Source organism: Microcaecilia unicolor, chromosome 9 (genome assembly GCF_901765095.1).
Source record: "Microcaecilia unicolor chromosome 9, aMicUni1.1, whole genome shotgun sequence".
NCBI classification, from domain to species: Eukaryota; Metazoa; Chordata; class Amphibia; order Gymnophiona; family Siphonopidae; genus Microcaecilia; species Microcaecilia unicolor.
This window is the reverse complement of record NC_044039.1, coordinates 39144244-39206574: the sequence shown is the minus strand read 5'-3', so window position 1 is coordinate 39206574 and position 62331 is coordinate 39144244. Positions and strand designations below refer to the sequence as shown.

The following is a 62331-nucleotide window of genomic DNA, read 5'->3' as shown; positions in this document are numbered from 1 at the left end:
CACCCCCTCAAGAGATCCAGATAGCCTGAGATGCTTGTACCCGCTGCCCTGTAAGGCTGAGGACTCTCTCCACCCCACCCGTGTGAAACAAGACTGCTTTAAGGCAGCCAAAGGCATTTACAGGCCCCAGCAGAGAAGAGCATAACCGGTCCAAGTGCTGCTAGGGCCTTCTAGCTCTAGAGCACTTAAGGGCTCTTTTCTCTGCCCAGGCTCACAGGATGCCTACAGTCAGCACTCAAAATGGGCACTTGTTTCCACTGATAGGGGGGGGGGAAGGGGAGGAGGTATTGCAATAATATACAAATCCTCCACCAACAAACCTGTTGCTAAATACACATCCTCAACATGTAAAACCACTGCCAAAACACTAAACTGACCAACTATGCATCATATTATTCTGCCTCCCTCCAGGAAGTTGGACAGACCCAAGATGATTTCAGACTTCATATCAAACATCTGCACCAATCACCCATAAACCTGCACCTAGAAAAACAAAATGACACAAACACCAGAACACTAATAAACTTTATAAACCAATGGAACTTCACAACAGCACAAGGAGTCTCATCGCACACAAAAGGCCACCAATTAGATATACTAGCCCACAGATTTTCAACAAGTAACGACCGTCACAAACCACACCTGGTAAGAGATATCATGGTCAAACCACAGCAAGCTCACTTTCATACTACAATGGAAAGAAAATGGCAAGAAAAGAGAGCCAAGAGCCCCAACCCACATTCACAACCAGAAGAAAAGTAGACAACCACACATTCTGGACAACAGCAATAAATGAACTGAACAACATACCACCTGAGGATAAACACTTCATGAGTGAAAACACACTAAATAAAATAGCACCAGTCAAAGCAAAAACAAAAATCAAGAACACAACCACATCCCTGTTCTAATGACAAACTACTACACATGATGAAACTCTGTAGGAAACTCGAAAGAGCATGGGCCAAAACTAAAACAGACACAAAACCATATGGAGAAAAGCCATAAGAACATACACAAACAGCTTAAAGAAAGCAAAAGCAGAACACTACAGTTCATATACGAACCTCAACCAGAAAACCCAGAACATACTGGTGACAACTGAAATGAGCTTACACAATACTTCAAAAACAAAATAGCAAACACAAGATCAAACCTTGCAAAAGCACAAATAAATGTCACACACTACCTACAGGACTGCGAAACACATGACCACACCACAGCAGACAATACGAACCACATTCAAACCACCCCAACTAGACACAGTAAAGACACTATTGACCAAATACACGCATGCATATTGCCTACTTGACAAATGCCCCCAACTACATGATGAAAAACCCATCAGACTGGTTCATCGAGTACCTCACCAAACACATCACATATATGTTTGAAAGAGGTCAATTTCCAACAGACAAAGGCGACATAGTACTTACACCTATCCCCAAAAACAACTATCAGCAAGATCAGTGATATCAGAAATTGCAGACCAATAGCCTAAATACCACTTCTGACCAACACAGCAACTAACTGAATACTTGACAAAATTCTCAATTCTTCATAAATCCCAATCAAGTTTCAGAACACAACACAACACAGCACTGAAATGGTCATAACCTCCCTGATAACAAAATTCAGAAGCATAATATGCCAAGGACAAAACATATTACTACTACAATTTGACATGACAAGTGGGTTCGACCTAGTAGACCACACCACACTAATGACACTGCTCAACAACATAGGAATCAGTGGTACAGTGGCAACATGGTTCAATGGCTTCCTAAAGACCAGATCCTACATTATAAAGATGTCTAGCCAAACATCAGCCTCATGGATCTCTGAGTGCGGGGTACCACACATATTGTTCAATGTAATGATGGTGTTACTTGGGAAAATAAACTGTAATTAATGGGTATATATATGCAGATGACATCACCATCTTCATACCTTTCCAAAACAATATCACAAACATACAGGACAAAATTTTAAAAAAGGATTGGACCTCAAGGAAGAATGGGCAGCAACTTCCAAACTGAACAGAGATAAATCCAAATTCCTAGTACTATCCAGCCCACACAACTCCACATCCTAACAAAAATTCACAATCAACCAACAAACATACCACATCGAAACACAACTTAAAATACTAGGAATCATTCTCGACAAACACCTAACACTGGACAATCAAATATCAGCAGTAACATCAAAATGCTTCAGAACACTATGGAAACTGAGAAGAATAAGAGACTATTTCCCTAGACAATCTTTCCGGATACTGGTCCAATCAACGGATACTATTGCAACTAGACTACTGCAATGCAGCATATGTAGGGTGTAAGGAAAACACACTAAAATCGCTACAGTCCAAAACACGGCAGCAAGACTGATTTTCAAGAAATCAAATATGAAAGAGCAACTCCACCGCTTGAAACACTATACTGGCTACCAGTCAAGGCAAGAATAGTTTTCAAAGTGAGCACCCTAATCTTCAAGATACTATTCGGAATGGCACCTGAATATATGGTTAACATGATTGAACTACCCTCAGGAAATGCCAGCCCAGAAAACATTTTAGATACTTCTACATCTACCCAACTGCAAAAACATCATTTACAAAACTACACAGCAGGATTTAGCGACCTGGGTTCCAAAGGGTGGAACTCGATACCAAAAACCATAAGAAGCATCACAATCTCCTCCAATTCAGAAAACAAAAACCTACCTCTTAAAAAAATCCTACAGCTAATCATAAAGATATCGTCGCCTTCCTGTCAAATCTACCTCTTCAAAAACTATACGAATATCATCAAAACTCTACAATTGAACACAAAAGCTACCACTACCTTTTCCACTTCAAAGCTATCTCTTCACAAACTATAAATAACCATATGAACTAGATGCCCTCTCCACATTGCACAACACTATTGTAACTCCACCAAAATGTAAATTGTAAGCCACTTTGAACCGAAACTTGTTTTTGAAGAATGCATAAAGGGCCCTGTTCACTAAGCTGTGCTATCATTTTTAGCACGCACTAATGCTACACACCCATAAAAATACATGGGTGTCTCTAGCATTTATTAGCATGCGCTAAAAATGCTATGCGCCTTAGTAAACAGGGCACAAAATTTCAACTTCAGTTGGGAAGGTAGAGGAAGGCCTGATGGTGAATCTGGAAGGGCCCCTACTTACCAACTCTACCAGGGGTATCACTGGAGTTGGAGTCAGAAGCAACTTTGGGTAGAGTCAGTAAAGATATACCAACTCTTCACTCCAGCTTCAACATTATTCCAGAACAAAAAAATATTCTGTAATTAAATTTTTCAGATTTTACTATAACGTAGGAGTTGGAGTCAAAGGTTTGGTGTACCAACTCCACAGTCCTGCCCACAGATTTCCCTGTGGCTCAGTTAGGGTAAAGCTCTGCAGACCTTTACCCTAAGAACCACACCTGGCCAGAGAACTTTTACATAGCATGAAAAAAAAAAAAGCAGGAGGAAAAGTGGCATGAAGACATTAAAATACCTTTGCTAGCCAAGCATACAATATTAAATCTAATCTCTTTCCTGCAGCTAGTAGATCTTCCTTTCATCCTTTGTGATGGATTAAGCATTTCCCTGTGGAACTATGCTCTTACCAATATTTTATTAGATTATATCAGTGCTTCCATCTTGAGGAAAAATATGATATCAACCTGAAGCTCAAGGATTTCGTTTTCATGATGGACTCCTTATATGAGGTACAGATTTTATAAACCTATCACCAGAGAGAGCCAGTAGCCATATCTAAAAGGAGAAATTAGGTCTTGCCTGCTAATTTTCTTTCCTTTAGTCCCATTAGCCCAGTCCAGAACCTGTGAGGTTGTGCTCTGATCAACAGAGAGAAAAAAAAGTCCTGTGTGCTTCACTCTGTAAGGGCACCATGCAGCCTTAGATGCTTAATATTTCTCCATCTCCAGTGGATGGGGGAGGGGGACATACAGGTCACAGGACGTGCAGCTCCTGGATTAGTTACTGAAGCACCTCTTGATCCAGTTGGAGAACTGGGTGGCAGTTGAGCAGAGGGGTACCGTGAGAGTGGAGTAGCCTAATGGTTAGTGCAGCAGGCTTTGATCCTGGTAACACTGGTTTCAATTCCCACTGCAGCTCCTTGTGACCTTGGGCAAGTTAGATTGTGAGCCCTCTAGGGACAGAGAAAGTAATGTGTACAGCACTGCGTATGTCTTAGTAGTGCTATAGAAATGATTAGTTGTAGGAGTGGTAGCTTTTAAACTCCAACAAAATACAAAAAAAAGAGGAGGAGATGACGTATAGCAAATTAATTTTTTTCTGAAGCAAAGATAACACTCTGAGGAGTCGTGTTTTTTTTTCTCATACCCCCCCCCCCCACATGGAAACAGGTGGGGAGTATTTGCCATTTTGTTCTGTATATTTCCTCAAAACTATATCTACCCTTTAAAAGAGAAATACCTGCATGACTTCACTGTGGATGCAAGAATTAAGTCACCTGCTACACAAAGAACTCAACCAGCATGTCATCTTCAACAGGTTTATCTTTTAGTAAGCTTGATATACTGCTTTAGTCGCCAGACAAATCAAGCGGTTAACAATAAAAGCAATGTTAAAAAAAAATGGAAAGGAACACCATAGGTTGATAGGAAAATAACATGCATTCAAGAAGAAAAGAAACCAGCCATACATCTGCAATCTTGTGTTCTTTGTCAACATGCTCCCACCGCTCTAGGTAGATAGCAAAGTTTAAGACCTAATGGATACAAATGCCCATTTGAAAAAAATAAGTTTTCAGTAAAGAACAAAATGTGGTAGAAGATGTTTCTAAACAGAAATAGCGTGGAAGGGAATTCTAAAGCACCGGAGTTAAGAAATAAAATGCAGTAGATCTAGTCGATTCCCATCTGACTTTAGAAAGATTAGGAGGAACAAGTCAGTAAGAGAGCAAAGAAGGGATGTAAGGAATAATGTACAAAGCTCAATAGGATGCTTCCAGTATAATGGATATGCAAGAGTTGGTATTTGACCCTATATTCAATTGGTAGCCAACATAGATGGGCAAGCAAAAGCCTCACATGGTCACGATGTTTGGCCCAGCAGAGAATCCTGTTAGGTTTGTAGACTTTTCAAATTTTGATTTGATGATTTCTGCATATGTAATATTACAATAGTCAAGACGTGAGTTAATGTATACATAAAACAATAGCTGGAGGGAGTCATTATCCAGATAATTTCTGATGGGGAGAAGTTAAAGTTGTCTTCTCTCGAGCCTTTGCTAGGCTGCAATAAATGATACAATCCTCTAGAACACGTTAATAAATATAGTATGCAAGAAAAATAGCCAAAGTACATCCCGCCTGATATTCACCTACTTAGCTATGCAGGCCCTGGCATTGAATAATGGCTAGATCCATGTAACTGCAAAAACCTTTGAAGGCCCTCCGATCCCTGCCCCCTCTCCCCATCCTTCTAACATGCAGGATGGCCCATCAGGACTAACTACAGATCCCTAGTGGTCCAGCAGGGCAGGAGTGCTGCCCATTTTTGCTCTTGCCTCTAGCAGCTGCCATTCCAATATGGGTGCCATTACCTCTCAGGGGCTTGCTCCTGTGTTTGCGGGGGAGAGGGGAAATCAGAGAGCCTTCCAAGGGTTTTGCAGTTATGTGAGTCCCGAGGCCTGCTTGTCTTATGCGGGCCCCAGTTGAGTACTGGCCAGGACCCACATAAGCTCCGCCAACCAGCCCCACTGAACTCAGCACTGGATATTCAGTGCTGGTGCCTGCATATGGTCCGCCACCCAATCTCCAGGGCAAATCTAGCGGGCCTCAGCATTTAAAAAAACACAGACTGCCACTGACTGAATATCTACCCCACAGGGGCGTAGCCAGACACCCAATTTTGGGTGGCCCAGGATGGGTGGGCAGAATAACTTTGCCCTGTCCCACAAGTGATTTGATCTCTTCATCTCTCATCTGCATGCCATTTGGTCTCTCAAACATCCTCCCTCCCTCGCATGCAGCAACTAATACACACTGCTCATGTTGGCCCCACAGCCTTCCCTCTGATGCAACTTCCTGTTTCCGCATAGGTGGGAATACATCAGAGGGAAGGCTGTGGGGCTGGTGCGAATAGTATCAGTCGCTGCAGGCAAAGATCTGCTATTTACAAGGTGTGCAGGAGGGACAGTTGTTGGGAGTTTTTGGCTGGTGAGGCGGATCCCTGCCCTTGCCAGCCACATCATAGGTGTGCTGCTACTGGGTGGGCCTGAAGCCATCCAGGCCCACCCTTGGCTACGCCACTGCTACCCCATCAATTTTTGCCACTAGCACAAGTGGAGCTGGTCAGGTATACTTTGCAAATTACTTGATGCCTTGTTGAAATTAAAAGTGACAACACGGTTTTCAATAACAGTGTAGGCCCAAATTCAATTTAAAGTCTGTATTATAGTACACAAAATTCTTTATGGACAGTCTCCAGAATATATGCTTGGTTGAGTCCAAAAGTTCACTTGCAGCAACGATTTTCGAGATAACTTTTTACTCCATTATCTTAGTCTTGCCAAACTGAAAAGTAAAACCATTTATTCGACAAGCCTTTATGTTTCAAGCTTCACAAATACAGAATTCTCCTCCTGTACAATTAAGAAAAATGCAAAATTTTGCTATTCAAAAAGCTCTGAAAATAGTTTTAAAGACATTTTTATGCTGCTTTTTAAAAATGTAATTATTTGACTTTTTGTGAATTTGCAGGATTTGCCTGTTTCTTCTTCTGGTGATCCACACTGAACTCTTATAGGTGTTTGCGGAATATAAGAAGTAAATTAAAGTAAAAGTAAAGAAAAGAAGCTTTTAATGAAAATTATAAATAAGGACGAAACATAGTGGAGCACCAAAAAACAGAAGTTAGCTTCAAGGCAGAAACAATACTGTCAAGTTTCCCAGTATTATTCATTATGATTAGGAATTAGTCTTCAAATTAGCAAAAAAAGTGGCCTGGCGTCCCTCGTGTGCACTACACTTGCAATGTCATGTTTTCTCATGGTTGAATGGGAAAATTAGGTTCTTAACGTGATAATTTTCTTTCCTTTAGTCATAGCAGATGCAGCCATTACAGATGGGTTGTGTCCATCAACCAGCAGAGGGAGATAGAGAGCACACTTTTTTCAGTGCCTCATACCAGCTTGCTCCACTGCCTCTCTTCAGTATTCTCTATCTCCCCTAGCAGAGTGGCCACAGCTTCTTCGAGCTCCATCTAAAATCTGCCTGGAGGTTGCTCCTGTGCTTTTGCCAGTTGTTAGCAGGGGTGTTGGAGGCTATAGCAGCTTCACTTTAAAGGCACATAGGTTCACCCTTTCCCTGCCTTACCCATACCTCTGTGGATATGGACATATTGCTTAGCTTTCCCTGTCCTTCCCCACCAACAGTGGATGCAGGCACATAGGTTCGCCCTTTCCCTGCCTTTCCCACTCACCTGAGCCTCCGGAGTTCTATTTACCTCTGCTTTCCTTCATTTCACTTTAGAGAATACAAATTTGTATTTTCCTTACATGGGTTTCTTCTGTATGTACCATCATTAAATGAAATGTAGTTGTAAAATAACAGCTTTTTTGCTTTCAAAACTTCTTTTTGCAATATTACTTCAGTTTGGAGTCCATGGTTAACCTTCTACTACACAAAAAAACAAAGCCTACTGGTTAATGCTAACTTTCAAACAGCTGTAACAACAAAATCCATCTGGCAGCTAAAAATAAATCAACTATTCTACTTTGATCTGATTTTCACTTAACTTCTGTTTAAAGCTTTTGATAGTACCTATCACTTAACCAGTTCAGTTTCTCTGATTCACAAACTGGGATGCTATTGTGCCATGAAAGCATCATATTTTGTGTGCAGAAGCAGAAGAATTTAAAAACTGGTTGTGATTGTCTTTAAATATACATAATTAAAATTAAAACTTAAGGAAGAGATTATCATATACTGAATCTTGTTTCAAACTGCAGATACTCCTTTCTGATACAGTGCTAACCTTTAAGCACTGCTATAAATGGACACTAAACTCAACAGCAAATTTTTATTGTTAAAATGTTAATCTTTTTCTCTACAAACAAATCACTAGAAATACATTTTAATTTGGGATTTTATGAACTGTAGATTGTAAAATTCAACTAAAATATAGATTTTTTGCAATTTTATAGAAAAACATTTACAAACAAATCAAAATGTCTCATTCTAGGTCATCAGACAAATGAACATTATGATATGTACATCCAGATCCCTTACAAAGCTGGAAATGCCTTTCCCACTAAATATTTCATGAGAACAGATATATTTGGGAAAGCTCGGAAACTAATGCATCCTTAATTTGAAAAAAGGACTATAATTTGGATTTGGCAGTTTCTCCACAATTTAGGCTTTCAACAAAAAAATGAAGCTAGGAATTGGAGCCACAAGCCTTTATCAGCAACTACATCGGGATCCCCCCTCCTCCCCCACTATGTTTTCATATCATCTCTCAATTTATTCTGTGCAGTCACTGCTATGACAGGCCTCCTTCTACAACTATTATGGGAACAAAATCTAGGCACTAAAGGTCACTATTACATAATGACCGATTCCATCTGAGCCTTAGGTGACCTGCCCAAGAATCAAACCTCGGTCCCTCTATATGGCAGTCAAAGACACAGACAACAGACCAGACCAACTGCAAACAGAAGCACAAAACACAAATGTTTTTCTTCTGTGTTTCTAGCAAGTTTAAAAAAAAAAACCTCAAACTAGAAAGCTTAGAAAATTATCATACCTTTTATTGGCTCAACATCACAATAAATTCCCTGTAGTAAATAAGTTTTTGAGACCACGAGGTCTTAAGTTCATATATCATTTTGTCATACAAAAACACAGATAAATCTAATGTTGTTCCACTAAAACGTATCACAATCTAGTAAGATTTTTTCCAACACTAACAAATCTACTAGAACACACTATCAAACCATTCCTTTAGAATTCAAGCAATATAAAATGAGGCAATATTTTCTCTTCCACAAACAGGATTCCTTGTAGATCCTCTCATATGTTGTTCTATTAAACAAAAAAAAAAAAAAAAGGATGCACAGGTTAGACAAAGCTGTAACAAAATACAGAGGATTAAACATTTTATAGCATCTTAAATGATCAGAGCTGGCTCATAATTACCGTTTCACCACTATGCCCAGTTTCTATGAAACATGAGTCACACAATGGCGCCTGTCTAAATACAACCAAGACTAAACACTGTGTAAAATTTAAAGGTACTTTTCCCAATTACAGCATGAACTTGCATAAGAAATGTCAAAATCTAGATTATTGTGATAAGTTTTTATTAGGTTATTTGGAATGGCCTAATGCCAAAGTAAATCTGCAAAGTGTCTTGGAATTATAATGGCCTCTACATGGAACCTAGGATTAGGAAGGCTGACTCTTGCCCATGTCTTGAAGGATACCTGATGGAAGAGAAGAAAAACTTAGGAGGTATTAAGTCCCCCATCTATGAAGTCACACTTTCTCTAGAGCAGGGGATTCTCAACCCAGTACTCGGGACACACCTAGCCAGTCAGGTTTACAGAATACCCACAATCAATATGCATGCAATAGATTTGCATACAATGGAAGTAGTGCATGCAAATTTCTCATGTATAATCATTATGGATATCCTGAAAACCTGATTGGTTGGGTGTGTCGCGAGGACTGTGTTGAGAATCATTTGTCACTGTCTAATTTGCCAATTAGTTTTTTCATGTCATCACATGCAGGGGAAAAAAACTGCTACAATAAAAGGCACCCTGGAACAAAGATGGTCAAATGCATGGCAATGACTTTGATCCTTATCGGCAGAACCAAGCTGCTCGCTGGCTTTCATTATGATGTTAGTAAAGTTGATACTTCCCTATACAGTCAAGCATATGCAAAATAAAGATGCTTGTTAAGATGTCTGTGTGCGTCTCCTAATAATGTTTGTGATGGGTGTTTTTCCACACCAAATTTTCAGGACATGTGAGGGGCAACATCGGGGTTTTCAGGTATTCTTTTTTTACCTCAAATCCACCATGTATCTGCATATGCATGTGTCCTGCAAATAGACTTTTTGTTTTTATTTAAACTAAATTTTTCCAAAATTTGCTACTGCCACCTTGTGTTTTTTTTCTGAGTGTTTGCATAAAAAATTAAACTTGGAAAAAGTTGCTGCTGCAGTTTACCAAAGGGCTGTGCAATGCACAATACTTAGAAATACTACCAATGACAAATTTAATTTAAATAGATGCATGTGTTCACATAATCCAAATGTCAGTAAGTACTACCCAGTACTAAAATTTAGAAAACCAAGAAGACTTTAACCACTTTGGAGCAGAGGTGCACAATCCTGGTTTTTAAGGATTGCAAACAGGTCTGGATCCATGCTGAACTATTCATTAGGTATGTCTGCATGCAATTGATATGAGAGCTAGCTTAAATTTCCATAGGTAGGCTCCCCAAAACCCAGACCTTTTGATGTACTTTAGGATCAGATCATTGCTGGAGAGCCTGGATAAATCAGGTGCTCAAATGCCCCAGATCTGGCTGGTGTGCCTACATAGTGATTACTATTCATTATTTATAAAGTGCAATCAAATGTATGCAGCACTGTCCGCGCTCCTTGGATTTTACAATCTAATCAAGAAATGGACAAAATGAAGAGCCTTTGGGTTATTTTGGGCAAGTCAATTAGGGGCTTTTTACTAAAGCATAGCGCGCACTAAGGAGAAATAATGTCTTGCCTGATAATTTTCATTTCTTTAGTCAGCAGCACTATTCTGCACGGATGGGTGTTATCCCTTCCTACCAGCAGGTGGAGGTAAAGAAAAGACAACTCTACCAGTGCAATCACTGGTAATATGCTGTGGTGCCCCCGGTATGCATCTGCCCTAGCAGCAGGTCCCTTTGTAACCATTACAGCTGCAATGCTAATTAAGCAGAGTGGCATTCACTACCCTGAATAAATCAGGATATAGCAGTACTGTGGGAACCCTGTATTGCTGTCAATCAATCTGTTCTCTCTTTTTTCCTTTACATCTGAAATACACATTGAAAGAAAGCACAGAGTGCACCCCAAACCACGGGCTGAGGTCTTCCAAGGGCGGGATTGCAGAATAGTGCCGCTGACTAAAGAAAAGAAAATCATCATCAGGTAAGATCAGCTTCACTATTTTGCACAGGTGGGATGTACCGAAGCAGGCCTACTGGGCGGGGGAAGACAAGGCCCAAAGAATGACAGCTCTGACAAAGTCCGAACAGGCTCTGGCCCCCATGTCCAACCTGTAGTGCTTGAAAAAGAGATGGAATGACAACCAAGTCGCCACCCTGCAAATGTCCTCAGGAGCCACCGCCCAGGATGTAGCTTTCACTCTAGTCAAGTGGGCCTTCAAACCCTGAGGCACCGGACGATTCCTGCAAATATAGGCAGCCTCAATAGCCACCTTGATCCATCTCGCAATGGAAGCCTGGAGGTTGTCTGGTCCTTCCGAGGACCATGGAACAACACGAAGAGCTGGTCAGAGACACGAAAGTCATTCATCACCTGCAAGTACCAAAGCAACGCCCTCCGGACGTCCAGCTTGTGAAGCCTCTAGACTTCTGGAGGCTAACTGTCCGCCAAAAAGAGGACAAACAAATCTCACGATTCATGTGGAATGCAGCCACTTTAGCAAGAAGAAGGGACCTGTGCGCAGGGATACAGAGTCATCTGTGAAAGCAAGGTACAGGTCTCTGCAGGATGAAGTCTGCAATTCCGAGACTCTCCTAGCACAAGTGATAGCCACCAAGACCACTGTCTTGAAAGTCATATTCTTGATGGAAGCTGAGTGAAGAGGCTCAAACAGAGCCTACAACAATGAATGAAGAACTAGATTGACATTCAAGGAGGATGAAGATGTGCCCCGTCAGGAAATGGGACACCTCTTATGCAATATCAAAGAGAAACTCTGTACCTTCCCCTAAAAACTGGCCAGGGCAGCCACCTGAACCCTTAGGGATCTCAACACCAGCCTCTGATCCAGGCCTTGCTGCAAAAAAACAAAAAACCTCAAAATGTCAGGGACCTGGGCCTTCTATTAAGAAAGGGCCCAATCCCCACACCAAAGCTCAAAAACACACCAGACCCTAACATAAGGCAGGGACATGGAGGACTTCCTGGAACAAAGCAGTGTAGAGACCACTGCAGGAGAGAACCTTCGCTTCTCTAATCATCTCTCAGTGACAAGAAGGGATCCAGATCTTCCATTTATTTATTTTATTACACTTGATGTACCTCCAATTGCCATATGGCAGGCTAGGTGGTTTACAATTAAAAGCTCAAGGAAGCAAGAGGAAACAGAACTCTGATGAGAGGTAAGGGGAAAGGAGGGAACGAAAATGAGGAAAAGAAAACAAACAGTATCAGGGCACAGGAAAAAGAAACAAAGGGCTACAGAGTTAGGAAGTTCACATGAAAAGGCTTAAATGAAAAGCCAAGAATTAAAGAGTTTCTTAAATTCAAAAAACGAAGGTGCAAATTTGATTTGATGAGGTAGCGTATTCTAGTTTGGGACCGAGGTAAGCAAAGGCAGTGGTATGGGTACTATCTTGACATATAACAGACGGAGAAAGGACATGGAGGAGGGATTGTTGCAAGCAGTGCTTTTTTGTAGGAAAAAAGGTACTGGTGCTCATTATGGGTAACCTTAGGGGCGGGATCACTATGGCTCCACCCCTATGGTAGCCACACCCCTTTTACCAGCCATGGCACATATAAACAGGCATCACTGAAATTATTATACCAGTATAGGAGAAAAAATAAATTGCGATTCTTTTTCATTAAAATTTCTGTAAGCTGTTACAGCTCCAGTATACCCAAAATAACACAAACCAAATTTGCAAACGGAACAGGAATTAGAACAGGCTTGCCAAATCTGAAATACAATATGTTATCAAAATCTCAGTACCTAACAAACAAATCCCTATTCAGACATTTTGCCTTGCAGTCACACATGAAAGAACAGAGAAAGCCCTCTTCAAATTCTTCAAAAATGTACCTGAAATCCTAAACTAGACTATGCATGCAGCACACTACCAGGAAAACAGAAAGAAACACGTTTCCTCCTATACAGTGCAAAATAAGACAGATGTAAATTCTCAAACTGGACATATTCCAAACACTAAAATGAAAATAAAATGATTTTTTCTACCTTTGTCGTCTGGTGACTTTTTCTGATTATGTTGGCCCCAGTCTATGATTCTGCTGCTCTCTTAACTCTGTTTCCAGGGCTTCCTTTCTATTTATTTCTTTATTTTCCTCCTTTCTTCTTCATGTCTTGCCCTACATCTATAATAAAAAGCTGGGTTCTCTGGAATTGACTGGAGGAGGTATAACGTGGATCCAGCTTTTGCCTATTTTCTGCACCCATGTGCAATTTTTCTCCTCTCTTCTCCATCCATGTGCACCTTCTTTTCTCTTTCCTCCCCTCCATCTCCAGCATTTCTCCTCTCTCTTCCCTCCCCTGTATCCATATCCAGCAATAATTCTCTCTCCCCTCTCCATCCAAGTCCAGCATTTCTCCTCTCTCCCCTGCCCACCCCTCCATCCATGTCCAGCAATTCTCCTTGTCCCTCCATTCATGTCCAGCAATTCTCCTCTCTCTCCTGCTCTCCTCTCCATCCATGTCCAGCAATTCTCCTCTCTCCCCTGCCCTCCCCTCCATGCATCCATGCATGTCCAACAATTCTCCTCTCTCTCCACTCCATCCACGTCCAGCATTTCTCCTCCCTCCCCTGCCATCCATGTCTGGCGATTTTCCTCTCTCCCCTGCCCTTCTCATCCATGTCCAGCGATTCTCCTTCCCCAGTCTTCTCCCACCATCCATGTCCAGCAATTCTCTCCCCCTTGTCCTCCCCTACCATCCATATCCAGCGATTCTCCCTCCCCCCCCGTCTATCCTCCTTCTCCCGGTGCCTGCCTGCTTGAGAGTCCAGGCCCCAGCATCAGCCAGTACAAGGCCTGGCACCAGCGCTGATGAGCCTTTGTGCCCAATGTCATGTGCTCGGGAAGTCTCTGTTAGTTCCGCCCTCTCTGACACGTCATATATGCGTCAGAGGGCGGTACTAAAAGGGCCTCCGTGAGTGGATAGGCTCGAAGGCTGACTGAGCTGGTGCCAGCTGGGTTTTGTACAGATTGATTCTGGGACCTGGACTCTCAAGCAGACAGCGAGGAAACGGAAGCGGTGAGAGCGGGACTTGGGAGATAAAAAAAAAAGTTGCCTGTATGCCGTATTGACGCATACCGGCACAAAAAAAGCACTGGTTACGAGGACCAGCGAGATCGTTTGGGGGGGGGGGGGGGAGGAGTATGGGATGAGCAACTGAGAGACATAATCAGGGGCTGAGTGAAACAGGCCTTTATATATCACAGAAAGTAATTTGTTGTTAATCCGGTAAGACATGGGAAGCCAATGTTCTTGCTTTAATAAAGGTGTTAACACGGTTGAATTTCTGCGCATTATGGAACAATTTAATAGCTGTAGATTAAATACATTGTAATCTTTTTAGTGAAGAGCGTGGCAGACCAGAGAACAGCGCATTACAATAATCTATGTGCGTAATGACTAAGGAAAGCAGAAGGGAACATATACTTGAGAAAGACAAATAGGGTTTAACAGCGCGGACGCACCAAAGCGTAAATGGAAATGGGACTTGATTTACCGCCTTTCTGAGGTTTTTGCAACTACATTCAAAGCGGTTTACATATATTCAGGTACTTATTTTGTACCAGGGGCAATGGAGGGTTAAGTGACTTGCCCAAAGTCACAAGGAGCTGCAGTGGGAATCGAACTCAGTTCCCCAGGATCAAAGTCCACTGCACTAAACTAGGCTACTCCTCCACACTGAAGAAAGAGGACCGAACAATTTTGTTAATGTGGTGCTTAAATAAGAGTTTGTGATCAAAGAAAACGGCAAGTATCCTAAGTTTGTCACTAAACCTAAAGTGTAACCTTGGAAAGAAAGGGGCGTGGGATTGGCAATATAGGGATTAGGAAAGAACATAACTTCAGTTTTAGAAACAGGAAGTGCAAGACAGTGATCTTTTAACCAAGATGCAACCTGCTCTAGACAGGCCCTTGCTGATACGGATAACATGCAATCTTGTGCATAAGCTGGTCAATCAGAAGCCATGGGGTGTGGAGAAGACAGAGTGGCCTCTCCATTGTCCAAGGCTGAACCAGGGCATCTATCCCTGGGAGGCCGGGTCTCTCCACCAGCTGAAGAAGTGCTCCACCTTCATAGCTGAGTCGCCATCAATTTGAACAGCGGAGGGCCCCAACTATCCACCACCAGCTAAAAATCCTGGTGGCTCAGTTCCCACTCCCCTGGCTCAAGCAACTGAGAAGTGCCTGGACATTGTGTCTTTGCCCACAATGTGGACTGCCTCCAGGGCCTGCAGGTGGATCTCCACCCACCGGTAGAGCGAGGCCTCTTCCAGGGCCTGCAGATGCATCTCCACCCACCGGCAGGGTCTCGGTGACCTATCAATGAGATGGAGCTCCTCTCGCCTAAACAACTGGACCACATGGGACTGCTACTGCTCTGCCTCCTGGCGTAGAGGCCCTTCTGAATCCAAAGGAGAGTGGGAGCCCGAGAAGGGCTACAAACCCTCCCCGGCCCCCTCCCGGAGCCTAAAATCAGTTGTGTGCCACTTGGAACCCAAAACAGGGCACCTGCTGGGGACTCAATGTCTAACTGCAGGGTTTGTTTAACCAACTGGGCCACGTGGTGGAGCCAAAAATTACTAGGGACCCACCCTCCCACACCCACAATCCCAAGAGGGATAGGAGGGAAGGACCTCCCACCCCCTGCTTCTAGATGTGCTGGTGCTGTAAAAATGGCTAACGTTTCCACCAGAGACATTGAGACTGTGGGACCCTATGCACTGGCTGAAGGAGCAGGCAGAACAGACCCAAAGGCCTCCCCCACTCCCCCCAGGCCATTCCCCCCTTTGTGAGCTGCTGGTTTTTATAGGTCCCACAGCATCTGCCTGCTAGAGGTAACAAACTTAGCAGTGATTAGATGGCAACACCAGTAATTGGGAAGCAAAGTCAGTGATAGGCAGACTTCTACGGTCAGTGCCCTGATCATAGCTGGATCATAGCTTCCGTAACTGGAGAACAAGACCAGTGAAATGCAGACTTCTATGGTCTGCCCTGAAATGTCAAGGACAAATCAGACCAAGTATATGTATCATACCTTATACTATAGAGTTTATCTTGTTGGGCAGACTGGATGGACCATACAGGTCTTTATCTGTTGTCATCTACTATGTTCCTATGTGGCAGATGCGCTGGGCACTGCAAGAGGACTGAGATCTACCTCAGCCCAAGGTCCCAGCAACTCTGCTGTTTTCTCTGGCTCTCCTGTATGCAAAAGCAGGGAAATCCCTTGTACATATTTATGCCCTGTTTACGTTTTTTTTTTTTAAATGCTGCAGAAACAGCAAAAAAAAAAAAAAAAAAAAAACCCCAAAAAACAAAAACACAATTCCTTCAATAGGGAAAAAGGGGCAAACCAGGCCAATCAAAAATAATTCAAATCTGAGGCTGCAGGGGGAGCCTGAACAGGAAGGGGGGTGTCTACACCCAAAGAGTGTACAGGCAGGAGGTATGGGGGACCCATACCCCTCAAGCAAGGTCCTGTGAGACCTAGCCAAAGCCGCACACACTGGCACTAAGCAATGCTACTGGGGGCTGAGGAACCAAACTCAGTGCTTGACCAGGTTTGGACCCAAGACCAGAAACTTGAGAGTAGCCCTTAGGGAGCTAGGCAAGGGACAGGAGCACCAAACAGCACAACCTACCACCTGCTTGGAAGTAAAGAAAATACTGGAATCTTCTAGGGGGCACCACAGCCTAATACCAGTGATGTCAGTGATAGAGCTCAGTCTTTTCTCTACTTCCACCTGCTAGTAGGAAAAGATAACAACCTTATGTGCAGAGTACTGACAGTGACGCTAAGAAACAGATATCAGCATTAATATCCATTGGCGCGCTCTAAGCATTAGTAAAAGGGCTCTTTAACCTTCCATTGCCTCAGCTACAATCAGACTGTGAGCCCTCCAGGGACAGAAAAATACTTACTGTGCCTGAATGTACAATGCTTTGATATTAATATAAAATAAAATTAACAAGGCTATGATTAGAAAGAATTAAAACTAGAAGGAAGAAAAATGTATAGGATTAGTGTTACCACCACGCTTCAGAATAAATATTCAAAAAAGATTCAGTTAAAATATTGCAGAAAAATAATATATCTAAATGACCGAGAATTCCAGTATGTGTTGGAGCTGAACAGACGTGTGCCTGGAGCTCCCGCTCACCCGCTGCTGAATCCCAGCCCTGAGAACTCTACTTGCATTTTTTCTTGGACTTGCCATCTTCCTTGCACCTTCGGGTGTTTTTTGGGATCCTTTTTGTAGCTCAGGGCTGGTAATGCCGCTTCACACAACTCGGCAGCCACGTGAAATGGGACACAGCCAGCGTCTCCCAAAACAGCGCAGGTGGCTGATGGCCCCGCAGTGGTGCTCACTGGAAAATTTGGGCAGAAGATTTCTACAATAGTATCTGCATCCCTGGAAGATAAGCTTAATGTAATGCACGCCAGCATTGAGGAGATTTGCAAGCATTTTGCACGCGCACCTTTACTTGAGATCAAGACACTGGTCTTGAGCCAGGAGGACAAGGAGACTTGAGGAACAGGTTTCATGATTGCATGAGAACTCCCAGCTCCTGGAATGCCTGGAGGACCAGGATAACAAAAGTAGGAAAAACAACTTACAACTCATTGGTCTTCCAAAGGCAGTCGAAGATGGAGCCCTGTTGGCCATATATGAGAACTGGCTCCCTACTAACTAGGCCTGGAGGCCCCCCCACGCTTTTACATGTGATAGAGCGTATAGGCTTGGGCTGCCGCTTATGAGGGACCTGCACCCACATCCAGTAATTGCCAAGATCTTAAATTGGGCATATAAGGAGCACCTCATGCGCATATATCGCTGCCATAGTCCCTTGGATTATGACTGCCATAAGGCATTACTATTAATTCACCACATGTAGCACAGAATTGCAAAACGATGGTGCCCATGTGTTCAGAACTGCATAATAGGAAGATTCTTTTTGCTCTCCTTTTTCCAGCCAAACTGCAGGTCCGCCATGATGGGAAAGTACTCTATCTGAATTCGCTTCCCACGAAGTAAGGGCTGCTTTTGTATTCAGGGAACCTTGTGCTTCATTCCATCCTATAACTGGGGCTGCCCTCTTCTGGGAGGCTTAAAACTTATTTTGTGAACTTGACTGGCAATATGGCTTTGTATGTGCTTCTGCAGGCAGACCAGTCCTGAGTTGGAACCAGCTAGAGGGCCCTTGTTTCTTCATTAGGGGCTTACAGAGTTCTCCTGTAGGCAACATTATTAGGGGGCTTACAGAGGCCTTTTTTTTGGAAGAGTGGGTGTTATGTGTCATAGCGCTGTGCCTTTGTGGATTTTGAGTGTGTGAGTTGGTATTGTGCGTCTGCGATGTATGGCGTGCTTGGAATGTTGGGGAAGTGATTGACGCAGATGTTTGGGGAACTGCATACCATGGGGAAGGTTTGTATGAACGGGGTAATTGAGGGCGAGGCTAGTTCTCAGGTAAGGGTCATAGGGAGAGAGGGAGAGCTGGTAGGAGTGGGCATGTCCGGTATTTTGGCCTAACATGTTTCACTGTTGCTTTGTCTCATCTTTTCCTGTGTCTGTGGGAGGTACAGTGCTTTATAGTATGTTATCTGATTTATATGCACCAGTTTTTAACCTGCTCCTGTGTTGCTGGGGGCGAAGCTGGTTTCCTGGAACGTGCGTGGCATCACTTCGTCAGTTAAGTGATCAAACATATCTGCTTTGAATTGCTTAAAGGTGGATGTGGCCTGCTTATAGAAGATGAGGCTCACGGAGGCGAAACATCTTAAACTTAGGTGGTTTTGGGAGGGAAAGGTGTTTAGCTCCTCCTCGGGGGGGGGGGGGGGGGGGGGGGGCGCTACGGAGTGGCCATTTTATTCTGCAAGTCTCTGCAGTACTCTGTTTCTATGCTGAGAAGAGACGAAGCGGGCTATCTTTTACTCAAGCTGACCTTGCAAGGCAGGAATCTCATTTTATAAATGTATGCACCAAATCAGTACAATGGCCAATTTTTCATTAGTCTGTCCCGCCATTGTGCACCCTATTTGGGCTGTTTGGTAGTGGCAGGGGATTTCAACCTTGTGGTTGATTTGGGGAACGGGGTGGGGGGATGTCTACCTTTTGCCAGTCCTTGGACCTGGTGGACCCTTGGCACTTCCTGCACCCAGGAACTAGGAACTACACCCATTTATCCTGCGCACATGGCTCCTTCTTCTGAATGGACTACCTCCCGCAACCCCTTGCTTTGTGGGGATTGGGGCAATTTCAGTCTCAGACCATGCACCAGTAACGCTTACCCTATCATCGCTACCCTATTTTCAGCGAGCCTGTGCCTGGCGCTTCCCAACCTAGCTAGCCCATGACTCCAAGTTTCAGACATATTTACAGGCCCTAATGAGAGGATTATTGTACTAATAATGCTCAACTTCAGGAGACCCCTATTTTGTACTGGGACTTGGCTAAGGCGGTCCCTCCGCAGGGCAATTATAGCCTACACTAGTGCCCAAATAGGAAAATCTCCTCTAGCATTATTAACCTTGAAGTGGCGCTCTGGAGGGCTTGCAGGGACTATGCCAAGGCACCCACTGCTTCTACTAAGGAACAATATCTATCAACCCAGGTTGCACTGAACTCCTTAATTCACTCTAGAAGTCAAAAGGGGATGCTTAGTTATAAATATTGCTACCGCTAAGGCAACAAGCCGGGCAAGCTTTTGCCATTCCTGCCACAAAACTTAACGCTGACTCCCGGTGTTCAACTCTGACTACCAGATGGGTCTAGGACCTCCCAGATCAAGGAGACAGCACAACTCTTGGTCATCCATTTTGAGGAAATGTATGGGGCTGAGGTGGACTTCTCAACTGAGCAATCAGATGACTATTTCTGTCAGTCGGGTATGCCTTACCTCTCAAAGGAGACTATCCAACACCTTAATAGACCTCTCCAGGCTAAAGAGCTACAGTTGGCTATTGCTCACTTGAAAAAAAAGAGATGGTTCCGGGGGTGGATGGCTTTTCAAATGAGTTCTATAAAATGATGTGTGTCAGTTTGATAGTGCTCCTTTTAGAATATTATTAAACAGTAATTGAGGAGGGGGAATTGCCTCGGTATGCCAATGTAGCACTTATTTCTCTCCTCCTGAAGCCTGGAAAATCTGGGGATGACATGTGCTCCTACCAACCAATCTCTCTCAAACGTTAAAGTTAAGTTACTGGCCTGCATTTTAGCAGACTTGCCCTGGGTGATTGGGAAGGAATAAAGCTTTGTTAAGTGGCATCAATCAGTCCATAATGTCTGCAAAGCACTACGGATGCTGAGGCATTGCCATCACACTAACACCACTGCGCTTTTAGTTAGCCTTGACACCTCCAAGGCTTTCAACCTCATTGCTTGGTCCTTTTTGCTTCAAACTATGGACCATGTGGGGATCTCTAGACGGTATGGTTGGGCGATGCATGCACTTTCTGCAAACCCCTCAGCATCACTGATAGCTAACGTTATTCAATCCCCCTCTACTTTTTTGTCCTCTCCTTAGAGCCCCCTGTTTTGCACATTGAGGAGCGAGGTGGCGGTGTGTGGTCTGGAGGTTGGGGTCCATACTCTCAAGACCTTTGCGGATGACTTGCTTCTCATTCTTACTGATACCTAGTGCTCCCTTCTGATGACGGATGAGCTGATGGAGGAATACGGTTTTCTCTCTGGCTTCCAACTAAACCTGGATAAATTGAGTTGCTGGTCCTCCAGACGGTTCGGACGTCCTGGACGGGGAGGCCTTCCCCTTATAATGGACGTCGGATAGGCTTAAATACTTTGGAGTGCATCTTCCTGCACCCCAAGGTATTTAAGCCTACCCAACCCTACTCCCTTAATGTGAGCCAGCTGCTGAGGCTAAGGGGTCCAAACTGCATAGCTGGCATGATTATCCCCTTTGTTAGGGAAGATTAGTTTATTTAACACATTCCTTGCACCCTGCTAGTTATACATATTCCAAATGTTGCCATTATACCTGTGAGTAAAAGAGGAACGTCTGTTAAATTCATTGATTTTTGTGGAAGGAGAGGTGGCCCTGGCTTTCTCTCCGGATGGCTGTGTTGCTACTTGAGAGGTGGCCCCGGCTTTCTCTCCAGATGGCCGTGTTGCTGCGTGAGAGGGGGCCTGGGCCTCCTCAGCCTTTGCTTTTCCACTATTAAGTGTGAAATGAGACAATTAATGATTGGTTTAGGAATACTGAGTATTTTACCTGTACAGCCTTGGAATCGTAAATCATGGGCCTTGTTCATCTTGGTTACTATCTATATGCCCCATCGTCTGTAGTACCACCGGTACCCTAAGTTTATGTACACTATCAGCCTTTGAAATTGCTCCCTTATTTCCACTTCACCACAATCCATCTTTCCCACCAGCCACCAACTCTAAACTATTTGCAATCTGGAAATCAAAGGGCATTCATCTTTTGCATCATGTGATACAGGAGGATGGTCCGCTCAAGTCCTTTGATTCCCTGATGACTGAATTTCACCTAGCCTGCCAGGCTGTATTCTCATATCTGCAGCTTCAACAGTATCACGCCACAACGGATCTCACACATGCCTTACAGCAGAAGTGTATGAGACACTGGACATGGCACTGACCCTGGAGTCTCAATGAAAGGTACCTCTAACATTCCACCACCGTCACCTCAAGGACAAGGCACCATCCCTGCACTTGGCTCATCTGGAATGCACTTGGGCGGCTGACTTGGTTGTTGAGCTGCAGGAGGGCTGTCTACTCTCTGGCCTCACCCACATTCACCATCTGACGGAGCATGTGCCACATTGGGAGTTACAATACAAAATTAATCTATGACTCTACTATTCTCCCCATTGAGCTTTTGTTATAAAGATCTGCTCCTCTTCTGCTTTTCCCAAGTGCAGTCAACTGGATGCATCCTTCGGTCATGTGCTTTGGTTATGTCCTCAGATTCAAACTCTTTGGCGACAAGTTCTGTCTTTTGCTTCCAGAACCTGGTGTTTTTCTGTACCAGCTCACCTTAGTCTTATATTGGGAGCTGTCCCATCAGTAGTTCCTCACTGGCGGGGCGCAGTCAGATGTCTCTGCTGGGCTGCTTTGATGGTGCTGAAGGTGTTTTGCAGCGTGGCTTTCGGAGGAGACACCATCTGTTCAGTCGTGGCAGGCAGCCATGATCCATGTTTTTACTATGGAGACACGCCTCATACAGTCACCAGGACTCCTGGGAGCCTTTCTGGACAACATTAACTCCTACTGCTTGTAGTATGATCTTGAACTTTAAAACATGGACCTCTCTTTATATGACATGGCTCATTGTACTGGTGTGAACGGGGGGGGGGGGGGGGGGGGGGGGGGGGAGGGGAAGGTGTACTCCATAATCAAATACCTAAGTACATTAACCTTTGCTGTTTGCTCTCTGTTGTTGTACCTGTAATCTTGTTTCTACCATGGCATGTTATTGTTAATCATCTGATATTCTAGTTGTGCACTTAAAAAAGATTTAACTATATATCTAAATGACCAAACTATTTCTGCTAACCAGAAATAGCCAAGAATCTTAAACCTTACTGTAAAACTCAAAATATGAATGTTAAGTGGGAGGTGGTGGTGGTACATACCTGTCTTGCCAGATCAGTGATGTAAGGAAGTAGATTTTGGTTAAGAAATCTAACTGTGGTCCAGAAGACTTTATGTAGAAGGCCAGGTACTCTACTTGCCACCTTTTTAGCTAAGAGCATTGTTAACAGCAGCATGGCTTTTTCTTGTTCCATTCCTGGGAGGCCACTTGCCAACAAATCATCAACTACTACAGACAAATCCTGTAATTGAAAAGGAAGAAAAAAAACCCAATATAATATTTTCTGAAAAGGTTTCCTTTTTAATGCCACAATACCAATCTAGCACACAACTACAGCAAGATCCTCAGCTAACAAGCTATATAAGATATATCCCAAACAAAAAACATCTCCTTTGGTAACAGGGTGCTGAAATATCAAAGCACTGAACTAGTTTTGTTTCACCATGCTTGCTATATTAATAGAATAGCTCATCTTTGATATATTCTATAATACTCTTGCCGGAATTCTGCGCAACAGCACAGAATTCCCCAGTTGCACAGAATTTAACATTTTTGCACAGAAGCTGCGGTCTGCCTCTGAGGGAAGCTGGCCGGTTCCCCTGCCGCCTCCCCCCACCCCCACAGTGCTGGCTGGTTCCTCCCGCTGCCCCTCCAAGCATGGGGTGCTGGCTGGTTCCTGCTGCTGCCACTCCAAACCTGTGGTACGTGCTGGGTGGTTCCCGCCACCTCCCTTCCAACCCCAAGGTGCTGGCTGGCTGGTTCCTGTCGCCGCCCCTCCGAACCCAAGGAGCTGGCTAGCTGGTTCCCGCTGCTGCCCCTCTGAACCTGTGGTGCTGGCTGGCTGGTTTCCCCGCTGCCCCTCAGAGCTTCAGTGGGCCCTTCCCGGGCCTACCTGAGCATGCCCTGGTGGTACAGTGGTCTCTTCGGGGGCAGGAAAGAACCTCACTCTTTGCTACCCACTTCTTCAAAATGGCCACCGCGACTTCAAGCTGTAATCTCGTGAGACTACTGCAGGAAGTCTCGGAGGCCATTTGGAAAAAGCAGTGGCACTGGCCCAGAGCAGTCACAGTGGGCAGGAAAGAATGGGGTTCTTTCTTGCCCTAAAGAGATACTCCCGATGCAGCTCATCCTCCTTTAGTCCTCCTATCTCATGGGTGAGTGCTGGGGCAGCTGAAAAAAAATACGGATGGCGTGTGGGTGCAGGGAAGGGAGGGAGCTAAAAACAAACAAACAGTGGATGTGGGAGGGTAGAAGGAGGGGTTGTGAAAAAAGGGTGGATGCTGTGGAGGGCATGTGGAAGCAGGGGAGGTAGCTATAGAAATAGGTGGAGGGGGCTGTAAAAATAATGGTGAATGTGGGTGGGTGGGTGGAGGGAGGGGCTGTGAATAAAGGTGAATGCTATGGAGGGAGGGGGCTGTAAAGAAAAGGTGGATGCTGTGGAGGGAGGGAGCTGTAAAGAAAAGGTGGATGCTGTGGAGGGAGGGGCTGTTAAAAAAGGTGACTGCTACAGAGGGGTGGGTGGATGCTGTAGAGGGAGGGGGGCTGTAAAGAAAAGGTGGATGCTATGTGTGAGTGCAGGAAGGGGAGCTGGAAAATATACGGATGATGCAGGGAGGGGGCTGTAAAAAAGATGGATGCTATGGGTTCTGGGAGGGGGGCTGGGAAAAGTATGGATGATATCTGTGTACAGGAAGGGGGTCTGTAATATTGGTTAAATTATGACAAACTTGCAGAATTTGCAAATTTTGTGCAAAGAATTTTATAGAACTTGCAAAATTTATGCGCAGAATTATACAGAATTTAGAAATTTTTTTAGCGCAGAGTTCCGGCAGGAGTACTATATGCTTACAGTTAAGGCAGTGTCTGTGCTATTACTACGCAAATTTAACTATGGTACTGGAAGCAAATATGCTCCAGGTATGAAGGAACATAAACATATATTGCTTCAAGATGTAGTAAAACACCTTTTAAAGGTTTAGAAAAGTGAAATTGTGTGTACTAATATCTGGGTTTAAAAAAGGTTTGGATAAATTCCTGGATGAAAAGTTCATAGTCTGCTATGACATGGGAAGCAACTGCTTCATTGTAGAATGAAGTGTTGCCACGATTTGGGTTTCTGCCAGGTACTTGTGACCTGGCTTGGCCACTGTTTGGAAAACAGGATACTGGACTAGATGGATCATTGGTCTGACCCAGTATGGCTACTCTTATGTTCTACTCCTTTACATATTCTTTCCATTCCTCTACAAGGGAAAGGGAATGGGACTTGATATACCGCCTTTCTGTAGTTTTTGCAACTACAAAAGTGGAGGAGTGGCCTAGTGGTTAGGGTGGTGGACTTTGGTCCTGGGGAACTGAGGAACTGAGTTTGATTCCCACTTCATGCACAGGCAGCTCCTTGTGACTTTGGGCAAGTCACTTAACCCTCCATTGCCCCATGTAAGCCACATTGAGCCTGCCATGAGTGGGAAAGTGCGGGGTACAAATGTAACAAAAATAAAAATAAATACATTCAAAGCAGTTTATATAGTATATACAAGATCTGCTCACTATCTGATCACATGTCAAAGAGGGTTACAAAAAAAAAAAAAAAAAAAAAGGTAAAAGGATACCTTCTAATTGTTTTTCCTCAAGTCCCTCCAGACTAGACCAGATGCTTGGATTTGTGCTGTCCTGCCAGCAGGTGGAGACTGAACTACTGAGCTGTGATATCATTTAAGAAGCCTATACAATCCCCTGGGCCAGCCACTATACATCATTAAGAAAGCAGAAGCGCAAAATCAATTAAACGGAAAACAAATTTCCCCTAGGAACTGATGAACCACTAACAAAGGATAAACCCCTCCAGACTAAAGAAATAAACTAGCCAAAACCAAAATCTGTTTTCTAATCTCCTGAAGTATAAACACATGCTAAAAACCATGGTGGGTTTCTAGATCGGTCTGAAGAGGCTCAAGGAAACAACATTAGCTGTTAACTAAATGTACCCTAATTTATTGTCCCACCAGACTGGTCCAGATGCTTGGGATGTACCAAAGCAGTACTTACTGAGGATGGGACATTGAAATCCCTCCAGCTAACACTTTGGCCCAAAGGGCTGCATCACTTTGAGCTTGAACATTCAAGATGTAACGATGGACAAAAGAATGCATAGATTTCCAGGTTGCTGCTTTGCAAATTTCATAAAGAGGAACTAAGAAGTGCTCTGCCCAAGAAGCAGATTGACCCCTTGTAGAATGAGCTTTCAAAACTTCTGAAACTAGATGACCATGGAAAATGTACACAGAAGCAACAGCCTCTTTAACCCATTGAGCGATTGTTGCTTTTGATGCTGCTTCCCCTTTATGGGCTTCACCAAAAAGAATAAAGAACTTATCTGGTTACCTTATTGTCTCCATACTTTTCAGGTACTTCAACATGCATCCTAATCCAATGTGTGCAAGGCAACTGCATTACCCTCATTTTTAAGATTCTGAAAAACAGGCAAAGAGAGAATCTGATCCAGATGGCAGGACACCACCACTTTGGGAAGGAAGGATTGAACTGGCCTAAACACAAGATTATCCTTGCTAAAAACCAAGCCTTGTAATTCTGAAATTCTCCTAGCCGAACAAACTGCTATACAAAAAACTGTCTTAAGGGTGATGGTGATATCTTTTAAGGTTGCAGAATACAGAGATTCAAAAGGGAGGCTGAACTAAGATAGTCAAGACCAAGGTTAAATCACAGGGGGGAAATCAACAGATGATGTAACAGATTCATAAGCTTAACCCCATAGGGACAAAGTACCACATCCAGATGTGAAGCCAAGCTCTTTCCCTTCACTAGACCTCAACAGGACAAAGCAGTCAGTGGTACCTTCAATGGGAGGAACGTCAGCCCCTTGTCCAAATCATCCTGCAAGAAATCCAGAATATCTAGAACAGAATAATGCAGAGGAAACATACACTTATCTTGACACCAGTTCTCAAGAATTCTCCAAACCCTTATGTACGCTAACAGGGTAGCTACCTTATTACATTCTAGAAAAAGACTTTGTCACCTCACTTGAATAGCCTTTCTTCTTTAACTTCAACCTATCAAGAGCCAAGCCATAAGGCAAAACTGAGATGCATTCAGCATGCTGATCAGGCCTTAAAAGAACAGATGCTACCTGCTCACCAGAGATAGAGGATCCTCTGTTTTTAGATGCATCAAATCCCTATATCAGGGTCTTCATGGCCAATCTGGAGAATCAACACTACTGGACCCCAATGCTTCTTTATCCTTTAAATGACTCTGCCTACGATCAGCCACAGCAGAAACATACAGAAGACCCAACCAAGGGCATGGTCAAATTCTTTTCCAATCTTTTCTCAGACTGAAAATGCTAGAACCTTTGCATTCTGGCCTGTTGCCATCAGATTCATGATCAGATAACCCCAACAGTGTATCACTTCCAAGAAAGTATCTTCCACTAGACACCATTCCCTTGGATCCACAGACTTCCTGTTGAGGTAATCTACTAATTATTTTGGATCTCCGCCTCATGTGCTGCCGAGATGTTTTCCACAGATTCTCCTCCACTCAGTCTATCAACATCTGCATCTTGCCACTTGCAGACTTCTTGTTCCTCCTTGTTTATTGACATAGGCTACTGCCATCGCATTGTTGGAGAGAATACTTACCACTTGGACCAACTGACGTGCCCATTTGTCAAGACAATGAACCCCCATCCCCAACCTGTGGTTTCCAAACTCTTTCCTTTTGGACAGATTGTTGCTGTGTACCCACCAGTTGACAGTCAAGACTCTGACCTTCAGTGATAGTAGAAGGTAGAATTCTTGACTGTGAAGTCTATCAAGCGAGAATAGACCTCTGTAAAGGTCTCATGTGCATCCTGGCCCATGGCACTAACTCTAAGGTCATAGCCATTGATCCCAATGCTTGAAGGTAGTGCCAAACCACTGGTTTATAAAGAGCAAGGTGGTTTCTGATCTGTGACTGTAGCTTTTCCCTTCTTACTGCAGGAACAAAAACATTTTGCTTTGGAGAGTGTTGAATTTTGCCCCCCAATATGCCAATGTTTGGATTGGGATAAGATTGCTCTTGGAGAAATTAACAACCTATTTCAAATCTTGTAAGAAGTGCACCTCTCACTGTGTGACTGCTCTGCTTTCTTGGAAATGACTTTGCTTTTATTAGGCAGTCGTCTAAATAAAGGTGGACCAAAATTCCCTCTTTGTGTAAGGTGGCTGCTGCCCCCACCTTTGTAAACGTGCATGGTGCCATGTCCAGTCTGAAAGGTAGAGCACAAAACTGGAAATTCTGTCCCAAGTTCATAAGCCTCAGGAAACTATGAGACTTCCTTATGGGGATGTGTAGGTAGCTTCTGTTAAAGTAGTAAAACATATACATACATACACACAAAATCCTCTCCTTGCTGCAATTTGTTAACCACTTTTGAGATCGAAAATTGGATAGAAGGTACCCTCTTCCTTTGGAACTACAAAATAATGTCCTGTTCTCTTCTGGAGGAAGAACAGGAACTACCGCTTTCTAACTGAACTAACCCGAATAAAGGTCTGTTGCAGCTACTTTTAGGAGAGAATGAAAGGGTGATTCCAGAAAGCCTTAGGAAGAGGCTGAGCAAACTTCAGTGTGTATAGAATAATTTCTAGTATCCAAAGATCTGTGGTGTGTCAGGACCCACCTCTGGTAAAAATATTTTAGTCAACCTCCTATCAAATGCACTACAGAATAAGTCTGCAAACCTTCATTGTGAACTCTTAGTAGTATCCAACATTCTTGCAGAGAAATCTTGGCCTCCTCTACAGCTACTTCAAGAGGGCTGACCTCTGAAAAGAAATCTAGTGCACTAAGTAGCACTCGCTCTTCCTGGTAAATAATAAAGACCAAATAATCACTGATACAGACAACTGCTAGTCAAACAGTCTGCTGAGCAGAAATTAAGTTCCAGGCACTCACAGGCAGATGATCAAAAGCCCCGCGCTGTTCCAAACAGTGCTCTAAAATAGCGCTGGAACAGTGCGGGGCGCTATTAGACCTATGATCAGAGATAATGCATGCAAATTTAAGCAACGCAATTATCTCTGATCATGGGGTAGAAGTGCGGGTGAATTGTGCTTGAGCACGCACTCAGCACAATCCTCCCGCACTTGTTTGACAGGTCTGGGCTGTGAAAAGCCCAAACCTGTCAAACACAGAGGCTGGAGGTCTATGGGACCACCAGGCCCTGACTACCCCTGCCCCGAGCAACGGGGGCTGGAGGTCCGGCGGACTTCCGGTCCCCCAGACGATCCTCCCCCCCCAAGGTTCATGGAGGGCTGGAGATCCGGCGGACCTCCAGCCCGCTCCAACTCCCCCCCCCCAGCGTTGTCGGTCAAATCCCTGGTGGTCCAGCGTGAAAAAGAACCCTCTCATGGCCCCCCTACCTTTGATGGAGGAGGGAGGTAGCCTGCCTACCTCTTCTTCCTTGGGTTGACGCCGCTGCAAAATGGCGGCGCCCAGCCCCTCCCAGTGCATCCTGGGATGCGCTGGGCAGGGCTACAGACCATATAAGGAATTTGCTCCCTTATATGGTCTGTAGCCCCGCCCAGCACATCCCAGGATGCACTGGGCGGGGCGCCACCATTTTGCAGCGGCGTCAACCCAAGGAAGAGGAGGGAGGCAGGCTATCTCCCTCCTCCAACAAAGGTAGGGGGCCGTGAGGGGGTTCTTTTTCATGCTGGACCACCAGGGATTCGACAGACAATGCTGGGGGGGGGGGGGAGTTGGCCGGCGGCCACTGGACCACCAGGGACCATTTTCCGGGGTTTTGGGGGGGCTGGAGACCCACCGGATCTCCAGCCCTCCCTGAACCTGGGGGGGGGGGGAGGTGGTCGTCATCAGGGGGGGGGGGACCGGAGGTCCGCCGGACCTCCAGCCCCCTGTTGGCAGGTTTGCTTTGTGGGAGAACGGGGGCCTACCAGCATGCAACTGCATGCTGGACAGGGCTCACCATTCCTCCCCAATGATCTGCAAACCCTAACGCCTGCTCGGAGCTGGCGTAGAGTTTGCCGTAGCCGGCGACCCAAATTTTGGCACACTGTCTGCTGATCATTGGCGATGAATGCGCTAAGCCCTGTTTAGCATGCATTAGCATGCTACTTGCACAAAAAGCCCTCAAGCGCGTTGTTTCAAGCGCTCAAGGGCTCTCATCATGGGGTGGTAGCAAATGCCGGCGCTAGTATGGCGCTAGCAGCCTCTAGCGCCGGCGTTTGCTTTTGATCATCTGCCTATCAATGTTCTTTTAACCCCTCTAGAAAATGGCTAGTTGTGGGGGTGGGGCGGGGGAGAGGCGGACAGACCTGGGACCTCCCCCAGTGTTATACAATTTTTTTTCTTTTAAACTAAGACTGACCAAAGAAATGGGAATTGAGTCCTACCAGACTACCAGTGTTTGCAGGGAAACCAACCACCTGCTGAAGACTAAGAAATACACAGGGTTCTCAAGTGATGACATCATAGCTTAGTTCTTGGTCTCTACCTGCTGGCAGGACAACACAAACCCAAGTGTGCACTGGTCTAAAGGGATAAGGAAGGCAGAAAGTTGCCATGTACTTTATTTTCTATACAGTAAAGTGTAAGTAAGGGCAACTAGTGTTTCAGTCCTCCTACTGTAAGTCAGTAAAAGTCTATGAACTAAGGATACGAGACCAAACACAGGCACCTACAAATGAGATGAAATGACTCCTATAAGCTGAATGCCAGGACACACAAATAGGGATGAACTGTGTCTTGGCATAGTTTAAAAAAAAAAAAAGAAAAGAAAGAAATATCTTGACGATGGCAGTCTTATAATAAATGCAATTTGATTTTTTTTCTGCCCTTGAATGAATGCATCTTTTCCCCAGCCACTTTTCAATCCTACTTCTTTTGTGTTAGTATTTGCCTCTTTTTCCTTCCAAATCTATCTATGGTGACCAGGAGCTTGCAAAAGATGTCCCTTTCCAATTTAATATAAAAGCCAGGAATGTTCATTAAAATAAGTGGAAAGAGAGATCATGTGATGCCATGACCGTGAGAGGCTGCTAGAGGTAGCTTCTCCGGCTCCCGTTTCCTCCCCCAAGTTTATTATTTGGACCCGCGGCCTCTAATCACCGTTTTTTTTGGCTCTGCATTGTGCCCAAGGCACAGGGAGTCTGACTAGCTGGTCAGTGACCAGACATGGCAGTGCGAAGTGCTCATAAAGAGAAGCTTCAGGGTAAGAGCACGGATGACAAGATGGCGGCACCTGCGAGCCCGCCCGCACCCACAGTGTCATCGGCGTGGGTCGCCAAAATTAAGGCGGAAGTGTCTGCGGTGATTGAGAGAATGTTGGAGTGGTGCTTGGCACCGACTGATGCGAAGTTAGAGCGTGTTCAGTCGCAACTCACGGATCTTTCGAGAGACTGTGTGGCCTTTCAAATGCGTGCCAGTGAAGTGGAAGACAGAGTAACAACGGTGGAGGAGATGCAAGAAACCCTTAAGAAAAAACTTCTTAGCCTGGAAGAAAAGGTGGAAGACTTAGAGAACAGGTCCAGGAGGAATAATATACGCTTAGTGGGACTGTCAGAATTGATTACGGATAAAGAACTAAGAGCATTTCTGACGCGCTGGATTACAACAGAGTTGCAGTTACCTGAAAGCTTAGGGCCTTTAAGTATTGAAAGAGCCCATCGGTTGGGCCCAAAGCAGATGGGAGCCTCCAAATCGCGTGTAGTAATTTTTAAGCTGCTGAACTATGCTCACAAACAGGAAATATTACAAGCAACAAGATCAGGCAAAGAATTAACATATGAAGGCACCCGTATCCATTGTTTTCAGAACTACTCGGCGAGGGTGGCAGCAAGGTGTCAATCCTTCTCAGCCATTTGTTCCAAGTTGTTCAGCAAGAAAGTTAGATTCGCCTTGCTGTACCCCGCTAGGCTGAGGATCAATCATAACGGGCCCACAAAATTCTATGACTCAGCGGAGGCTGCCCAGGAGTTCCTGTTGCAATTGGAGGGGTCAGAATGTGGAGACCGTTAACATGTGGCGGGGGTGAGATGACTTTCAGAGAGTTTTTGTTGGTTGCAGACTACTAAAGTGGAGATAGTGCTGCACACACTTTCGAAGGTCAAGAAGAGAGAGCTGGTGGACATGCAGAGTGAATTATGGAGTCCCACCACCTGAAGATCTCTTGGAGTTCTACAGACCCAGAGGAGACTGGTTATAATAGATATGTTAATAGACATGTTGGGTTGATATTGCAGTTACACACGTATTTTTTTTTAAGCCTTTATATGACTGAACATGGGTTTGGTTGAATGGAAGGTGCAGAATCGATGTGTCAAGGGGGAGGAAAGGTGTTAGACGTTATAGTTCCTGAAAAGGGGTTCTGGTGTTCGGGGTTAGGATAGGGAGGGGGGAGATGGGGTCAGAGGGGGGGGGGGGAAGGCAGAAGATTAGGGCAGCAGGGGTGAGCAAGGGTTTTAGTTTGTGGGTAAGTTGGGAGGGGGCTGTAGAAATGGATTCACGGTTTCAGGGCAACAGAGTTGGCCAACCTTACTATAGGCAGGGGGGGGAGGGTGGCTGGGACGTCCCTCCTGTTTTCATAGTAATTTGTTACATTTGTATCCCACATTTTCCCACCTATTTGTAGGCTCAATGTGGTTTACATAGTACCGGAGAGGCGCTTGCGGACGCCGGTGTAAACAAATACAAAGTGATATTGTGGTAACATAAAGTTCATGTGGCACAGCCACACTGGGGAATCGTACAACGGAAGAGTTGTGTTATGTCCATTACGCACTTTAGTTTGTTGTGTTGCTGAGATCAGGCATTTATGTTGGATTGGTAGGGTATGCCTTTTAAAACTAGGTTAGTTTTTAGTTTTTTCCGGAAGTTTAGGTGATCGTACGTAGTATTCAAGGATTTTGGTAATGCGTTCCACAGTTGTATGCTTATGTAGGAGAAACTAGATGCGTAAATTGATTTGTATTTGAGTCCTTTGCGGCTTGGGTAGTGCAGATTTAGGTACGTTTACTGTGTATAGACTCAAGCTTTCTGTTTCTAACCCATGGTGAAAATTGTTTCCTGGAACGTTGGGGGAATTGGCTCTCCCATAAAATGCTCAAATATTTTGCAATCTTTGCATACACAAAAAGCAGACATAGCCTTGCTGCAGGAGACACACCTGAACCAATTAGAACATGCCAAACTCAAGACATGGTGGGTGGGTGAGTGTGTAGCGGCAAAACGGGGGAGTAGTGATTTTGTTTAGGAAAGGGTTAGCCTCGGAAATTACTCCATTGTTTATAGATCCAGTGGGGAGATATGTAATTTTGGAGGCGCGGGTTGATCGGCAGAAAGTGATTATTTGTAACTTGTATGCCCCCAACAACTATAACCGGAGTTTTTATTGGCAAATAATTAATTTTTTGATAAGACACCCACCTGGAAACTTAATAGTGGGGGGGGGGGGGGGGGGGGGGGGGATTTCAATGCAGTATGGGATCCTCAGCTTGACAAATCAGAACCAGGGGGTGTACCCTCCTACCATCTTAATAGAGGGCTGCTACAGATGGGAAAATTAGGTTCTTACCTTGGTAATTTTCTTTCCTTTAGTCACAGCAGATGAATCCATGAACTGATGGGTTGTATCCGCCTACCAGCAGGTGGAGATAGAGAACACTGAAAAACCATAGTGCCTCTTGGGCGGCTAGCCCAACTGCCTTCAGTATTTGAGATTTCCAAAGCACAGTGAACCATAAAGGTAGAATAACATAAACTTTCCTCACAGCGAACAAACGCCCCAGAACAGGAGCAATAACCATGCAAAGGAGGGACGATCTCAACCTCCTGTAGTAGAACATCATGTAGAAATTCTGAGAACTAGTTTCCAATGCAATTTAAATCGGAAGCGCTGGCCTCATCAGCAGCCTCGAGAATTGCCTTGGGCCTAGACTTTCCTCTGCAATGGGCAAACACCTCTTTCAAATACTTGGGTATCCGGCTCACAATGGATAATTATTCCCTGCATCTCCTGAATGTTTCAGCCCTATTAGAGCATACCCAAACACAGCTGAATGGTTGGATGGGACCCCCTTGACGTTGGGGGGCAGGATAAACTTGATCAAGATGGTTATTTTTCCTAGATGGCTTTGAGGCATATTTTCAAAGCACTTAGCCTTCCAAAGTTCCATAGAAACCTATGGCACTTTGGAAGGCTAAGTGCTTTGAAATATGCCTCTTTATGTCCTACAGACTTTACCCCTTCGTTTACTGAAGAAGGATTTAAGGCTGGTGAACAGGTTGTTTAGTCATTTTTGTTGGGCAGGCAAAAAGCCAAAAATTGCTTAAGAAATCATGAAAGGCAGCTGGAATTATTGGGGGGGGGGGGGGGGGGGGGGGGGGCTGGATTTTCCAACTTGTTTCTTTATAACCAAACATGCCTCCTCCGCCATTTGGGAGACTGGTTTCGACAGACACACAAATACACACCTATAGATTTGGAACGGGAATATTTGGCTCCATATAATATTTTCTCCTTGCTACACCTTTCATCTGGCCAGCTGCTGAGGCATTTGCGAAGGAATGTGCTGCTTAGATCTTTGAGGGAGACCTGGCAATAGTGGGTGAGACAGACGAGGGGCAATCCGGCAATCTCGGATCAAATCTCAATTAGAGGTAATATTGTCTTTGAGGATGGCTTAAATAATTCAACTTTTCTAACTTGGGAGAGGAAAGGTTTTTCCGCACTGGAGCATTTACTGAATGAGGAGGGGGAACTGATTAGGTTTGAGGAGTGACAGGAAAAGGTGGGTCCCACGTGGGGGAATCGTTTTGCATAAGCGCAAGTTAAACATTATGTAGGATCTCTAGATAAAGTAGATCTGAGATTTCATTTGGGTGCACATATTTGGGCCTTTTTTGATGAATGCATGGAAGAACGGCCCTCGATTTCAGGGATTCATAAACAGCTGATTAGACGTACCTCTAATAGAGTTTATGCAGCTGTGAAGGCTAGATGGGAGGAGGACTTGGGGGTGGAACTTGGATCCTGGGATGTGGCAGTTACACTGAGGAATACACGCGGAATTACAACAGATGAGAGATTACGGGAATGCGGTTACCGGGTGATGTTACAAGCTTATATGACCAAGTATCAATTGGCACATATTGGGAGTGGGAGGGATTCTGCTTGCGTCAAATGTGAATTTACTTCCCAATCGTTCTATCATGCGATTTGGTCGTGTCCAATCATTAAACTTTGGTCGCAGGTGAGAGTCTTTTTGGTTAGGCTGTTGAGGAGACCAATTCAGGGGACAGAGGGTCAATTCCTGCTGGCTCAACCCGGTGCTTTTGCTTCTTTGGGCGGTCACCCCAGTCTTCTGTGTTGGAAATTGAGTTTGGTGGCTCGGAAACGTGTTCTACAATACTGGATCTCCTCGGAGCCGCCAGCATACTGGCAATGGCGGAATCAGGTGCATCTCCTGGCAGCCTTATGCCATGTTTTCGTTGGTGTAACTGGATGTATGTAATTTTAGGCACTGGGATATCAACGTATTCTATATACCACGCCTAAATCTAGGCACCACTTATAGAATACGCTTAGGTGGAAAGGTTTTCCATGCAGATGTTTTAGGCACCACATATAGAATCCCCCCCCCCCTCTCGCTACATACTACCCTTAAGTGGAGAGTCACAGATAACTATAATAGTTTTCTCTACATCTGCTGGTCAATAGATAAACCACTTGCTCTGGACTGGTCTGCTGCAGACAAAAAGAAATTTTTTTCCTCAGGAAGCTGGACCTTAAAATTTCACTGTCATGCATTATGTGCTTTTAATTTATTAATAACGTGCTAATTTGTATTTAGTTTGTCTGATTATGTATACCACAATGCTATTGGGTGGTCCTTTTCTTAATCACAAAAAGCAAAATATAAACTTCAAATTTAATCACACACACCCCATCTTGATTTGCTTGGAAGCTATACCAAGAGGATGTTGCTGTTTCTTCTGCACAGCATTTTCTTTTAAATATTGCAGGTGCTATACATAAAAACGTCAACTTTTTAAAATTAAAATTAAAACAAAAAACAAAACTAAAAGATGCATTATCCCTCACCTTTTCAGTCAGCTTGTCATCCAACATCTGCTGGACTAATCTGTCTATTACTTCCTGCTTGATCATGAAGTCCAGCTGATCTCCAATTTCAGCCAGCTGATTTCCTATAACCCTGCATATATCCTCAGCAGAATCATCAGCTAATTGAACAAAAAGTACAAAATATGGACAGTACTTAGAGCAATGTTATTTCAACTATACGCACAGTAGTAAAGAAATAATCTGTCTTTACTGGAAGGAAAAACAGACCAAAATATTTTTGAGTTAAATACTGGAATAGTATACCAGATACAAAACAATACAAGCCAGCCTACGAACCTGCTATGGGGCTTTTGGGAGTGCTGATATTCGGGAGTTGCAGTATAAATTTACTATGCGCCTATATATCTTGCCACATAGGGCCTTTAGAGCTATCCTGCGCCCCTGTGATGATTGCTCGAAATGTGGGGGAACTGGAGTCCATTTGGGCCATATGTTCTGGCTAAGTTCTCCGGTGCTGGCGTTCTGGACGACCTCCTTTGTGCCCATGTGTCTGGGATTTGGAGGATTAGGTGGTGACCCTCCCCTGCACTGCTGTTCGATGTGTATGATACAGGGGGATCCCGCAGAGCAGGTCTAACAACTTTCCTAAGGCAGGCGGTTCTGATGGGGAAAAAAAAACTATATTGAGTGCCTGGGTGCTTCCTGATCGCCCCTCGGTTCCGCAATGGCGGTCCCTTATGATATCCTTGAGTGCAGTGGAGTGTAGGGATGTTAGGGAACTGGCCTCCCAGCGCAGGGACCGTTTCTTGCAATGCTGGTCATCCTTCTGGGACACGCTGACGCCGACTGCTCGGAATAGGATTTTGAATAGTTGATGCCCTCTAGGGGAGGGAGAGGGGGAGGGTTAAGCAAGTGTAATATGGGTGTTATGCCAAAATGATAAACCTCAAAATTGTTGACTACCTGTTATTATTGTAACCACATACATTTGCATAAATAAAGATTTTAAAAAATATATACTGGAATAGTATGATGCACTATCACAATGAAGCGAAGATACTAACCTGTAGCAGGTATTCTCCGAGGACAGCAGGCTGATTATTCTCACACATGGGTCGACGATCTGCGTCGGCCCGCAAATTAGCATAAAAACATAGCAAAAAATAAGTTTGCTAGAGCCTTTTGGTGCGCATGCAGTACCGTACATGCGTAGACTGACTTCCCGCCCGTTGCGCAACTGCGCTCTTCAGTTAAGTCCCAAAGCCGAGAAAAAAAGCACAAAAGAGAGACCCGACCGTGCGGCCTAAAAGACGGCCGCTACGAAAATAAAGGAAACTAACAGGGAAAAAAACAAAACAAATGAAAAAAAGGGGAAAAATGTTTTTTTTTTAATTTTATTTTAAACAGAACGAAAACTAACACAAAAACCGAAGGAAAAAGTACTTCAAAAGTTGAAGAAGGCTCTTTCCCAGGCACACAAAGAGGAGCCACAGAAAAAGCTGTCGCTCCTCGCTCAACGGGCGGGAAGTCAGTCCGCGCATGCACGGTGCGGCGCTATATGTGCGCCAGAAGGCTCTAGCAAACTTGTAATTTTTGCTCTTTTTATGCCAATTCCCGGGCCGATGCAGATCTTCGACCCATGTGTGAGAATAATTCAGCCTGATTGTCCTTGGAGAATTGACCACAAGGGTCAATTTTCAAAAATAAGACCGATGTCTAGATTTGGGAAGATTTTCAGTCAAATTTAACTATCTTCCGAAGGCTACTGAAAACTGATCTGTTCAAGAAGGCATACCAGAAACATCCATCTTAAACACTAAATAATAAGACTTCACACGACCTAGACACAATTGAAATCTGATCACTTGACTGATTAACCTCCTAGCTATTAATGAACAAGCACTACCACTTTAATCCTTAGTTCGAATATGGTCTTCCCACAATCGATGACCTAATGTATGTTACAATCCAACCTATTACTCAGGAACCTTCATGTATTACCATAATGTATTCTTCCTTACCATTAACATATGCACGTTATATCTTTCTCCCATGATATGTTCCATGTATGTATGTATGCTACCAATATATGTATGCACCTTAATGCAATAACATTTGTAATTCTGTCACCCGGAAATGACAACCGCCATTACGGTAAATGTAAGCCACATTGAGCCTGCAAATTGGTGGGAAAATGTGGGATACAAATGCTACAAATAAATAAATAAATAAATAAGATCATCAATTTAGAGCTACCATTGCCTATATTTAGGCTCCTTTTCTACTGCCCTAACACTGTCCCATAGCTACCCACTTTTTGGGCTCCTAGGGAAACTTGGCACATAAATTTAGGGTCTCGGCCCTAGACAATTTTTAAAAGGTGCCAATTTAAGGATTTAACTCCTTTGAAAACTGGCCCTTTAGTTTACAATTTTAATTTTTTTGTTTTGCCTAGTAATTTCTCCTTTTTTCTTCCAGTTCTACTGGAACCAATGATAGGATTAATTCCCACAAACCCATCTATTCATCACATATCCAGGAGACAATGACAATGACCTAGACTACATCTCCCGCCTCATTTTCCCCTGCTCTATCCCCTTTCGCCTCATTGACCCCTCCCCCAATGCTCACCTACCCTTACTCACACTTCTCCTACTCCCTTCACTCTTACCCATTCCCCTCCGCCTCATCTACCCTCTAATCGCTCACTTACCCTTGCTCATACTTCTCCTACTCCCCTCATCCCTGCATTTGTACATTCTTATTTCTTTTATTACTCCGATAATACTCAACTTATTTCTCTCCACCAATACTTTGTAATCCCAATTACTATGTAAGCCGCATTGAACCTGCTTTGAGTGGGAAAGCGTGGGGTACAAATGTAATAAATAAATAAATTCTAGCACCAGGTATATTCGTTTGTAATAATCCAGGAATTCCCCCCCCCCCCCCCCCCCCCCCCCCATTTTAACATATCCTCTTCCCTTCTGTTCCTAACCTGGTCATTGCAATTTCATGGGCTCCAAAATCTTGCCACTATGTGCTGCTCCTGCTGAGGATCACAAATCCTTCTCTTCCCCGGGGATAAAGGATGCTGTCTTTACTGCATACCCAGTCCTTGCTGACCCTGGATGTGGAAGAGCTGATTGGGGAACTGAAACAAGAACACTCTACACTAGCCTAGCCCAATATTTATTTTATAAGGTAAATCTGTATAGCTTTTTTTTAATCTCTGAACATCTTGGAAGATGCAAAAGGTATAGCTTAGCACATGCATAAATATACCGCATCATATTTTAGCCAAATAAAGCAGTTAGGGTACATGCAGACATTCTTTAATACTTGTATTATTATTGATATTCATCATGATGTTTACGTATATCATCAATGGTTCCAAAACTCTGGGTTGCAACTCCAAATGAGATCATAAAATCCTTTTTTGGGAACATCACCATTGCCCTAAAACAGGGGAAAAAACCCACATACATCCCCCTCCCACACACAAACAACCTGGGCAGTGGTATCATCGGCCTTTACAGGCTGATCAGATGGTGTAACTCAGCCTGCATAAGGTCAACAGGAGGCACGGATTCTAGTAGTGTCATCAGCTGATGCTGAAAAGACAGCCTGGTATAGAAAGGTATATTTGGGAGGAGGGGGGTTCTATAGTAGGACTTGGGTTCATTTCCTTTTTAGATAGTAGGCCGCTTTGCTTGCTTTGGTCAAAAGGTGGTATAACAAATACTAACAAACAAAAATGAATTTATTTGTTGCATTTGTATCCCACATATTCCCACCTATTTGCAGGCTCAATGTGGCTTACATAGTACTGTAAGGTGTTCGCCTAGTCCAGTAGAGGAACAAATACAATGTAATGTTGAGGTCGAATAAGGTAGATAAATACAGTGTAATGTCAAGGTCAGATAAGGTAGGTATGTTGCAGGCACAATAGGGTTGAAGAAAGGGGGGTTATATAATGTTCAGTACGATCTTTGGTTTTGCTGTGTTGCTGAGTTGAGGCATTTAAGCTGGGTCGATAGGGTACGCCTTTTTGAACAGAATGATAGGTTTTTAGTGATTTCCTGAAGTTAGGTGGTCGTGGGTTGTTTTCACAGCTTTTGGTAGAACGTTCCATAATTGTGTGCTTATGTAGGAGAAGTTGGATGCAAGGGTTGCTTTGTATTTGAGACCTTTGCAATTTGGGTAATGGAGGTTCATGTGTGATCATGATGATCTGGTTCTATTTCTGGTTGGTAGATCTATAAGGTCTGACATGTAACCTGGGACTACGCCTTAGATGATCGTGTGGACCAGGGTGCAGATTTTGAAGGTGATATGTTCTTTGATTGGGAGCCAGTGCAGTTTTTCTCAGAGGGGAGTGGCCCTTTCGAATCGTGTTTTACCGAATATCAACCTGGCTGCTGTGTTTTGGGCTGTTTGGAGTTCCTTTATGAGTTGTTCTTTGCATCCCACATAGATTCCTTTGATGGCATCATGGCTAGGAAACATCTGAAAAGCAGTCTATATGGTATTTCTATTCCTATACTATATCCTCACCACAAAGTCTCAAGTGAAGTATGAAGCCCACCCCCTCCTCTAGAATTATGCACTCAATTTGTGTTTAGGTCACAGAAAAAGAAAAAATGGTTGAGATTTATTCCATTGCTGTTTATTAACATAGCTTTAGAACCAACAGACCTCTCCATACACTGAGAAAGGGACAGCTGAGACACTATTAGAGGAGAGAAGCCCTAGTCATCACACAATAGTGCAACTACTGGCCAGTGTACGTGTATCATACTCCAAAAAGGGGGCCATGGTCTATGCTCTCAAGCCAAAGAGACTGTTCGTTTAATGGCTGGGCTACCTAGAAAGAATAGAAGTGAACATACAACCCTGGATAAAAATAAAATGGTGGAAAATAGTGACTACCTTCTGATGTGTTCACCAGCTGCAATAATCAAAACTGCCTTTTTGTAGATTTTAAACTGAATCTGCATAGAACAGTCAACAGCTATACATAGTACTTGTAACTAAGTATTTCATATATTTTTATACTGCAAATACATAGAAATGTTCTGGCTTTACTGATTGACAACAGCACTCAACTGTGGGACAAAACTCTCAAGTTTGCAACTTTGCATCCCAAGAGATGTAAAAGAAGGATACATGCCATTATAGAGGCCACCAATAAAGGTGCATAAGCAGCACTTAAACCTGCTCAACCCACATTTTTGCATTGAGAAAACATGGACTAGAACACAGATATCCTGAAAATGTAAAGAACCTTAAAAAGTATATTAGAAAATCCATTCATACCAAAATCTCCTGACTGTGGTAAAATTCTGCCAAACTGATTCCCATCTGTTTGTAGCTCCCCATCTGCAAGGGAGAAACCACGGAAGTAAGGGTCCCTGGTCTTCAGTTCGCTCTTCAGAGAATCCAACTCAGTGCAGAAGTCACGATCAACATACGTTCCATGCTGCAGAAAGGAGAGCAGCACCAGCTCTGTTTTAACAGAGGAACCCATTTTCAGGTTCCACTCCAAAACAGACCTAAAAAATAATACACAAAATATGATTATCAGTCCAACTGGATGACAGTTGTCTCTCAAGTATGCTAACTTTTGGAACCATAAGCCTTGATCTGCAACTACCTAGGCTCCCCTTCACATTTTTGTTTTGTATATGGCACTTTCTTCGCATTCCTTTGGGCTTGCAGGTTAAAATCTGACACAGGAGCTGGTATTACGAGTTTTCATTTACAACTACTTAGGGATTTTTCCCCAATCTTATACCTTCTCCCAACTTACTTTAGTCCATGTAACAGAACTCCTTTCAGAATCCTGTAACCATAGGCCCCAAATGCAGCCACTAAGAGGCATAATTATCAATGTGGGTTAACGCTAAAACATGTCATTTTACTACTAAATAACACTATTTTAACACAGGTTCCACTTCATGCATTGAAACCTAGATACTGATAACGGGGGTTTAACAGTAAAATAACACATTTATAACTTCCCCCTCTACCCCAATGTCAACATTATATAACAACTGATTCCTTTCCAGCACCAAGTGATATGAACGTTATCACAGCATCCACAACCCAGACCAACATGAGTAGCTGCATACTTCAGCTGGAATTTGAACTCAGATAATAGCAAAAATGTCAAAAGAATATGCTACTTGCAACATAGTTTACAAACACAAACATATCTTGGCTGCATTATTTTATAGAAGGCGGTCAGACAAATTTAAGCACTTAAGAAATGTTGAGTATAGTGCTGTTTTATCACCATTAACGAGTGCAATTAACAAAAATTAATATAATCAACATTAGTGCTTAGCATCCTGCAGTGGTCAGTGGGCTGAATTCAGTATCTCCCGTCCCCCTAAGGGCCCACAGCCCAGAAGAAATCTCCCCTTCCCAAAGGCCCACTCCAAGTGCATCCACCCTCTCCCAAGGGCCCCCCACATCTCCCCTCCCATAGAACCCCCTGGGCCCATCTGCTCCTGCCCCTGCTAACCAGCTTCAAAATGTTGGCCACGAGCAGCAGTGACTGGGGATTACCGGTATCCACCCTACCCTACACCAACAGGGCATCTTTCAGGTAGCCCGGGACTTTGGGGACCACAACTAAATTGCAATCAAAATTTTTAATCAACCAATTATCATGATTACAAATTTTGATCAAACAACAGCTATAGTTGTGAGGGATAGATATTGCATGACCTGGAGAATTTTAATCATACAGATTGATTTTAAAAATATATGATACACATCAGTGCTTTAGCCTGAACATCAGTATCATGCTACCAAATAGCCTCATAGTCAATCATGCTAGAGTTTTAATTCCTTAGCATCTGAAAGTACAGTAAGCGTTTCATACGACAAACTGTAGCTATAGACAGCTTACACCTACACCAAAGTTCATAGTTCAACTTATCACCTGAAGAGGGCTCTGCCTTCGAAAGCCTGTCAAAAAATATATCAAGTTAGTCCAATAAAACAATTACCTTAATTTACCCTTTTTTTGTTTCTATTTATTACCTTAAAGTGGACTAACAAAGCAACTACACTTCTTTATCCAAGATTTTTATTTGTCAGAAGAAATTACGACACTCTCACTACGTTTGAGATGAAATCAGGCTTCTTACAGTACAATTCTGAAAATAAAAAACAATGGTAAATTTGGTGCACTGTTTCAATAATATTTAAAAACATGTTACAGTATCAATACAGTACAAATTCTTCAGAAGACTCCATTACAAAGAATTGAGCATGTGAAGTCAAGATCACTCAGTTCTACATCTGTATCAAAAGGAAACTTGATAAACACTGCTTTTCAATATGTTAAAAGGTATGGGGAATAAAGGTAAAATTTAAAGTGTACTTGCTAATTTCCTTTTCTTTAGTCCTGCTGTACCAGTGTATAGCCAGCAGGTGAAGGTAGAGAAAAAGCTCAGAGCTGATTTTACTCTTATTTTTTTGGGGGGTGGGGGGGGGGGGGGGGGGGGTTGGTGCCACTGTCCACTCTCACTATAAATATGTCAAAGCTAAGAGCCAAGAATAAAAACAGCAGTTGAATTGTTGTCTTCAATGGGTTTTTATTCTTGACTAGGACTAAAAAAAAACACCAAAATTAATAGGTACATTTAAATTTTAACCTCCGTATTATCCATGCCAAATCAGTGCAGCCAGACAAATGGGAAGCTCGACCTAGACCGGGTGAGAGGAAGCTATAACAACTTTCAGGACTCTTGTGCCCCAAGGGAAAGACTCTCCTAACAAGAACACCCAAACTTTTTTCCTTTAATTATTTAACTTAGAAAACAATGAAGCAAAAATAAGACTGCACTCTGAAAAGGTTGGAAGGGCAACCATGTCATTCATGTGTTGTCAGCCCTTGACAAATTTTCACAAAATCTAAGAGCCAGCCCCAAAACTTAGAAACCAGCAGTAGACAATTCTCTTGCTTCTGCCTCCCCATCCTTCCAACATTGTCCCCAGTGAAGTTGGGGGGGGGGGGGGGGGGGAACCCTTTCCAGATCAGCAATAGCTCTTTAAGAAACTGGTTCACTAAGGGCTCCTTTCCTATTTTGGGTCTGTGAGTAAAGAAACTTTATTAAATCAGGCAGCGATGCTCAAAACTCTGGCATTGTTCCGAACAGCGTGGTAAAATTACAGCTAGAACAGCAAAGAAGACCACCACCGTAATACAAAACGCTAATGTGATGCAAATATAGGTGCACTCATAGAATTGAGCATTAGGGAGTTCGGCAGGAGGATTGTGCAGACACATGCACAGAAGAGTTCCGCGGTAAGCTTGGCTGCTGAGCAAATGCACCTGGTAAAACCTAAACGTAAAGCACATATTGGCGTCTGTTTTCTGCGGCCTAGATATAAGCATTTTAAATTTTTTTCTTTTACTTTTTAGCTTGGACGTTTGGAATCCCTATGGATTGAAATTCCATGTGTAAAGGGGAAAAGGATAGCGATAGGAGTGTACTACCGTCCACCTGGCCAGGATGAAGAGACAGATGTAGAAATGTTACCTGAAATTAGGGAGGCTAAAAACTGGGGAACATGATAATAACTGGTGATTTCATTTACCCCAATATTGACTAAATAAATATCAGGGAATGTTAGAGAGGTGAAATTTCTTGATGTTATCAAAGACTGCTTTATGGAGCAGCTGGTTCAAGAGCCAACAAGAGGAGAAACAATTCTAGACCTAGTCCTTAGTGAAGCAAATGATCTGGTGCTGGGGCCTCTAGATAAGTGATGATAACTTGATCAGACCTGATATAAGCTCTGGAGTAAGTACACACAGGAAATCCAATACGTTAGCATTTAACTTTCAAAAAGGAGACTATGATAAAATGAGAACGGTGATAAAAAAAACAAAGGCGTACCTGCGAAGGTCAAAAATTTACATCAAGCGTGGATGCTGCTCAAAAATACCATCCTCGAAGCCCAGGCCAAATATATTTCGTGTATTAAAACAAAAGAGGAAGGAAGACCAAATGATAGCCGGCATGGTTAAAAAGCGAGGTGAAGGAAGCTATTAGAGCTAAAAGAAGATCCTTCAGAACATGGAAGAAGGATCAGACTGAAAATAGCATAAACTGCTGAACTCTCACTGTGAGCCTGTATTCCCATCAGAACTGCTGAGTGCCCACTCTCACTGTAAGCCTGCACTTACTTTAGAACTGTTTAGCTCCCACTTTTATAGCAGTCTACACTTTTATTAGAGCTGCTGAGCTCTAACCTTTATTGTAGCCTGCTCTTGGGGAAGGCTTTCCTCAGCCATCATCTTTCACAACATAATTTCAAACCAGGTCGACGGTTGGTGATACCATAAAGCACCTCCCACAATAGGCAGCTTGCTTCTGAGGCTCTACGTCTATCAGAACTGCTGAACTCTCACTGTGAGCCTGTATTTCCATCAGAACTGCTGAGCTCCCACTCTCACTGTAAGCCTGACTTATAGGTGTCCAGGACTTCACTCCCGAGCATCTGACTGTGAGTAACCTATACATCCTAAACTGACACCAAAATGAACACAATCAAAATACTTCTGGTAATCTACTCCCTTTCACTGATCCACCTAGCACTATCCATCCCACTCGTAGAACATTACTTCATACCCACCAAACTGACTCTCTTCACACTAAAGGAAAACTATCAAAACATGGACATCACTTAACAAAATGAGAGGAAAGACCACAACAAACACACGTCACCCAAGGAATGGCAACTAACAAAAATCCACATAACACCAAACCTAGAAGCCCCATACCAAAACATCCAGGTAGGCTACATCAATGCTAGATCCGTAATCAACAAAACAACAACAATATCAGATTGGATCACCTCAGAAAACCTCAATCTCATCTTTATCAATGAAACATGGATTCACAACCAAAACACCCCCATAATCCTTGAACTGTGCCCGCCAAGTTACAAAATCACCCACCGAACCAGATCGGAAAAGAGAGGTGGAGGCATAGCACTAATATACCGAGAAAACTTCACCACCGAAACCACAGCCACCTCCATAACACCCCAACTAGAAATTGCCTCATTTAGAATCCATAACAACTCCCTAACCGATCACCTGAATTGTGTATTATTCTACAGACCACCTGGCAACTGGAAGGAAAGTCAGCCCACCTTCTTGGACTTCATATCAAACAACAACAACAACCTACTGCTACTAGGCAACATTAACCTTCAGCTAGAAGACCCCAACTCCACAAACGCACTTGAATGCGTATTCACAATGGAGACGGGTAGCTAGTGGGGTTCCCTCAGGGATCTGTGCTAGGACCGCTGCTTTTTAATATATTTATAAATGATTTAGAGATGGGAGTAACTAGCAAGGTAATTAAATTTGCTGATCACACAAAGTTATTCAAAGTCGTTAACTCGCGACAGGATTGTGAAAAATTACAGAAGGACCTTACGAGACTGGGAGATTGGGCGGCTAAATGGCAGATGACGTTTAATGTGAGCAAGTGCAAGGTGATGCATGTGGGAAAAAAGAACCCGAATTATAGCTATGTTATGCAAGGCTCCAAGTTAGGAGTTACGGACCAAGAAAGGGATCTGGGTGTCGCCGTCGATAATACACTGAAACCTTCTGCTCAGTGTGCTGCTGTGGCTAGGAAAGCGAATAGAATGTTAGGTATTATTAGAAAAGGTATGGAAAACAGGTGTGAGGATGTTATAATGCCGTTGTATTCCTCCATGGTGCGACCGCACCTTGAGTATTATGTTCAATTCTGGTCACCGCATCTCAAGAAAGATATAGTAGAATTGGAAAAGGTGCAGCGAAGGGCGACTAAAATGATAGCGGGGAAGGGACGACTTCCCTATGAAGAAAGACTAAGGAGGCTAGGGCTTTTCAGTTTGGAGAAGAGACGGCTGAGGGGAGACATGATAGAGGCATATAAAATAATGAGTGGAGTGAAACAGGTGGATGTGAAGCGTCTGTTCACGCTTTCCAAAAATACTAGGACTAGGGGGCATGCGATGAAACGACAGTGTGGTAAATTTAAAACAAATGTGAGAAAATTTTCTTCACCCAACGCATAATTAAACTCTGGAATTCCTTGCCTGAGAACGTGGTGAAGACGGTTAACTTGGCAGAGTTTAAAAAGGGGTTAGACGGTTTCCTAAAGGACAAGTCCATAAACCACTACTAAATGGATTTGGGAAAAATCCACAATTCCAGGAATAACATGTATAGAATGTTTGTACATTTGGGATGCTTGCCAGGTACCCTTGGCCTGGATTGGCCGCTGTCGTGGACAGGATGCTGGGCTGGATGGACCCTTGGTCTTTTCCCAGTGTGGCATTACTTATGTACTTAATGTAAAGACTTCCTACAGTCCTGGGATTTTAAATGGCCCCACATGCAAACTACCCATATCAAAGGATATACATTGGACCTCCTATCACATAAACTACCTACAGACAATCTATTAATAACAGACATCAAATGGACAGCAATACCTTGGACTGACCATTACAAACTGAACCTAACTCTAAACTGGCAGAAGAAGGGCTCAAACAGTACACCAGAATGTACTACTTACACTACAAGAGGGCAAATCGATCCACAAATATTCTGGCAACAAATATACGACAACGAATGGACAACACACACTGATTCCATACTTTATCTCAACCACTGGGATGGCAGATGCAACAGCATACTAAACAAAATAGCACCCTTAAAAACAAAAATATCAAAAATACAAAACACTATACCTTGGTTCAATGACGAACTAAAAAAAATCAAAACACAATCTAGAAAACTTGAACGAGTATGGAGAAAGACAAAAGATGAACGCACACTCAACGCATGGAAACAAATACATAGAAAATACAAATACGCAATAAAACAAACCAAAAGGTCCTACTACAAAAACAAATTAGGACCGGACTACAAAGATAAGAAGAAACTATTCCAACTCGTAAATAAGTTACTAGACACCACCCCTATCAACACAACCAACACAGATATCCCACCCGCAGACAAACTTGCTAACTACTTTAACGAAAAAATAATAAAACTATGCAGCACACTTCCTCATCACAATACCGACATCGAAATCTTCTTCATCTATCTGGACCCATCCTCCGAAGGGATACCCAGCTGACCGCATTTGGACAATATTTAATCTCCTCAGCACCGAATCAGTTACACAAGCGACTCACACGTTCGCCAAGTCCCACTGCAAACTGGATACATGTCCCAGTCATCTACTCAAGTCTGCCCCAGACCGCTTCATAGCAGACCTTACATCCAATCTAAACTTCATGTTACAACAAGATCTCTTCCCTGAGGAACACGGCAACATCCTACTCACCCCAATACCAAAAGACGCCAAGAAAAGCACAAACGATATAACCAATTACCGCCCAGTTGCGTCTATCCCATTAGTAGTAAAAATGATGGAGAGCTTCGTGACTAAACAGCTTACAGAATACCCGGACAAGTTCTCAATACTACATAATTCACAATCAGGATTCCGATCCCACCATAGCACCGAAACTGTCCTAGTCACCCTCCTGGCCAAATTCAAGCAGGAGATTGCCACAGGCAAAAGCATACTCCTCCTCCAGTTCGACATGTCGAGCGCATTCGACATGGTAAACCACAACATACTACTAAGAATACTAGGCCACTTCGGGATTGAAGGAAACTGGATCAAAGGCTTTCTAACCACCAGAACTTACCAAGTAAAATCAAAGTCAAACATATCACCACCGTGGAAAGCAGTCTGCGGAGTACCTCAAGGATCACCATTATCACCAATACTCTTCAACATGATGATGATTCCACTGGCACAGTCCTTATCCGAGGCCTTAACCCATTCATTTACGCAGATGATGTTACAATATACATCCCCTTCAGACATGATCTGACAGAAATAACCAACAAAATCAATGATAGTCTGAACATCATGGAGTCCTGGGCAAACTCATTCCAACTGAAACTGAACAGCAAAAAAACACATTGCCTCATCCTCTTCTCTCCATAAATACTCCAGGACATACCCTCCCTACCTCAGACAGTTTGAAAATACTCAGTGTCACACTTGATCGCAACCTTACCCTCGAGAGCCAAGTAAACTCTGTAACAAAGAAAATGTTCTATTCAATGTGGAAGCTCAAACGATTAAAACCTTTCTTCCCAAGAGCAACTTTTCGATACCTAATACAATCAATGGTCCTAAGCCATGCAGATTATTGCAACAGAATCTACGCGGGCTGCAAAGAACAACATTAAAAAAATCCAGACCGCCCAAAATACAGCAGCCAGGCTGATATTCAGCAAAACACGCTTCGAAAGTGCCAAACCCCTCAGAGAAAAGCTGCATTGGCTCCCAATCAAAGAACGGATCATCTTCAAAATCTGCACCTTAGTCCACAAAATCATGTAGGCGTAATCCCAGGTTACATGACAGACCTTATAGACTTACCAATAAGAAACAAAGTCAGATCATAAAGATCCTACCTAAACCTACACTACCCAAATTGCAAAGGACTGAAATACAAAACAAATTACGCAGCCGGCTTCTCCTACATAAACGCACAACTATGGAATGGGCTCCCAAAAGCTGTGAAAACAATCCACGACCACTTGAACTTCAGGAAATCACTAAAAACCTACCTCTTCAAAAAGGCCTACCCCAACGACCCCACATAACCCTCTTCACCTACCAACACAGCATGACTATGATCGAACAGGACATCACGCAATCTTCATCCATTCCGACCCTCCACTTATACCTCATACGATCACTATACAACTTTGTATTTGTTATCTACCGACTGGGCAAACGCCTTTGATGGTACTATGTAAGCCACATTGAGCCTGCAAATAGGTGGGAAAATGTGGGGTACAAATGCAACAAATAAATAAAATAAAGAATGGCAAGTCAAATGCAAAGCACTGATAAGGAAGGCAAAGAGAGACTTTAAAAAGAAGATTGTGTTGGCGCCAAAAATACATAGTAAAAAACTTTTTTTTAAGTATATTAAAAGCAAGAAGCCTGCAAAAGAATCGGTTGGATCGCTAAATGACTGAGGGGTAAAAGGGGCACTCAGGGAAGACAAGGACATAGCAGAGAGATGAAATGAATTCTTTGCTTCAGTCTTCACCGAGGAAGATGTGGGAGAGATACTGATGCCAGAAACGGTATTCAATGTTGACATGTCAGAGAAACAATCAAATCTCTGTAAACCTATAAGATGTAATGGGGCAATTTCACAAACTGAAGAGTAGCAAATCACCAGGACCGGATGGTATACATCCCACAGTACTGACAGAATTGAAACATGAACTTGAAGAACTATTGTTAGTAATATGTATTTTATCCTTAAAATTAAGCATGGTACCGGAAGATTGGAGGGTGGCCAATGTAACACCGAAATTACAGATCGGTGAGCGTCAGTGCCAGGCAAAATGATAGAGATTATTATAAAGAACAAAATTAGAGAGCATATACATAAGCATGGATTAATTTAAAGCCAACATGGATTTAGTGAAGTGAAATACTTATGTTCTTAATCTTGCCTCACCACTCTTCTATATTTCTTTGAATGGGTGAACAAACATGTGGATAAAGGTGAGCCGGTCGATATTGTGTAGCTGGATTTTCAAAAGGCATTTGACAAAGTACCTCATGAGAGACTCCAGAGGAAATTGGAGAGTCATGGGATAGGAGGTAGTGTCCTTTTGTGGATTAAAAACTGGTTAAAAGATAGAAAACAAGAGAGTAGGGTTAAATGGTCAATATTCTCAATGGAGAACGGTTGAAAGTGGAGTTCCACAGGGGTTTGTGCTAGGACCGCTGCTTTTTAACATATTTATAAATGATCAAGATATGGGAATAACTAGTGAGGTAATTAAATTTGCTGATGACACAAAGTTATTCAAAGTTGTTAAATCAAAAGAGGATAGTGAAAAATTGCAAGAGGACTTTGCAAAACTGGGCATCCAAATGGCAGATGATGTTTAATGTGAGCAAGTGCAAAGTGATGCACGTGGGAAAGAGGAATCCGAATTATAGCTATGTAATGCAAGGTTCTACATTAGGGGTCATCAACCAGGAAAGGGATCTAGGCATCATCGCTGATGATACATTGAAACTCACTGCTCAGTGTACAGTGGTGGCTAAAAGCAAATAGAATGTTAGGTATTATTAGGAAAGGAATGGAAAACAAAACTGAAAACACTATAATGCCTTTGTATCGCTCCATGGTGCAACCGCACCTCAAATATTATGTTCAGTTCTGGTCACTGCATCTCAAAAAAGATACAGTGGAATTAGACAAGGTACAGAGAGGGGTGACAAAAATGATAAAGGGGATGGAACGACTTCCCTATGAGGAAAGGCTAAAGAGGCTAAGGCTCTTCAGCTTGGAGAAAAGACGGCTGAGGGAAGATATAGTAGAGATCTATAAAATAATGAGTGCGGTGGAACGGGTAGACGTGAATTGCTTGTTTACTCTTTCCAAAAATACTAAGACTAGGGGGCATGCAATGAAGCTACAAAGTAGTAAATTTAAAACGAATTGGATAAAATATTTATTCACTCAATGTGTAATTAAACTCTGGAATACATTGCCACAGAATGTAGGTAAAGCAGTTAGCTTAATGGGGTTTAAAAAAGGGTTGGATGGCTTCCAAAGGGAAAAGTCCATAGTCCATTATTAAAATGGACTTAGGGAAACTCCACTGCTTATTTCTAGAATAAGCATCATAAAATGTATTTTACTGTTTTGGGATCTTGCCAGGTACTTGTGACCTGGATTGGCCACTGTTGGAAACAGGATGCTGGGCTTGATAGACCCGGTCTGTCCCAGTATGGTAATACTTATGTACTGGCACTTATACTGCTAAAATTTATCATTCCACAGGCAGCACAACTTCATAAGTGACCCCTTAGCCCATTTCCCCTCCAGTTCTATTCCACACAACTGTAGCTGAACCAACCTAAGCTGAGCAGCTCAGCGCCAATAGCTTTGCTGATTCCAGAGCCGCCACCTATGACTATCGCCACTTTAGCACTCAAAAGTCCCAGAGTCAGCAGAATGTGAACCGTCATCACAGTGAGAGCAAAGTTCACAGTGCAGCAAGCCAGGAGCTTTGCGAACGTAGCATCACAGAAATCTGGGGGCGCGGGCTCCAAGCAGTCCTCGCAACTGCATAAGGCAGACAGCAAGGATGTTTAGAAGACAGAAAGGTCAGACCCTCTGTAAGCGTAGTTATTTTGTTTTTTTACAGCAGGAGCAAGGCTTTTTACCACTCCCACAGAGCAGTAAAAAGTTTTGTTACTGCAGTTCCACATCCCTATGTCATTCTCTAGTCTGTGTTAATGGCTTCAGCGCCCACACTGAAACCCAATGGAATAGGCAAACAGCCAATTTGGGTAGGTCTGAGCCCAAGGTGGATGGGCACAACATTTTCTCTGCCCCCACCCTACTTCAGTATCACACAATCAATATAAATACTTTAGCTACTTATGATCTCAGGCCTGAGCCCAAGGTGGGTGGGCAGGACAATTTCTCTGGCCCCGGCCTACCTTGGCATCACACAACAATATACAAATACTTTAGATGATTAGGATCTCCAAGCTCCGTCAGCTGAAGACTTCTTCCGAAGGTAGCCAAAACTCCCTTTTTCCAAGTTTGGCAAGCAGCAGTAACATCTCTGAGCCACTTATGCTGGCACCCCATGTATGCTTAGTTTTTATTTATATCACAGTTTATATACCGCTCTATCCCATGTACTAGGCGGTTCACATCAACTACATACATAATAATTAAAACAAACATATCTCAAAATAAAATAGCCTCAAGGATGCTGCCACCAACCGCAGAGCTTGGTAGAAGGGAGTTCTGGCCACCTTTGGAGAAGGTCCTCAGCTAACAATGTTAGGAAATTTCCCCCCCCCCCCCCCCCCCCCCCCCCCCCCCGATCTCCCCATCTACCATTACTATCACACCACCGATAGATCCTCATCAAATACAGAACAAGGGATCACAAAAATTGAACTAGGTGGCATGTACTGTAACACTGAAGAAAAAACAATTGCATTTCCCTTTCTACTCTACTCAATGCAAAGACATTTACTCTGCACATCTCCCAAAACTAACGTTATTTGAGAAAGCCTATCACTATCCCTCCTTGGATTCACTGATCTTTGCGAGTCTCTCTGTCTAGTACAGTGGTTCCTAAACCTTGTCCTAGAGGCCCCCCCACTTCCCCCAAGCCAGTCACGCAGATCTCTCTCATGAATATTCATTGTGGATATCCTGAAAACCTGACTGGCTGGGGTGCCTCCAGGACCAGGTTTGAGAACCACTGGTCTAGTGTATTAGCTTTTACTTGATGTCACTACTAGTATCATATTTTATGTTCTAATAACTATATTCTATTTGTATTTTTCTGTTATTAAGTGGAATTCCTTATATATGATTTTACCTGTTGTGATTTTATATTGTGAACCGCTTTATTAGTTTAAGGCAGTATATCAAGGATAATAATAAACCATATTCCATTTAATACATTCAAAATAAAATGCTTTTTTCTACCTTTGTTGTCTGGACATTTCAAATTTCCATCATGTTTCTAATTTCTCTTTTCTGCTTTCCTGTCTTCTGCTAATTCTTCATCAAGCGGCTGCTGTCCATTTGTCTTTTCTCTTCTCATCTAAGCTCACTACACCTGCCTCTGACATACTGATCTTTCCTTTCTAGCTCTTTTTTTTCTTTACTGCCTTTCTGTTCACTCAAGTTTCACCTTCTCACACTACTTTTCAGTAACCCATTACATTCCATCTCCTTCTCTAATGAACTTTTCCCATCCTACATCTCTCTCCTTCCCCAGCCTTCCATTCCCTTTCATCTTTAATCTACTCCATATTACCAATATTTCTACCCCTGTAATCACTATCCCCTTCTCATTCATTTTCTTCCCTCTCCTCCACTCTCATGTCCAATATTTCTCCCTCTTCCCTTCCCCCAGCATTTTTCTTCCCTTCCCCTCCACCCCATGTATATTTCTTCCTTTCCCCTGCATTTTTTTCTTCCCTCCCCTCCACCCCTATCTCCAATATTTCTCCCTTTATCTATCTTCCCTCCTGCTGTCAGATTTAGTCCACATCTTCACCTTCCCCCCACCCCAACACCATCTACCTTCAAATGCATGTCACTCAAAAACAGCTGCTGGCAGCGACTCTCACACGCTGCCTGTAGCTGATCCAGAAACCGTCCCTCTGCCACGGTCCACCCAGGCAAAACAGGAAGTTGCATCAGAGGGGGATGGGACGTGGCAGAAGGTAGGGAGGTGTTGGATCAGCCCCAGGCACAGTGTGAGAGTCGCTGCTGCCACCAACACTTTGAGAGAGGGGCTTGTTAAGGGAAGGAAGAAGATGCAGACCCCAGAGCCCAGCTTGCTCCCCCATGCCGGTACTGTAAAAGGTGTACAGCACTAAGTGGGCCTGGGGCCACCCATGGCTACACCCCTGTAAACCGTTACCGTACTCATGCCCCAATAATCAAAAGTAAATGCGGGCACTAGAGGCCACTAGCGCCCGAATTTACTAAGCTCTGATAATCAAAGGGCTCAGGCGTGTGCATGGAGGGAATACCACAGAACTCATTTAAATTAGTTCTCTGGTATTCCGCTCATACATTCAGAGCACTGAGCTCTCATCTATGGGCTGAATACCATAACCCTACACCACCTCAGAGCTGGCTTTAGGGTTAAGTCTCTAGCCCTGCTAGGCAGCCCGGGCTGCCACAGTCGGTCCTGGGGGTCCAGTGGACCTCTGGACCCCCTCAATAGCTTGAGGTCCTTGTGGCCTTGTGCCCCCAAGCCCCCACACCCCCTCCCTGGACAGTAACATGGGGGGCTGGAGGTCCGGTGGTTCTCCAGCCCCCCCAAACATAGAAAAAATCCCGTGGCCCAGTGGGCTACACATACCACCCACCCTGGTGGTCTAGCAGGCCCCTTCCCCCGTACCTTGTGGGTGATGGAGAAGAGAATAGCACTCCCTCCTCTTCCAGCGCCGTCTCCAAAATGGCAGTGCCCTGCCCAGTGCATCATGGGATGCGCTGAGCAGGGGTTCCCTATCATATAAGGGAGAAAATTATATAATAGGGATGCCTTGCTCAGCACATTCCAGGACGCACAGGGCAGAGTGCCATTTTGGAGGCAGCACGGGAAGAAGCAGGAGTGCTATTCCCTCCTCCATCACCCACGAAGTATTGGGAGGGGGGCTAGACCACCACGGTGGGGGGTGGTGGGGTGTGTAGCCCACTGGGCCACCAGGGATTTTTTGGGGGGGTTAGGGGAGGGGGGTTGGGGGGAGGCAGTAGGCCATCTGGGCCTTGCTTTTGGAAAGGTCCCACTCCTGTGTTTGACAGGTCTGGGCTTTTGACAGCCTGGACTGGTCAAACACACTATTCCCCAATTATCAATGCTAATAACATGCCTAAATTTGCATGTTATTAGCATTGATCATTGGGGAGCTAATTTCCTGTGCTGTTCCGGCGCTATTTTTAGGGCACTGAGTTGGAACAGCATGATGAATTGAACATCGGGGCTCCATCATTTTAGCGCCAGCGTTAGTTTTCAGTATCAGCCCCTGTGTTACTAAAGGGAAATCAGGTTAAAATATTACACAAATTAGAAACCATGGCATCACGTGAAAGGCAACTTTTTAAAGAACTATGAAATCATTACAGTCAAATGTTATAACAAGAAAAAACAGACATTTAAAAAGTCAAGTTAAATCTCTTACCAGTAACTATCTATTCTTAATGGCAGTTTATGTCACGGAACAGTGTAGGTCATGCGCGATTTCTCTTCTCCAAAACTGGGCGACAGAAGAAACAGTAAATTAGAACATAACTTTACCTTGTCATCTGTTGTTGTTGTTTTTAAACTGATGCCGTTATGCAAACTTCTTTTGCACTAGCAAACTATGAGGTCTTCCGCTTCCCGTGGCGTTTCCGTGTCCACACAACAGAAACTAGCTCTACATTTGACATTTCAGAGTTGTTTTAGAAGCAAGCTCGATAAACAACAGACCATAAGTTACCAAAAAAAAATCACAGGCATTCGGCTGCCTTCACACGGGACCGGCCGCCCCTTGCCGTGGTCTGCTCTCTCTTCCTTTCTTCTCGATCTAATATGTTATATGACCCCCCTCTCTGCGATCCGACACCTCACCCACACCCATCTCATAACTGAGGTTGCTGCTCACCAACAATCCGCGCTTCTCCTCCTCTCCGACGTCCACTATGACACAACTTCTCTAGCTCTAAGGCCGGCGTCCCGACTGCTGCCGGCGGCGCCTTCCTTGACAGAAACAGGAAGTACTAAGTACACAAAAGTGTCACTCAGATGAGGGCGGGACGCCGGAGAAGTAGCTCCCGCGGGGTTCTCGTGGGAGTGCACGCGCCTCGTCCTGGTGACCAGACCACCCATCTACGCAGGGTTCTTCAAGACGTCGCGTACTTGGACGTCTTGGAGAACTGCGTAGATAGGTGGTCACCAGTCCAAGACGAGGCGCGTGCAGTCCCACGAGAAGTTAGAACCCCGCAGGAGCTGCTTTGGTGTGCCAGCCCCCCCCCCCCCCCCCCCCCGTCAATAATTCAGCTCAGTCTCTTACTCTCTGCCCACTGCCCGGGCTGATGCAAATACAGCTGTGTACCTGTAACGGTTGTTCTCCGTGGATAGGGGGATATTTCAGCCACACAAGTGGTTATGGCACAGAACTGGAGAGGATTCCAAGCGGTGAAGTCTTTAGAAAAGACTTAAATATGTAAAGGAATACCCACCCACTGTAATCAGTAGTAGTAGTATTTTCTACTGTACTGCACACTAGAGAATATGGGGATGGGGACCCGCCGTAACAGAAAAAATTTTTTGGGCACATTTACTACTTTTGGTTGGGCTTCTTTTGCACACGCTTGGTTCTCATTAGCAGTGCTCAAAGGTGCATGGGCTTTTTTCCTTTTGCAAAAGAAGATGAAAAATTGGCAAAAAAAAAAAAATCTTCTCTTGAAAACCTTCTATGCTGCCCCGCGCCTAGCAGTACGTTTTCGGCATTAGTGGCCATTATTTCCTTCTGTGCATTACAGCACTTTCTTTTGTGCACAGGGAAGGAAAACTAACTTACCTCATTTGCATCCATTTAAATGCATTTGCAGCATTGTTTAATGTAGTAGTAGAACATAGTAGATGACGGCAGAAAAAGACCTGCACAGTCCATCTAGTCTGCCCACGATAAACTCATATGTGTATACCTTACCTTGATTTGTACCTGTCTTTTTCAGGGCACAGACCGTATAAGTCTGTCCAGCAGTATTTCCCGCCTCCCAACCACCAGTCCCGCCTCCCACCACCGGCTCTGGCACAGTCCCCGTATAAGTCTGCCCTCCCCTATCCTAGCCTCTCAACCACCAACCCCTCTTCCCCCCGCCGCTTGTGTACATGTTAACACCTGCGCTCGAGCACGTTCACAATAACGTGTGCACAAATCAGTGGTGTGGGGACCCTGGTTTTGTTGGCAGAGGTCCGCAAACCCCACCAGCTGAAGCCTTCTCCAGGGCCAGTCTCCAGCACCGCAACATTGCTTGCTCTGCTCTCTCTTCCCCCTCATGGCCTGCACGCTCCTTTTAGTGAAACTGAGCAGTTTCACTAAAAGGAGCGTGCATGACATGAGGGGGAAGAGAGAGCAGGGCAGGCAATTTGTAGACCAGCGCTGGACAAGACTTCAGCTGGCTGGGGTTGCGGACCCCCACCAGCCAAGGTATTTGCTGCAGCTTGCGGTTAACAATTGGGGGGGGGGCAGCAAGGCAGCAGACCAAATATGCCCCCACACACCTTGGGCTCTGGCCCCCTCCCACCGTGAGGTCTGGCTATGCCCCTAGCACAAATCAGGTGCTGACTGCTTTAACGCCAACATTAGTTTTGAGCATCAGCCCCTAGGAGACTGATACCTTGGACAGGCTTCAACCTCCTTGAATCCCCCCTGTGTTGAATATCCTTGATTATCTGTAAGGAGAGTACTCCCATCTCTTCCCGAGCCACAGGACTTGTGTGTAGTAAGGGAATCTCTTAGACTCCTGTATTGCACTTGTTCATACATGTATACATGGACTTGAACATGCACTATACGTTCTCACACTTACTGCCTTGGAATATGTAAATGCAAGATCTTTTTATGGCCTGTAGCTTTATTTTACTGTTATTTCAATTTTGAAAAAGGATTTTCCCTTTTAACCACTTTTAATTTAATTTCTTAAAGCATTTTCTGTGTCAGTCATATTCTAGATGTGGAAATGGCTTTTATAAAAAATGTGTGTATGTATATTCATGTGTAAGTACACATCAATATTCCCTCTAAGCTGCGCACCTTCGCTATAGAAGCTGTGTACCAGCAATCCTGATCTGATTACAGCAGTTGCACGGGAACCTGCTCCACCTCCCTCCTGCTGCCACTCTGGTTGCTGCTGCTGCTGCTGTTACAGACCAGCGGCAAAAGAAAGGACACCACAGGGCCGCACTATGCAGACTCATGGCTGCTGGTCCCTATCCCTCCATCCTCACTTTCTGTTCTGGGGCAGAGCTGGCAGCTGTAAATCTGCACAGTGCTGCCTACAGTGACTGTTCTTTGTTTTACTGCTATTGGTCTGAATCAGTAGCAGTGGCAGGGGAGAGAAGAGACAGACGTTGAATGGAAGGGGGCACAGAAAGAGGGCAGACACTGGATGGGAGTGGGGAGAGCGGGAATAAGTGCAAGAAGGAACAGACACTGAGATGAAGAGGGGAGAGAAGGGGACAGGCGCTGGAAGGGGCAGACACTGGAAGGGGCAGACGCTGGATGGGAGTGAGGAGAGAGAGGGGGCAGACGCTAGCTAGGGGGTGGGAGAAGAAAGAGGATAGAGTTAGCAAGAGACTGGGGAACAAGAGGAAGTGAAATAGGAAAGCCAGTGTGAAGGAAAGACATGGCAAGCTGTAGTGCCTTCCAATGGCTAAAGGAAGCAAATAGGAAAACTCATATTTTGAGAAAACCAGGGAAAACATTTTTTGAACTATAATATAGTTTATGCTGCCAGGTAAACTTTCATAAAAAGGACTCTCTACAGCATTTAGTTCAAGCAGGATTATACACACGTGTATAGCAATATGCCATTAACTCAATTTTGATAAAAATGTCATTTGCTTCTTTTTGCCATTGGAGGGCAGTATAGATATACACAGTAAAAAAAAATAAACTTAAAAAAAATAAAAAATGTAAAATGAAGACTGGATAATAAGAAAAAATTAAGTGCTCCTTTTTTCAGGCTGCGGCACATGTTTTACACATGTGCCGATGCCCCCTTTTACCGCAGTTGGTAAAAGGGAAGTCTCACTTTCCTACAGGAAATGGCCAGGCAGCAAGTAAAGCACTTGCTGTGCGGCCATTTCAGGGGGGAGCCCTTACCACCACCCATTGAGGTGGTGGTAAGGGTTCCCGTGTTAACCCGGAGGTAACCAGGCAGCATGCGGCACTGCCCGATTACCACCGGGTACACTCCAGCACTACAAAAGTAAATTAATTTTTGTAGCGCCGGAAATGATGGCGCACTAGGGGTGGGAAGTACCGCTGGGCTGCTGCGGTAGCCTGTCGGTACTTTCTGTATAGCGAGCAGTAAGCCCATGTTGGGCTTACCGCCACTTAGTAAAAGGAGTCCTAAATCTGGACTTAGGCAGAATCAATAAACTCAAGAAAACTTAAAGGAAAGGGGGGGAGAAAATGACAAATGGACAGGAAATCCTGGTGAGTTAAAAGAAGATGATGGAAGCAGAAATCAGAGAGTAAGACCAACGCAATTAGAAAAAGTAAATGGCCAATTTTATTTTTGGTTTAGAATAAAGTAGTGCTGAAGCTGTGTTGATAACAGTTAATATAAGTAGAAAATGGAAATAAGGTGCTATATTGGACTAATGTACCTTTTTGACTAACTTTCATAAATCAAAATCTCCTTCCATAGGTCAGGACAGGATACCATAACAGCAGTATACAGTCCTGACCTGAGAAAGGAGGTTTTGGCCTGCAAAAGCTAATTGAAAAATGTATTTAGTTCAATAAAATGGTATCATTCTCTAATTATTTGTTGTATTTGTTAATTTGTATTGTAGATTGTAGTGAATGAAATGTGTTTTTGAAATTTACATCTATCTTTGTATTTTGTACAGTACAGGGGAACCTGTATCACTTTCTCTTTCTCTGGTGTTGCACTGTATGCAGAGTCTGGCTTCTTTGGTGTACAGTTTAATTTTTGTCTACATATTTCTATTTTTTTTTGTTTGTAGTTACTTATTCTGTACTGGTTGGGGGAGTCTATCTGAGTTCTGCATATGTGAAAGAGAGACAATTTTCTGTGCAGGATCAATCTGTACTAATCTGGCTGTCACAGCCATGGCCGCACCCCTGCTTCAAGACTCACCTTTCCTTTTGGTGGTCAGGCTCCATGGCTTCTCTGCACTACGTTCCTCCTGCACTGATGACTCTGTTCCTGTTTCCTTGTTCTCCATGCCTCATTCCAGAGACTATCCAAGCCTCAGTCTGATGTCCCAGTATCTTAGCCTCACTTTGGTGTCCTGCTGTGTTCCTCAGTGCATTACAAGCCTCATTCCTGGGCACCAGAGGTTGTGACATCATTAGTGAGGGCCTTTATAATAAACCTTAGAACTTTCATGCATGGCCTTTGCAACAAGTTTGCCTTGTTCCTGAAAGAGATAAACTATAATGGCCAGCCAAACATTTAGAGGGAAGAAAATTATGGGAGGGTACCTGGAGTGAGTGTAGGGGCCGATCAGGATGCCTACTGCATTGAACTGGGATCTGAAGTTGTTCAGAGTACGTTAAAGAAAACGAACAGGAAGTTATAAAGTACTGCACCAGTAGAGCAACAACAACAACAACCAGAAGTATCGGCAGCGTTCAACCTCAGAGTTCACCCAAAGAACATAACCTGCTCCTTGGGCGCGTGCCATCACGGCACGGTACACCGCAAATACTTTATCCTAGTTTCCAGGTGTTGCTTATGCTCACAGTCACGTGACTGAGTTCAGAGCCAGCCGCTCAGGAGGGTGGTAAGAGATGTTACTTAACACAAATGCAGAGAAAGCACCCAGTTAGAGTGCATCAATTATAGACAGAAATAGCTTAAGAGGTGCCCTATGCTGCAGGTGCTTTGTATAAATATCCCAGTTTCTGGGTCTTGCTTATGCAAGGTCAGATGAGCGGGTTCGGGGCCAGCTGCTCAGGAGGTGGTGAGAGTTATTACACAGCAGCACAGTGCTCATGGTCACATGACCGGTTTGGGGCCAGCCACTCGGGAGGTGATGAGAGATGTTACATTGCAGCACAGCGCTCATGGTCATGTGATTAGGTTCAGGGCCAGCCGCTCAGGTGGTGTTGAAAGATGTTACACAGCAGCACAGCCTGCACAAGTACAGAGAAAATGATACTGTAGAGCCACAAAACACCCTAATTCATGTTTAATGTGGGATAAAATGCCATAAATAAGTAAATAAATATAAACTTTAATGTTGAACACCTAATTCTCAAAGTGGACATATTCCAAACACTATAATGAAAATAAAATGATCTTTTCTACCTTTGTTGTCTGGTGACTTTGTTTTTCTGATCGTGCTGGCCCAGTATCCGATTCTGCTGCTATGTCCTCTTAACTCCGTTTCCAGGGCTTCCTTTCCATTTATTTCTTTACTTTCCGCCTTTCTTCTTCATTTCTTGCCCTACATCCGTAAGTAAAAGCTGGGTCCTCCACAGACTTGACTGTCCAGTGGATCCAGCTTCTGCCTATTTTCTTCCTCCATGTGCAGTTTTTCTCTCTTCCTTTTCCCTCATCTCATCTCCTTCCTCACTCTTCCCTCCCCTCCATGTCCAGCAACCCTCTCTCCCCTCCCTCCCCTCCATCCACCCATGTCCAGCAACACTCCTGCACTCGGTTAGAATACATGAAGCATATACAGAAATAACTTAAGGGCTCAGTTGAGACGAAAGGTTATTCTGATTTGGTCATTGCTATCTTGCTCCAGGCTCAGAAATGCTCTACATCTATGGCGTATGCGAGGGTGTGGAGGACATTCAAAGGCTGGTGTTCTGAGCACGGATTTTCTCCCTTCTTTGCTCAGATCACGTATTTCCTAGCGTTTATCCAGGCAGGTCTTCAGAAAGGATTGGCATTGGATACTCTAAAAGTTCAGGTTGTGGCTTTGGCCTGTTTCAGGGGCTGACTACAGAAGACATCTGTTGTAGCTC

At 43.9% G+C, this 62331-nt stretch overlaps 1 protein-coding gene across 3 annotated transcripts; it reads right to left on the bottom strand.

The window, feature by feature from the left end:
* Positions 1-8792: 8792 nt before the first annotated feature.
* BID (BH3 interacting domain death agonist) lies at positions 8793-60510 on the bottom strand. Of its 3 annotated transcripts, none has more exons than XM_030215252.1 (7): positions 60491-60510; positions 55792-55866; positions 43013-43128; positions 41279-41514; positions 35978-36117; positions 22883-23083; positions 8793-9091 (listed from the first exon to the last, which is right to left on the bottom strand). In XM_030215252.1, exons 4-7 carry the CDS (start codon positions 41487-41489, stop codon positions 9080-9082), a joined length of 564 nt encoding a protein of 187 aa, XP_030071112.1. In that variant the 5' UTR covers positions 41490-41514; positions 43013-43128; positions 55792-55866; positions 60491-60510; the 3' UTR covers positions 8793-9079. The 3 variants fall into 3 exon arrangements, with proteins under 3 accessions (XP_030071112.1, XP_030071111.1, XP_030071113.1); XM_030215251.1 differs by lacking the exon at positions 60491-60510 and adding an exon at positions 56257-56415; XM_030215253.1 differs by lacking the exons at positions 43013-43128; positions 60491-60510 and adding an exon at positions 56257-56417.
* Positions 60511-62331: the final 1821 nt, after the last annotated feature.

Excerpts from the sequence above, each read along its gene's own strand:
- BID (XM_030215252.1), bottom strand. The coding sequence starts at position 41,489 with ATGGGTTCCTCTGTTAAAACAGAGCTGGTGCTGCTCTCCTTTCTGCAG. Across the intron at positions 36,118-41,278 it reads ACCACAGTCAGGAGATTTTG|CTGATGATTCTGCTGAGGAT; the intron begins GTATGAATGGAT and ends TTGTTCAATTAG. Across the intron at positions 23,084-35,977 it reads ATGACAAGCTGACTGAAAAG|GATTTGTCTGTAGTAGTTGA; the intron begins GTGAGGGATAAT and ends TTTCAATTACAG.